Source organism: Salvelinus sp. IW2-2015, linkage group LG31 (genome assembly GCF_002910315.2).
Source record: "Salvelinus sp. IW2-2015 linkage group LG31, ASM291031v2, whole genome shotgun sequence".
NCBI classification, from domain to species: domain Eukaryota; kingdom Metazoa; phylum Chordata; class Actinopteri; order Salmoniformes; family Salmonidae; genus Salvelinus; species Salvelinus sp. IW2-2015.
In genome coordinates, this window is record NC_036870.1 from 10,330,184 (window position 1) to 10,402,110 (window position 71,927).

Here is a 71,927-nt window from a genome sequence, read left to right on the forward strand (position 1 = left end):
AGGAAGTAAAACACTGAAGAATAACAAGCATGCTGTTTGACACAATGAACCTAGGTGTACTTCACATACTTTCTCGGTGTACTTCACATACTTTCTAGGTGTACTTCACATACTTTCTAGGTGTACTTTACATACTTTCAGCTTTAGTATGAAGATCGACAAGGATAAGATCCTCCTTCAAGATCAAAACAACTTACTTGTTGTCATGTTCCTACACAAGCCACATACAGTAGAGGAGCATTATTGTGACAGAATACAATGACTTTGGAAAAAGTAAATTTTTTTGTTTAAGTTCAATTTTTGTTTTTGGTGCTGCTCTATGGACATCATTGAAGACCGAACGCCTACAATGATGACGCCATACCCATTGAACCCATTTTTTTAACAATCACATACTCCTCACTAACACACAGGCATTGATGGTTGTGCTATTGTACACATTTAAAGATATCCATACAAAGCTTAAGTGTCCCACTTTGCTAAGTGTCCCACTTAACCAAAACTCACCCTAATGGGGTATGGTTTATCTAATAATGGGTGTATATTGCTATATCCATTTTTTTTACCTCAACAGAGTGGGCTTCTTTCTAGTTATTTTACCACCTGAATTTAAGGGGATTTGTCGCTACATAAACACACTCAGAAAGAAAACAGTTGTAAGGCATTTCATGTTTGCCAAAGATCAGGGGTGAAAGTAAGGCGGTAAGGTCCAGTGCGTCGTCCCGGCAAAATAAATAGTGGGGGTACGCCGTACCAGTAAAACGTGAGCCTATCACAATTAATACAACATGCCCTCATAAATATAGGCTATTACACCATTATCTAACATTACTGCATGTCAGCCGCATGAAACATTTTCCAATTAACATGGTGGTCTATGCTCCAAATTGCATTGTGGTTTGAGGAGAACACTTACATTTTGTCAAGGTGGAGATGAGAGACCGAGGACCGCGTGGACAACAGTGGATGCATCAATTCAGGCTACAAGTGTAGGCCTAATGACAATGGCAGTACACGTACACAATACACGTAGGTGTTTTGTAARAGGTGTCTCTTTCCATTCATCAAATTGCGGCTGCACAGTGCACTGTRGGGGTTTGGWTGCTGAAATMATTTAGTGAGTGGACGAATGTGCGCGGATAGCCTACAGGAGCGCCTTTGTTAAYRGATTGTTTGGCAATCAGATGAAAACCTCCTGACTGGTTGTGGTTATTCCACATTAAAAGGCATASGCGGCATGTCCATAAGGCTAGGGGAAGCTACGCTTTCACTAAAGTAAATATAATTAAATTGCTAAAATTGTATAGCCTAATTAGCTTACTCCTGTCTATACAGAAATAAATAAAATAATTGAAAATCGGATACTARACCAGAAAGCATGATTTGGCCTACAGTTGGAAGGGCCCGCATGTTGGGCAGCACAATAGATTATTGTTGAGTTGCGACTGTCAGTGAAAAGCAGAGACKCAGCAATGCATATCATATTATTTATTTAAATGTAATGATTTCCTTATATGAACTGTAAGTTGTTAAAATCGTTGACATTTTTTCATCTTGTGTTTATATTTTTGTTCAGTATATAATAATGCTATGGGAAATTTAAGCATTTTATGATTATTCCGCGTGACTACTTGTTTTGTTCCACAGTTTGTCATGGTTGTTATGATATGGTATCAATATCAATGTGCACATAGTTTAGAGTTTCACGTTTTAATGTAATGTGCACAAGTACAGTGAAATGCCTTTCTTTCCAGCTCTAAACCCAACAATGCAGTAATCAAGAACAAGATGTAGATGATAGATGATATTGTGCAGTGAGTGCCAGGAAATGTGTGTGTGCAATATCAAGTAACCCAACCCCACCCKTAATATGACAATATGAGGTCTTTGTACTTTAATAAATGGTCTTTATTAACTAATGGAAACATAGGATGTCTTTTATTTACTCMTTGTCTAAAAGCATTTTTCAACAGATCAGATAGCTGAAGTAAATTCCTATCAGTCAAATCGGAGAAGTCATACCTTACTAGACTGCTTTTAACAGACCTGGTTTAGTTAGGATCATGCTACAATCRTCTTAGACATGCTCTGGATCTTTGGCAATTAGGAAGTATRTTTTAAACCTCATGCTTTGGYCTGMATGTTTCAATGTGTAGTTCATACATGCATAATCTATGAGCAGAATTACTGTTTTACCTCAATCGGCCACAAAATCCCTAGTTTGAAAGCGACTGTTTTCTGGAAGCCCACATGGGTCAGCCCCCTAGCAATTCGAGTTTCAGCCAATGAGCTTCAGCCCCTTTCCCATTTGAGTAACAGCTAGCAAGATGCACACACAGCAGAGCAAGAGAGGGAGCACATAAACTCAGCAAAAAAAGAAACGTCCCTTTTTCAGGACCCTGTCTTTCAAAGATAATTCGTAAAAATCCAAATAACTTCACAGATCTTCATTYTAACCGAGGCCTGTACTCTTTCCCATGCTTGTTCAATGAACCATAAACAATTAATGAACATTGTCGTGGCAATTTCCTATATTACCAAATGAGGAGAGTTACAAACCACACACCAGTCAGAGTTATACTTAATCTTTTAATAATATGAGCTTCACCATAGCCCTTTGACTCTCAGATCAATTCAGTGTCTATAATGAATTCTGAGAGTGCCTACAAAAGAATACCAAGATCTTTTATAGCCAAGATACACCCCTCTCAACTTACATGACGAACCACAGATCTTAGGAAAASTTCARAAAGYYKSWRTTWRWRMWGAYAGYYGWYTATCSKATAGCCAGATAGCATTAGCTATAAATTATCGTTCAGTTTGGTCTCTAAGACGAGGTTCTAATCTCGTCCCTGGTACTTCATAGTACCAAAACATTACCTCATCCAAGGCATAACTCAATTGTCAACTCTGTTTTCTCCCATCTCAAGTAAACCTCACTCCTGGACAAGCTCACTGAGGGGAGTGAGCCTCTAGGTCATATACTAGCTCAAGATAAGTGCAACATCAGAGGGGACATACAATGGTTCCAGACACTGCCATACTCCTCCCCCCAATGGGAAAAGGAGGGAGTGACTGGCGTACAGACATTGTGGAGACAACTAACTGGTTCCCCATTAATCACGCCATCCCTTCACATGGTTTAAAAATAGGTAAAGACACATTCACATAAGAAGACAATGTTCCATTCTGTCCTCCTCCCCTTCTGATATTCTGCATAGCACCAGATGGTTTAACAGATACATTCACATATGAAGACAAGCCTGACCTCTCCCCTCTCTGGGCCCCAAGTGATTTTTCCCTCGCAGAGAAGGGAAAAGTGCAACTGCCAACAGTATAGTCCAAAGGGAGACATTCTAATGACAAGTATCTCACATAAGCATATTATGTAAATAAAACATCTTATTTATCCATGTTACCCTAGTAATTCRGATTCATCCCCCACAACATGTACCTGTGGAACAGTCYTTAAGACACTAACAGCTTACAGACGGTAGGCAATTAAGGTCACAGTTATGAAAACTTAGGACACTAAAGAGGCCTTTCTCCTGACTCTGAAAAACCCCAAAAGAAAGACACCCAGGGTCCCTGCTCATCTGCGTGAACGTGCCTTAGGCATGCTGCAAGGAGGCATGAGGACTGCAGATGTGGCCAGGGCAATAAATTGCAATGTCCGTACTGTGAGACGCCTAAGACAGCGCTACAGGGAGACAGGACGGACAGCTGATCGTCCTCGCAGTGGCAGACCACGTGTAACAACACCTGCACAGGATCGATACATCCGAACATCACACCTGCAGGACAGGTACAGGATGGCAACAACAGCCCTAGTTACACCAGGAACGCACAATCCATCCATCAGTGCTCAGACTGACCGCAATAAGCTGAGAGAGGCTGGACTGAGGGCTTGCAGGCCTGTTGTAAGGCAGGGCCTCACCAGACATCACCGGCAACAACGTCGCCTATGGGCACAAACCCACCGTCGCTGGACCAGACAGGACTGGCAAAAAGTGTTCTTCACTGACGAGTCGCGGTTTTGTCTCACCAGGGGTGATGGTCAGATTCGCGTTTATCGTTGAAGGAATGAGCGTTACACCGAGGCCTGTACTCTGGAGCGGGATCGATTTCGATTTGTGCGTGATTTTCTGCAAGACAGGAATGTCATGGCCAGCGAAGAGCTCGGATCTCAATCCCATTGAGCACGTCTGGGACCTGTTGGATCGGAGGGTGAGGGCTAAGGCCATTCCCCCCAGAAATGTTCGGGAACTTGCAGGTGCCTTGGTGGAAGAGTGGGGTAACATCTCACAGCAAGAACTGGCAAATCTGGTGCAGTCCATGAGGAGGAGATGCACTGCAGTACTTAATGCAGCTGGTGGCCACACCAGATACTGACTGTTACTTTTGATTTTGACCCCCCCTTTGTTCAGGGACACATTATTCAATTTCTGTTAGTCACATGTCTGTGGAACCTGTTCAGTTTATGTCGCAGATGTTGAATCTTGTTACGTTCATACAAATATTTACACATGTTAAGTTTGCTGAAAATAAACGCAGTTGACAGTGAGAGGACATTTCTTTTTTTGCTGAGTTTGTGTGACAGAGCAAGCAATTTTCAGGAAACACTTTTGGCTCGTGAGCACTACTTTCAGAACTACTGGCTAAAYGTATACAAAAGTACAGGACAATCTCTTTAAAAGGAGAATTTACTAAGCACAGAGGACTGTCRTCTGTGAGAATAACCGCTCTGTTAAGTAATTAATTTAATCTATAGTTTGGGTGTGACCTCAATAAACCACTTATGATTGTGTCGTGGAAATTCTTACACAGTGTCGTGGAAATTACCACGAGGGACACTCAAAGTCAACCTTAAATGAATCATTGTTTATTGTCAGCGCGCTGGAGAGGTTCCAACAAACTTAATGCACCATAATGATTTTTACATGGCAAACAGAAAGCAAAAGAGAAGTTATCTTTCGTYTTGGAATTTCCGACATAGTTGGTGTTGTATGATCGTTATAGTAGTCTGGTATTATGACGTTTTTACATAAATAGTTCAATTGAGAAAAGTGACTGATCCAGAGTATTTATGAATTATGTCTGTAATGATTGGGATTATGTCAGGAACCTGTCACACCTGCTCCCGCTCTCCCTCTCTGGCGCCAGACTGCCTACATTACGCACACCTGTCACCATCATTACGCACAGCTGTGTAATTTTGGACTCACCTGTACTCCATTACTTAGTTGATTACCCCCTCTATATTGGTCTGCTCCTCACTTTATTCCCTTTGTCAGTATTCATGTCGTTATGTTTTCTTGTCCAGACGCTGTTCCGTTCCATGTCCGATAATTATTAAATGTTAACTCCCTGTACCTGCTTCTCATCTCTACCAACGTCGATCCTTACAAAACCGGACAATGGAATTCTTTCAGCTGTGTCTGTGTCCTCCCTGTGAGATGACCTTAATGACTGAGACCTTAATGAGGTTTCTTTAAATCCTAATGAATCACTTCACAATCAAGCACAATAATTGGACACTTTAGAGTCCATCAGTTAAGTGAGACTTGTTTCCAAGCCAGAAGAATGTAGATGTCAGAGTTACGTTACACTTGTGTGTCAAGGGCTCGATTAACCAATCACGATGCTGTCAGCTGATAAACTCTTAATTTATGGGGTATTTAAAAGGTCAGGGTGATGTCAAGGCAGAAACACAAACTCTACAAGGTAAGCCAATGGATATATCAATGCTAATGTGGTTGGTATTAGGTGTGGATGTTGATATTCTGTTTATTTCTGTGTACTAATATGTACAGCAGGTACATATGATTCAGTGCTTACATAGTAAATGGTTCTAACTAAATATCTGTAGAAATCTGTGCTGCTGTCCTATCTTATCTAACCCACTTAGTGCTATTTCAGGGTAAAATAATATTTTTGTGTGGGAAGAAGGAATGGTGTTATGATGTGAATCTTCTTTGTTGCCCCACACAGTTAATTTTGTATTATTCTTGAATAGGGCCCTAAGAATCAGGGCTTGCAAATATCTGGATGGTTTGCAATTCATGATGCATTGACTCTTTTTKCTTTTGTGATTTATTTCACAACTACTTTATCTTTCCAACAACCTATAGATGAGATTATCTTKGTTCCTTCTCTGTGCCTCTCAGCCGATGATCACTTTTTTCTCACTGGCTCTGCTGGTTCCCATCCCAGGGGCACACGGGCACCCCCACTTCCCCCTTGCCATCTTGCCCACATTGGAGAACCCTGAGTGGGAGGCTGACTTACTCCAGCTCCAGGCCTCCCTCGATGTCCCAGGGGCTGTAGCTGCGGCGGGCCTCCGCTCTTGGGGACCGCTGCTGGAGCTGGGACCAGAGGACCCACGTCTGGGCCTGCTCAGGGAGCTGGTGGCAGAGAATGGCTGGGGACAGAAGGGCATGATGAGGGYGGATCTGGAGAGGAGGTCGCTGGGTCCCTTCCCCGGCCACCCTATGGAAACTCTGCACTACCAAGAGGGGGAAGAGGAAGGCGAGGGGGGAAGAAAGAGGAATGAGGCTATCACGTCCATCATCGGCGGGCTGCAGGCTTTCAATAAAGAGAAAGGAGGCTTCGGGTTCCGGAAGGAAGTAACAAAGGAGGGAGGGGTCGGGAAAAAGAGGAGGCSCTCGAACTTCTGGAGTGTGGGGAACTTGGAAAAGGGTAAGGTAGAGGGCTGGAGGATGAAGATGATGAAGGGAGGGATGAGTTGACAGTAGAGATGTACTGATTGACACCTATGTCAGAGCAATCAATCATTACGTTATGATGAGATGTGTATCATCAGAGAAAAAGAGAAAGTTTACCAAGTGGTCAGAAAATGTCTGTTAATGTAAAATACAAAGTCTCATAATTGTTACATAATACAATGATTGAGGTTATGTGAATGTTTATTTTATGTTGTCCATGATTTAAGCTATCCATTCCAACCTACAATGAAAAATCACAGTATTTTGATAGCGTTTTTATATTTTATTTAAAATTAATTGCATTACAATAACAAATGAACATAGGATATCACTACAAGTATATTTTCTCATAAGAAACATACAATAACATTAAAGTAAAGCAAATAAATAAAAATCACTTCACATGAATTGTTAGTGACAACAGTTTCAAAAGTGTAAGCACCTCAAATAAAATAACGATAAGGGGTTTCATTTGTTTTTTGTTATTGACTCATAGAGATTTAATTAAATATTTGATTTCAAGTAAAAATATGTTAGAATATTTTCATAGCCGTGGCTATATTTTTCTTCAGTATGACGCCACAGGCTACAGCCACGGAAACGTCCCACGCTCTATTTTACCTGACAACAGCTAGGTTTATTTCAGCCCTCAAATTATTGGATAGAAATACTCTTCAAACTCCTAGGAAATACACCATATTCAAAGGACAGTCGTGAAGGAGCTTTCCATCGACATATTATTTTTAAAATAGGGATATATCTTTAAAAAACGTCTGTAGTGTAATTAGCTAGATGTATAGACCTAATTTGATGCTTTTTGTTGTATATTTTTCACTAGAACGTATTTGCCAGAGCCAAAGCGGTAAATGGTGTACTCGAATATCAAAGCGAAAGTGAAAATGTACAGCCAGGCGTGGTAAAGAATAATACAAATATATACTTTTAAAATCGCTTACCATATAAACTGCTGCGGTGTACTATCATAATAGTCTACTTGTTGTAATTGCATTATAGCATTTGTAGTCTACTTTTATGCGCGTTCCTTCATACATTGTGTCGACGACTGGAAAGCTATTGCGCACTTACATGCCAGGCACGGTGCAATAACACACATTTGTAAGGAAACCGATCAAATACATCAATTAGCGTTTGTACTTTGCTTAGAATAGCCAGACATAACATGATCTACTTTTTTTTTTAAATCACAAAGTTAAAGATGTGCAAAGAAGATTTATGTTTGTAATGTGTTTGCAATTTTACAGTAGCCTATATACTGATATTGACTATTGCAATTTTACACACATTTGTTTTGCAGCAGCTACTCTTCCTGTAGTCCACAATAAAACAAAACAATTTCAGATGTTATTGCGTGTGTAGCGAAATGCTAGAAGCAAAGCGGCAATGTCTGTCAGCACCATCTTGCCTCTTCATTCTCTTCAATTTATGTATTCTGTTGTACATTTCATTGTTTTACTGTTACAGTGGATGTTACTGTATGGAGAGGCATCTTTAAGGTAATTGTATCATTCTTCAGGGATTATAACTAGACTTGTACTAGATCAGGGTTATATAAACCTAGCCGTATATGTTGATATGTTTTTATATCCCTGGCCAATCAATGATATACTCATATTTTTTGTAATATTTCAAAAGATTTATAGACAAACATTGCAAATACCCAAATAAGCCAGTGAATGGTTTTGAAATGGGCCCTAGATTGAAATAAAAATCATAACAAATTATATTTTAAGTAATATTTTGATTAACTTAAAAGCATACTTTCTCTATAACACATTTGTGTGTTTCATGAGTGTTTTTACCGTATTGTATATCTTGTTTTAAGATCCTGCAAATATATGTACAAATTATGTTGTTTAATATTGTAGAGCATTGTTAATACTTGGGGTATTTGTAATATCATTTGTTATGATTTTTATTTCAACCTAGGGCCCATTTCATAACCGTTCACTGGGTTACCAGGCTAAGACAAAGCTACACTATTGAATTAATATGCAGTGGAGTTTCTTTTAATATCACATTTTAAACATTGATTTATGGAGAACACAAATAATTACAACATGCAGCCTTGAAGGTCAAGACAAATATTTTTTCTCTTATGCCAGAAACCTAGTCAGTGTTTTTTAATGAATATGGTCTCTATGTGTGAGGGTTCAAAATGTACTTTGTCATAGTTTTGCTCTTTGAGACACTTTCAACGGTGAACAGCGGTAAGCATGATTTCACTTCAAGAAGTATTCAGACCCCTTGACTTTTTTCATATTTTGTTACGTTACAGCCTTATTCTAAAATGGATAAAAAATATACAAAAATTCTCAGCAATCTAAACACAATATCCCATAATGACAAAGGGAAAACGTGTTTTTAGAAATTTCAGCAAATCTATTAAACATAAAAAACAAATAACTTATTTACGTAAGTATTCAGACCCTTTGCTATGAGACTAGAAATTGAGCTCGGGTGCATCCTGTTTCCATTGATCATCCTTGAGATGTTTCTACAACTTGATTGGAGTCCACCTGTGGTAAATTAAATTGATTGGACATGATTTAGAAAGGCACACACCTGTCTATATTAGGTCCCACAGTTGACAATGCATGTCAGAGCAAAAACCAGCCATGAGGTCGAAGGAATTGTCCGTAGAGCACCGAGACAGGATTGTGTTGAGGCACAGATCTGGGGAAGGGTACCAAAACATTTCTGCAGCATTGAAGGTCCCCAAGAACATAATGGCCTCCATCATTCTTAAATGGAAGAAGTTTTGAACCACCAAGACTCTTCCTAGAGCTGGCTGCCTGGCCAAACTGAACAATCGGGGGAGAAGGGCTTTGGTCAGGGAGATGACCAAGAACCCGATGGTCACTCTGACAGAGCTCTAGAGTTCCTCTGTGGAGATGGGAGAACCTTCCAGAAGGACTAACATCTTTGCATCACTCCACCAATCAGGTCTTTATGGTAGAGTGGCCAGACGGAAGCCACTCCTCAGTATAAGGCACATGATATCCCGCTTGGAGTTTGCCAAAAGGCACCTAAAGACTCTCAGACCATGAGAAACAAGATTTTCTGGTCGGATGAAACCAAGATTGAACTCTTTGGCCTAAATGCCAAGCGTCACGTCTGGAGGAAACCTGGCACCATCCCTACGGGGAAGCATGTTGGTGTCAGAATCATGCTGTGGGGATGTTTTTCAGCGGCAGGGAATGGGAGACTAGTCAGGATCAAGGGAAAGATTAACGGAGAAAAGTACAGAGAGATCCTTGATGAAAACCTGCTCAGGACAATGCCACAAGGGTGTGCAAAGCTGTCATCAAGGCAAAGCATTTCTACTTTGAAGAATCTCAAATATATAATATATTTTGATTTGTTTAAAACATTTTGGTTACAACATGATTCCATATGTGTTATTTCATAGTTTTGATGTCTTCACTATTCTACAATGTAGAAAATAGTAAAAATAAAGAAAAACCCTTGAATGAGTAGGTGTGTCCAAACTTTTGACTGGTACTGTATGTGTTTTAACTGTTAAGTGTTGCATTATCCATGTGTCTCTTTTTATTGTAGCCTATTGCTAGGTTTGGGCAACTTGTCCAGGCAGTTATTGTAAATAAAAACTGGGTCCAAGGAAAGAAATCATTAAGCTGTGTTGCCTGTGGAGAAGGGAACTTAAACTAACATATATGGACTCACACAAGAGAAAAAACATTTAGCTGTGGTGACTGCTGAAAAAGCTTCAATCACAAGGGTCCCCTGAATGATACTGACTCACGCAATGTTAGCCAGTGAACAATTCCTGGTCAGTTGTTTTGGAATGTCTCTCAGGGTGATGGAAAAAAATTGGTCAGACTGATGTTATTGATAACATGAAAGAATATTCTATACATTCCAGGAGAGGTCTGCTTGTATTTGTCTAAGAGTATTTCTCATCCATTTTCACGTAATGCTGTTCATTCATGATGTACAATAAAGTGCAAACTCTTTATGTGCAGTGCAGTTGTTCAGTTCCAATTAAATTACATTCACTTTAATTGCTTCTTTAACATTCATCCATTATTTCAGTTCAGGCAAAATGATGATCCTTTGTTCGATTAGATTTATTTGAACATTTAAAAACACACTACAACCTCCCCTGGATACAATGCATTTAAAAACACTACAACCACACCTGGATACAATGCATTTAAAAACACACTACAACCTCCCCTAGATACAATGCATTTAAAAACACTACAACCACACCTGGATACAATGCATTTAAAAACACACTACAACCTCCCCTGGATACAATGCATTTAAAAGCACACTACAACCTCCCCTGGATACAATGCATTTAAAAACACTACAACCTCCCCTGGATACAATGCATTTAAAAGCACACTACAACCACACCTGGATACAATGCATTTAAAAGCACACTACAACCTCCCCGTAGGATAACAAATGGCATTAAAACACCTACAGACCACCACCGGATACAATGCATTTAAAAACACTACAACCACACCTGGATACAATGCATTTAAAAACACTACAACCACACCTGGATACAATGCATTTAAAAACACTACAACCTCCCCTGGATACAATGCATTTAAAAACACTACAACCTCCCCTGGATACAATGCATTTAAAAACACTACAACCACACCTGGATACAATGTATTGAAATTCATAGAGGATGACATAAAAATAAAATCTATTCATAATAAAAAAATAAAAAAGCATTTCCATTGTGGCCCTTTTGAGGGAAGTTATAGAAATGTATTTATTGATGTCTGCATATGTTTTTGCCACATTTATTATATATTACAGACACCTTAATTCATACTTTTAAATTATGTATTATGTGAGCTAAAGATTAAATAAAAAATGTAAGAATATATAAAAACATTTTCCTTAAAGAATTATTTTATTTCTAATGTTACTGTCCCCACTACAACAAAAAAACAGCTTAAATACATATAATTGTGTCCTTTAATTGAAATACTGTAGAATTCCATTAATTCCTATGGGGGACTGTTCCTACTGGGGAGTACCAATATGTCCGACCGGGAGCTTCAAAGCCTCTCAATGGCCAATACATAGCATTAGCAATTCAAGGTTTATATTTACTGAACAAAAGTATAAACGCGTGATACATCGTGATACATCAGAGAGAGTGTATTTTGTTACAAAATACAGCACTGAAGCAGAGAACATTAAAAGAATCATTAAAAATTATTGGGGAATCATCCAAAGTGATATGCTACTACGCCAAGTCTTCCCCAAGCCACCAGTCATAAGCTTTAAAAGATGTCCCACCCTTAACGACAAATTAGTCCACAGCTATCTTCCTGGTGACTCTCAAAAAACTTGGCTTGACCACAAACCCAAGGAATCTTTTAAATGTAACCAGTGCAACCATTGCAGAAATATTGCACAGAAAAAGTATTTTGTTGACACAGCTTCTAAAATMGAGTATTACGTCAAGCATTTAATTAACTGCAAAACCACGCATGTCATCTATAGATTGGAATGTCCACAGTGCAAGGTGTTCTACATTGGACAGACAAAGAGACGCCTTCAAGACCGTTTAGCGGAACACAAGTACGCCATACGGGTAGGCAATGAAGACTACCCAATGGCAAGGCTCTACAAGTCCTTACACCATGGCAACCCTGCCTCCCTATAAGCTATGGGTATTGATCATGTTCCGGCCTCAATTAGAAAAGGGAGCCGTCGTAAACAGTTAAACCAAAGGGAAAGTTTTTGGATTTACAAGCAACAGGCCACTAAGTACCCTGGTTTAAATTAAGATATGGATTTCTCACCCTTCCTGTAGGGTCGTGATAGGTCCATTTGCTGTCATCTAGTGGACATTTTGCTCAATTTCCCTCAGCTATGTTAATACTGTTGTTCATGTTTGCTGTGTTCTAGTGTACTATGGAATATATTGCTTTCTTATTCTTGACAATTCTCCCAGTCATATTTAAGGTTAGAACTACCTTTCTAGGCGTTCTGATACTTCTAGCTTGGAGTTGAATTTTTTTGATAACATAGTTACAGTGTTTCACTTTTTAATGTGTATAGTATTGCTTACTAGGTGTGTCCAATCAATTTTGTAATCACTACCTCTTCAAATTAGGGCTAATTGGAAAAGATGTTCAAAAGAGGACATTGTATTATTTCCTTGTACTCCCTGATGAAGGCCATCCAGCCAAAACGTGTCGGATTTTTTAAACTTTTTTTCTATTGAACATGCCATACAAATAAAGGCATTTTAATTAATTATATGAAGAGTGCCTTGGTCCTCCTTTCTTTTTGATGACCAATTTACCCCTTTTACCAAAGAGCACCTTCTGTCTACCAAAATGTACTATTGTGTACCTTAGTAGCGCTTCCCTTCCTCCTCTTGCAACATGTAAAGTGTTGGTCCCATGTTTCCTGAGTTGAAATACAATATACAAGAAATGTTCCATATGCACAAAAAGCCTATTTCTCTGAAATGTTGTGCACAAATTTGTTTACAACCCTGTTTGTGAGCATTTCTCCTTTGCCAATATAACCCATCCACCTGACAAGTGTGGCATATCAAGAAGCTGATTAAACAGTGTYATCATTACACAGGTGCACCTTGTGCTGGGTACAATAAAAGGGCACTCTAAAATGTGCAGTTTTGTCATACAAGTTTTGAGGGAACATGCAATTTGCATGCTAACTGCAGGATTGTCCATCAGAGCTGTTGCCAGAGAATTGAATGTTATTTTCTGTACCATAAGCCGCCTCCAATGTCGTTTTTGAGAATTTGGCAGTACATCCAATCGGCCTCATAACAGCTGACCACATGTAACCCAGACACCCAGACACCTGATGAAACTGAGGAGTATTTATGTCTGTAATAAAGCCCTTTTGTGGGGTAAAACTCATTCTGATTGGCCTGGGAGGACATAGGCCCACCCACTGGGGAGCCAGGCCCACCAATGTCTGCGACCCTGCCCAGTCATGTGAAATCCATAGATTAGGGCCTAATGATTTTTTTTCAATTGACTGATTTCCGTATATGAACTGTAACTCAGTAAAATCGTTGAAATTGTTGTGTTTATATTTTTATTCAGTATAAATGATTGCTTTTTGCGCCGTATGTAATTCTCTGTATTAAAACTGCATCCACCTGGGGGCGCCAATTTGTGTTTCTGGGTTCGCCATACCCACTCATTAGAACGGAAGAAGAAGACAACACGGATGTAGAACTAGGAGAGGGAGTTTATTTTTTAATATTCCTTCCTCGTAGACGAATTGTAGACTAGATAGGTGAATACAACCTGAGAGGAACAGGCTCTTTTGACAATAATAATACCACAAGTCTTCTAAGCATGTCTAAATTACAGTCTTTGAATTCGTTTCTTTCTGAGTGTTTGACGGCGGCGACAGTGGAGATTTTGGGGGCAGTTGAGAAAGTCGTAGCTGAGTACCAGGAGGAGATCTCACGATCTAAAGAGGAGAATGATCGTCTACGGAAACTATTTGGGATTACACCGGGTATAAAACTATGTACAACAGGTTTGTGTGTAGATCCCATTTACTCACTTAATATACTGTTTAGGCTATCAGCGATTATTATTTCATTAACCTTTTAGGTTAGCTTTCACCATGCATGATTATTTTGTCGATTTTGCAAAAATCYTGTGTACTCAGGCATGTCTGCGCCTATCATTTCTTCCATCCAGACTCCCAGCAGCTCTCTCTCCCTGTATCTGAAGAGGAGTTTCCCCCCGAGCAAAAACACTGTGAGCAGGAGTGGTGCCCTAGTCTGGGACAAGAGGAACCAGGGCGCATACTGATTAAAGAGGAACTGAGGACCAGCCAGGAGGAAGAGCAGTTTCAAGGGCCGGAGGGTAATACCATAGAGTTTATATTTAGTTCTCCCTGTGTGAAAAGTGAATGGGATCAGGAAGCCATCAGCCACTGCTCAGCTGTAATTAGTGACCAAGTTAACAGTCCACCATTGGATCCCGAACCACCATTGGGGGCATACTGTTCTAAACTCAGCACCATGTCTAAAAAATCTCACTGCTGCTGTGACTGCGGCAAAGTATTTGCTCTAAAAGCTGACCTTCAGAGGCATGTGACTCTCGCCAGGGAAAGACCCATTGAATGCCCCCACAACTCCACCAGTAAACTGAAGGCCCATGTCCCACTCTGTCACGGTGGGAACCCCTGCCTTGTTTGTGGCAAGACCTTTAAAAACAGAGCACATCTATCCCAGCACATGAGGATTCATACACGGGACAGGCCATTTAGCTGTGGTGACTGTGGAAAATGCTTCTATAGCAAGGGGCTGCTGAATGTGCATATACAGACTCATAAAGGAGAGAAACCATTTAGCTGTGGATACTGCGGGAAAAGCTTCTATCAGAAGGGGAACCTAACCCAACATGTACGTACTCACACAGGAGAGAAACCATTTAGCTGTGGTAGCTGCGGAAAGAAATTCAGTCGAAAAACACATTTGAACAGGCATATACTGACTCACACAGGTAAAAAACAGCATGGTTGTTCTGTGTGTGGTAGAAGATTCACTGGGAATGCTTACCTGCTGAAACATGTGGATAAAGTCCACAAATAACAAAAACAGAACCAAAACAGAATGGCGAAAGACAGTGAGGACACGGACATCTTACGTCAGAAGATGGGACTAAAAATGCAGGATGTGGACAAAACTCGTAGGAATGCAACACCACACTGGATCATTCATGCTGTTGGTTTCAAATGAATAGATATAGACTGTTTTAACATTAGCCTATTAACAATTAGATTGTTTTGGAATGTCTGAGCCATGGTGAAGAGAAAATGATCAGACTGATGTTAATACAGAAAACTTTTCAGAAAATTCTATCCTTGAATTTGAGTGTTTCTCTATCCAATTTGATGGTCTATTCTGACCTAATGCTGCTCATCCATGATATTGCAGCAACCTTAAAGTTAAAATCCATTGTGGTGAAACTTCCACGTACGTTTGTGATATAACAACAAAGATGTTACTTCAAACAACAGTTTTATGTTTTTCTCTGACTTCATTGCACGTGTGATAGAACAGCAGAGTATGTACTACTTATATTTTATTTTTATTATTTTTTTCAAAACAAAAATGATAACAAATGTGCCTGGGGTGATCAATGGTGCTGTTTGTTGAGGATTTCAGCTTTAACCCAACACCTAGCAACCTGGTCTAGAGCTTGGGACCTCTTGGCCCTAACGGTTAAGGTGTTGGCTTGACAGTTGCTAGACCTGGGTTCGAATCCCGGATGGGGCAACCACCCAGATTTGCGACAATATCATTGCGTAGCAAAGGCTCTTATGCCCCTTTACACTCCTATGTAAACTATACACTCCTATGCGCGCACCTGTAACCAGTTCACTTGTTAAATACCTGGGGTGTATTTGTTACATCCAATGGAACGAAACAGTGAGGGACCTACTTAATTTGTCTAATAGAAACTCTTGTTTTCATTGCAAAACGGTTTCTTTGCAACAGACAAAACGTTTTGAAACAGAATCGGCCTAATGAATACACCCCTGGGTTCCTTTGTCATTTGTTTCAATTAGAACTGACAGCGTTTTAGCAACGTGACATTTTATAAAAATCTGTTCATATACACCCCCGGGAAAATGACACCTTTAAAATAAACATTTCTAATAATCTGACAAGCGAGCACTTAGATATMGTAATTCATATAATGCCTGGGATGTATAGTATGACGTTTGTGAAAATTCTATAGCAATATAGAGTGGGAAAGCAGCTGTGTGTTTGTACAATTAATAGACACTGCAATAAATAAAACCTAATAACAACAACTGTCCAGGACCAGAGTTTACGCAGACTGGTGCGCCATAGCCAATCAGAGCTATAGTAGGCCTATATGCAAATATGTCGTTTGCCAGGCCTGCCATCCTTCACTTTGAACTGGACTGTGTGTTTACATGTAGTAGCAACAGTGCGACTTTAGATCATTAGAACGTATTTGCCCAAAAGCCACAAAATACACCTGAATGGATTTCTCCAACTATGTAAATCCCACAGGAGTCCTCTTACATTTGGGAACTTCACAGTCCTATTGATCAAACAACCATGAAAAGGTAGGCTCTCTCGCCCTCAGTTGTTMATGTGCATAGGCAACAACAAAATCAACATCTAATGATATTGTTAGCGAGATAAGCTCAAATCTAACGAGGAAACCTTAGATAAACCCTCTCAAACTTGTTAAGCTAGTTGGCCATCAAAATTCCACTGAAATGTTGGGGAATAGTAGCCTGCTCATCCTTCTGCAGCTTGCCTGCCAATGCATGCTTGTTCCAACCCAGGTTTTGACATTTGAATGGGAACTTGCCTGTCTGCCTGCCCATTTGATCGACGCCAAATARGTAATTTGGCTGACAACTAGGAGATATGCTAACTGTGGATAAGTTCAGCTTAGCTAGCTAGCAAAGCAATTTGAAWTTTTTTGCAAACTAAATAACACCTGCATCTCTAGCTGTAGCCACTGAAAAACAATGAGGGGGGGAAAAGTCAGTCACTCACCCACTCCTCCAATGACAAGACATCCTCCCAGCAGCTAGCCGGGTTAACGTTAGGCTTTGTGTTTTTAGCTTGCTAAATAAATAGCTAGCTACATAAATACACTGAACAAAAATATAAATGCAACATGCAACAATTTCAAAGATTTTACTGAGTTAATACAGTTAATATAATGAAATCAGTCAATTGAAATAAATGTATTAGGTCCTAATCTATAGAMTTTATGACTGGGAATACAGATATGCATCCGTTGGTCACAGATACCTTAAAAAAAACAAGTAGGGGCGTGGATCAGAAAACCAGTCAGTATCTGGTGTGACCACCATTTGCCTCATGCAGCGCGACACCTTTTCGCATTGAGTTGATCATGCAGTTGATTGTGACTTTTTGAAATGTTGTCCCACTCCTCTTCAATTGCAGTGCGAAGTTTCTGGATATTGGCGGGAACTGGAACACACTGTTGTGCACGTCGATCCAGAGCATCCCAAACATGATCAATGGGTGACGTGTGCTGAGTTTGCAGGCCATGGAAGAACTGGGAGGTTTTCAGCTTCCAGGAATTGTGTACAGATCTTTGTGTCATGGGGCAGTGCATTATCATGGTAAAACATGAGGTGATGGCGGCCTTGGGCCTCAGGATCTTGTCACGGTATCTCTGTGCATTAAAATTGCCATCGATAAAATTGGATTCGTTGTCCGTAGCTAATGCCTATCCCTGCCCATACCATAACTTCACCGCCACCATGGGGCACTGTTCACAATGTTGACATCAGCAAACCGCTCACCAACACGACGCCATACACGCTGCTTGCCATCTGCCTGGTACAGTTGAAACCGGGATTCATCCGTGAAAAGCAAACTTCTCCAGCTTGCCAGTGGCTATCAAAGGTGAGCATTTGCCCACTGAAGTTGGTTACGACACCGCACTGCTGTCAGATCCAGACCCTAGTGAGGACTACCAGCACGCAGATGAGTTTCCCTGAGACAGTTTCTGAAATTATTTGGTTGTGCAAACCCACAGTTTCCCCAGCTGTCCAGGTGGCTGCTCTCAGATGATCCCGCAGGTGAAGAAGCCAGATGTGGAGGTCCTGGGCTGGTGTGGTTACATGTGATCTGCGGTTGTGAGGCCGTTGGACGTAATGCCAAATTCTCTAAAACGACGGAGGTGACTTATGGAGAGAAATTAACATTAAATTCTCTGGRAACAGCTCTGGTGGACATTCCTGAAGTCAGCATGCCAATTGCACGCTCCCTCAACTTGACACATCTGTGTTATTGTGTTGTGGACTTTTATTGTCCCTAGCACAAGGTGCACCTGTGTAATGATCATGCTGTTTAATCAGCTTCTTGATATGCAACACCTGTCAGGTGGATGGATCATTTTGGCAAAGGAGAAATGTTCGCTAACAGGGATGTAAACATTTGAGAAAAATAATATTTTTGTGCATATGGAACATTTCTGGTCTTTTATTTCAGCTAATGAAAAATGGGACCSACACGTTACATGTTGCGTTTATATTTTTGTTCAGTATAGATACGCTAGCCCTGGGGTGTCAAACTGAATSGGCAACAGGGCCAAATTGATTTTTCATTTTTATTTATTTATTACAAAACAAATGTGCAACCGAAACRCAAATTGGCAATTTTTTTATAAGAATAAATATGGCCCTTTATATTGCCCACTTATGTACATAGGAGGCTGCTGTATATAGCATTTGAACATATTTAATAAAATATTTAATATTTGTCCAGCCTTTGCTGTTATGCTTGTAGATGTGCATGATATGCTGTGACCCTATTTAAAAAAAGTATTTTTTATAGCTACAAAAACGTAGCTATAGGTTTGTTGTAACATTTAAACTTAAATGCAACGTTGCTGTAGGGTGCACTCAAAATGTAAGTTATTGTAGTTGAGTAGCCAGCCTAGGCCACTGCTTTAATGTTGCTGTAATAGGCCTACATCTTTCTCTTTTGTGTGGTGTTTTGTTGCAGGTTAAATTTATTCATTGTCAAGCTTTAAAAACCGAAGCCAGACTGAGACATTTTAGTAACCTTCCCTCAGSTGTGCGCTGTAAACGGGACACACGACAGCAGCATAATTGGATTTTAATTCACCGGATGGGATCAGTGATGCCAATTTAGCAATTTTGTTGCTAGATTTAGCAACTTTTCAGACTACCCTGGCAACTGTTTTTCAAACAGCACCTAGCAACAAATTTAGCTACTTTTAAACATGTATTTTGAACTTTTAGCAACTTTTGAAAAGTGTCTCAAATGCACGCATTTTTCCTCTAAATGACACAAAAACTTTTTAATTTTCTGTCACAACACACGTGCCTGGCTGCAAAAGTGCATTGTGAGTGACGTCATCAGCAGGCCAGCAGCAATTTCAGCAAATTGCAAATCATTGTTGGCTGACTGCAGCAGCAGTAGCTCGGGTTCGACGAGWCAAACCCAATGAATATAGTTGGTAACGAATGTTTGATCTTGAGCAGAAATTACAACATCAATCAACAAGTTTCAATCAAAATTGTACAGCCGGAAGTACAGAAAAGTGGGAGTCTGTACCTGAACAAATGTCAAATCATATTTTTTGCAGAGATGGCCAGTCAATTTGAGTAACGTTATTGCGTATTCTACATAATGACGCAGTTTTACATTATCACGCAATGACATCACAACGTAATTTAGCAACTTTTAGCAACAACTCAACCTGCCTCTAGCAATTTACCCTGAAAATTAGTTGGCAACACTGGATGGGAGCACATCAGGCTGTAATTTCATAAAGTAGATGACTGAACTGTTGACTAATTTATACTTGCCTGTGTGTCCTATTCGGCCCGCGGGCCTTGTGTAACACGTGCGCTAGCCTATTAGCCCCATTGTGACTGATTTGGGATTATTGCCTTTGCTAGTTTGATTGTGTTGTCATTCCCAGCCTTAGTTACAGTTGTCTGTTTTTGTTCAAAATATGGAGTGATTGAAACAGTCCATCCCAAACGGGTGGAGGCAGTAAACAATCTACCAGGCCAGCTGTGATTTACAACCTGCTAGCAATATTGTAATGAAACAGGCAGGGAGCAGGCCTCGAACCCTCGACCTTCTAGCCCGAAGTCCAGCGCACTATCGTCTATGCCACATAAGCATGCTCAACGGCAGAGTTGATTTCCGCGCTTATAAACCAAGGGTCGTTACAATATGTTTTTAGACTACCAAGAAATGTATTGGTGTATTATGTTAATCATGCATTGAACTGCATCCATCTATTCTGCCAAAAATGCCTTACTGTACGTCACGTCATGGAATTGTCAAATAGAAGCTAATTTTAAAACCTCTTTATAAAGGTGGATTTTGAAGCATAAACTGGGAATTCTATATTTTTTGACTGATATTATGATTGTCTGTTTGTTTCATATCTGCAACGTATTTAAAACCCTGTCACTTCCACTTTCAGTGGCAAAGGAATATTGCTGCGTGTGGATACTAACGTTTAGCTATGCAGTGAAATAATTTWATCATTAAACGATGGTGCATATATTTTGTAAATGCTTTGGAGATAATTATGGTTTAAGAGTGATGACTTGATAGAAATAATAGGTTTTATATTATGATGAATATTCTTATTCTGATTGAAATACTGACTGCAATTATACACTGCTCAAAAAAATAAAGGGAACACTTAAACAACACAATGTAACTCCAAGTCAATCACACTTCTGTGAAATCAAACTGTCCACTTAGGAAGCAACACTGATTGACAATAAATTTCACATGCTGTTGTGCAAATGGAATAGACAAAAGGTGGAAATTATAGGCAATTAGCAAGACACCCCCAATAAAGGAGTGGTTCTGCAGGTGGTGACCACAGACCACTTCTCAGTTCCTATGCTTCCTGGCTGATGTTTTTGGTCACTTTTGAATGCTGGTGGTGCTTTCACTCTAGTGGTAGCATGAGACGGAGTCTACAACTCACACAAGTGGCTCAGGTAGTGCAGCTCATCCAGGATGGCAACATCAATGCGAGCTGTGGCAAGAAGGTTTGCTGTGTCTGTCAGCGTAGTGTCCAGAGCATGAGGCGCTACCAGGAGACAGCCAGTACATCAGGAGATGTGGAGGAGGCCGTAGAGAGGCAACAAACCAGCAGCAGGACCGCTACCTCCGCCTTTGTGCAAGGAGGAGCAGGTGGAGAACTGCCAGAGCCCTGCAAAATGACCCAGCAGCACAAATGTACATGTGTCTGCTCAAACGGTCAGAAACAGACTCCATGAGGGTGGTATGAGGACCGACGCTCCACAAGTGGGGGTTGTGCTTACAGCCCAACACCGTACAGGACGTTTGGCATTTGCCAGAGAACACGAAGACGGCAAATTCGCCACTGGCTCCTGTGCTTCTTCACAGATGAAAGCAGTTCACACTAGCACATGTGACAGACGTGACAGAGTCTGGAGACGCCCTGGAGAACGTTCTGCTGCCTGCAACATCCTCCAGCATGACCGGTTTGGCGGTGGGTCAGTCATGGTGTGGGGTGGCATTTCTTTGGGGGGCCGCACAGCCCTCCATGTGCTCGCCAGAGGTAGCCTGACTGCCATTAGGTACCGAGATGAGATCCTCAGACCCCTTGTGAGACATATGCTGGTGCGGTTGGCCTGGGTTCTCCTATGCAAGACAATTTTTTTAAATTCTTTTATTTCACCTTTATTTAACCAGGTAGCTAGTTGAGAACAAGTTCTCATTTGCAACTGCGCACTGGCAATGCTAGACCTCATTGGCTAGAGTGTGTCAGCAGTTCCTGCAAGAGGAAGGCATTGATGCTATGGACTGGCCAGCCCGTTCCCCAGACCTGAATCCAATTGAGCACATCTGGGACATCATGTCTCGCTCCATCCACCAACGCCACGTTGCACCACAGACTGTCCAGGAGTTGGCGGATGCTTTAGTCAGGTCTGGAGGGAGATCCCTCAGGAGACCATCCGCCACCTCATCAGGAGCATGCCCAGGCGTTGTAGGGAGGTCATACAGGCACGTGGAGGCCACACACACTACTGAGCCTCATTTTGACTTGTTTTAAGGACATTACATCAAAGTTGGATCAGCATGTAGTGTGGTTTTCCACTTTAATTTTGAGTGTGACTCCAAATCCAGACCTCCATGGGTTGATAAATTTGATTTACATTGATCATTTTTGTGTGATTTTGTTGTCAGCACATTCAACTATGTAAAGAAAAAAGTATTTCATAAGAATATTTCATTCATTCAGATCTAGGATGTGTTATTTTAGTGTTCCCTTTATTTTTTTGAGCAGTGTATTATGGTTTGGATCCTGGCTCTGAAGTTATGTGTTGGGGATAGTTACGTTTATGACATATTATTATGTTTATAATATACAATATGAAATGAATATGATCATGTGAATTCCTTATTCAATTATTTTAAATATGRTAATACAAATGTTTGTTTGTTTTAGCAGATACTTTTGGTCATGTAGTGTATGTGMACACCTGCTCGTCGAACATCTCATTCCAAAATGATGGGCATTAATACGAAGTTGGTCCCCTCTTTACTGTTATAACAGCCTCCATTCTTCTGYGAAGGCTTACCACTAGATGTTGGAACATTGCTGCAGGAACTTGCTTCCATTCAGCCACGAYCATTGGTGAGGTCGGGCACTGATGTTGGGCGATTGGGCCTGGTTCGCAGTCGGCGTTCCAATTCATCCCAAAGGTGTTCGATGGGGTTGAGGTAAGGGCTCTGTGCAGCCCATTCATTTCTYTATGGACCACACTTTTTGCACGGCGGCATTGTCATGCTGGAACAGGAAAGGGCCTCCCCCAAACTGTTGCCACAAAGTTGGAAGCACAGACTCATCTAGAATATCATTGAATGCTGTAGATGGTGAAGCGTGATTCATCACTCCGGAGAACTTGTTTCCACTGCTCTAGAGTCCATTGGCGGCGAGCTTAAAACCACTCCAGCCGACGCTTGGCATTMCACATGATGATCGTAGGCTTGTGTGCAGCTGCTCGGCCATGGAAACCCATTTCATGAAGCTCCCTATGATCGGTATTGGCCTGACGTTGTTTCCTGAGGCCYTTTGGAACTCTGTACTGAGTGTTGCAACCAAGGACAGACAATTTTTACATGCTTCAGTGCTCGGCGGTCTCGTTCTGTGAGCTTGTGTGGCCTACCACTTCACGGCTGACCCGTTGTTGCTCCTAGACAATCCTACTTCACAATAACAGCAATTAGAGTTGACCGGGACAGCTCTAGCAGGGCAGGAATTTGACTAACTGACTTGTTGGAAAAGTGGCATCTTATGACAATGCCACGTTGAAAGTCACTGAGCGTTTCAGTACGGCCATTCTACTGCCAATGTTTTGTCTATGGAGATTGCATGGCTGTGTGCTKGATTTTATACACCTGTCAGCAATGGTTGTGGCTGAAATAGCCGAATCCACTAATTTGAAGGGGTATCCAGATACTTTAGCATATATAGTTTATATCAATAAGGAAACAAGGCAACAGTAAATATGTCGTCCCCTACCAATGATGCAGCCCCCCCACCCCCAATTGAGATTYCGTGTGACTAATACATTTCAGTTAATTATCTACCCCCATTGTAGCCTTGTGRGAACCATCCTGATCTCACAAGCTTAAATTCTGTATCGCTACACAGAACAGAWTGTAAGCTCGCTAGATCAGGATTGTARCAAGATAGACCACAGCCTGTCGTTTAAAATAGGAACAAATGAGCCATAGTGGGCAGAACAAGRAAAGAGGTGGGCAGAGCCAAGCACGTGCTAGCAAGATTCTATTGGCGCATTCTAGCAGGCGCTTGCATATTTTCGTTGGGGAATGCCTACTCTGTGAAGTGCGCTTGTGCAATAACTCAATTCGCCTTTGTACACCTTTATAAACAATGACATTTTTTGAAACATTTGCAAAGGGTAAAGTCTACAGAACTTAGTCCACTCTGTAACAGATTGTAGTTTTGGGAACAGACGCCTCACAAGTCCTCAACTGTCAGCTTCATTAAATAGTACCCACAAAACACCACTCTCAATGTCAACAGTGAAGAGGCGACTCTGGGATGCTGGACTTCGGGCAGAGAGCAAAGAAAAAGCCATATCTCAGACTGGCCAATAAAAAGAAAAGAATAAGATGGGCAAAAGAACACAGCCACTGGACAGAGGAACTCTGCCTAGAAGGCCAGCATCCTGGAGTCMCCTCTTCACTGTTGACGTTGAGACTGGTGTTTTGCGGGTACTATTTAATGAAGCTGACAGTTGAGGACTTGTGAGGTGTCTGTTTCTCAAACTAGACACTCTAATGTACTTGTCCTCTTGCTCAGTTGTGCACRGGGGCCTCCCACCTCTCTTACTATTCTGGTAAGAGCCAGTTTGTGCTGTTCTGTGAAGGGAGTAGTACACAGCGTTGTACGAGATCTTCAGTTTCTTGGCAATTTCTCGCATGGAATAGCCATTTCTCAGAACAAGAATAGACTGACGAGTTTCAGAAGAAAGGTCTTTGTTTCTGCCCATTTTGAGCCTGTAATCGAATTCAAAAAGGCACTCGCACATCTGAGCAATCTTATTTGCAGGTGCATGGCAACAATTGAACAAGATGAAGGAAAAAGGAAACCGCACACTGCTCTTGATAGTATCACCGATATTTAATAAGCTTTASGTATCGMCCTCYKGGCCTTCYTCAGAGCTTTTGGGATTTTTTGAAAGTTGCACCCTTATGTAGACCTGGCCCCACCCACATCCGTTCTACATATCGAAGGGGGTTGGAGGCAAAGGAAAAAACAAATAAGTGCTACCAAATATAACATTATGCATTTCATAAATATTACAAAAGTGTATAAATAAGGCGTATTGAACACTTCTGTATAATCTCAATGAGGACATAGCAAGTTTTCATTAGTCATTGGGTACATCATATGAAAAACGTCAGAATAATCTACAAGAGACACATATTTAATGTTCCAATTCACAGCATAACATACATAGGCATTTCATCATTAAGTCCTTTTGGAAATAATGTCTGGAGGGTGAAAATCCAAAAACATTCTCTTTTACTCAGAGTATTATTAATATCACCTCCCCTGTCTGATATCTTAACTTTCTCTATGCCACAAAATCTAAAGGTGGAAATGTCATGCTTCAGGTCATATGACATGTACAGCGCTGGAATAATCCCGGTCGTTTCTCCTGATTGAACTTTTATGTTCACTAATTCTCTGTTTGAGAGAGCGGGTGGTTTTACCGACATAACAGAGCCCACATGGACATTTATAATGTAAATAACATGGGTGGTGGAACACGTAATAATGTCATTTATTTTGAACCTTTTTCCTGTGTGTGGGTGACAGAAATATTCACACTTCATCATATTGTTGCACTGTGCGCATCCTCTGCATTTATAGCTACCATTTGGTATAGGGCGTAAAAGAGCTTGGCTAATTTTCCTTAAGTGCGCTGGCAGTTGGCCAATGAACCTTTATCGCGTAAATTGCGACCTTCTCCTAATACAAATATGTGGTGGATATTTAAAATTCAGCGGCAAAACTGGTCCGATTGATAAAATATGCCAGTTGTTTCCTTGACCACATCTCCCACTTTTCGCCGAATTCAACGTATACTGTAGTTGTGAACATTGCGGAGTGTTCTGTAGCTTTAGCGGGTTTTTTTGTAAGAGTTCATCTCGTGTTTTTTCCAATGTCAAATGATTGACTATCCATCACACATTGTGACGAATAGCCTCTTTTTAGAAACCTCAATGCGCATCTCCGCTGCTTTTTCTAGATAATCATAATGTGGAGTGGCATATACGGCGCCCAGAGTCTAAAATATTGGCTTACTTGGAAGTCCTCTTTTTTAATGGCTCAGGGTGGAAGCTGTCACCCTGTAATATAGTATTTCTGATCCGTTTCTTTTCTATAGAGTTGTTAAACCCAAGGTTCCCATTTGATTTCTCAATCCACATTCGAGATATGAACACGTTGAGTGTCAACGTTCAATAGTGAATTTGAGATTAGGGGTCCAATGTCATTGAGTAGTGCCATAAAATTGACAGTTTCTCTCAGAGTTACCATACCCATATACCAAAAACATTGTCGTCATATATCAGATCCCACTTAAGGACTTCACTTCCTAAAAAAGGAATTTCGTTATTCATTATTAACCAAAACGTTTTACAAAAAGACCCATAATCAAGAGGTTTCAAGACATCAGTCTCGGAGCCAATGTAAAGCAGCCCATCCGAATGCATTACCCATTCCTTTTGGACCGAAATAGTATATTCCATCATCAAACCTTGAAATCAAGTTGTACGTCAAAACGTATTTCAGACCCAGCTCTAGAATCGAAGTTCTGTTTGAGATGGATAGTTCAAATTAGTATCTCTGTCTCCCAAATAGTGTCGCTAGTGCGCCAGCCCCCACCACATGGCGGAATGCTGGTATATAGACTCCCTCGACATCTAATGTGACCCAAACTACAGTCTTCTTTTAAACCCGTTATTGGTGAGATCTTGTTTATGAAGTCTATAGAGTCCTTTACATATGATACCAATGATTGCACATGAGATTTAATAAAAGAGTCTACAAAGTTTGACAATGGCTCTAGCATTGAGCCTATACCTGCAACCACTGGTCTGCCTGGATAGTTGCCTTGTTGTGTTTTAGGTTTGTGTAATTTCGGTAAAATGTATAAGCATGGACGTATGGCACATTTYCAGCAAAMATAWTCATATTCAGGTTTTGAGATAAAGTTGTTTAATAGGGCTTGCTCCAATTTAGAGCAAATATCCCTTTGGAACACCTGTGTGGGATCAACACTCAGTTTTCTATAGAAACGTTCATTGCTGAGTTGTCTCTGAATTTCTTCTTTGTATTTTTCACAGTCTAAAACAACCACAGCACCCCCCTTGTCTGCAGGTTTTATAACCAAAGATGAATCTTTCATTAATTCATTGAGTGCCAGTTCTTCTGTTCTAGTGAGATTCTTCTGAATATGGTTTGTTTGTCTCGTATATACTGACATGGCTTCTTGTTCGACTAACCTACAATAGGTATTAATCGAGGAGTTGTTAACAATGGGACAGAATTTGCTTTTGGGCTTAAAATGGGTGCCAGTTCTTTGATGTGTTACTAGGCCCGAATCAGTGTTTTGCGAAAACACATGCTTAAATTTAATCTTGMGAAAGAATTTAAACAGATCTACTTTCGTGTCGAATGGTTTGAGTCTGTAATCGAACCCACAAATGTTGATGCTACAGATACTCAACTAGTCTAAAGAAGGCCAGTTGTATTGCTTCTTTAATAAGGACAACCGTTTTCAGCTGTGCTAACATAATTGGGTTTTCTAATGATCAATTAGCCTTTTAAAATTATAAACTTGGATTAGCTAACAACGTGCCATTGGAACACAGGAGTGATGGTTGCTGATAATGGGCCTCTGTACACTTATGTAGATATTCCATACAAAAATCAGCCTTTTCCAGCTGCAATAATCATTTACAGTGTAGACATTAATGTTAATGTGCTTTTCTTTAAAAAACAAGGACATTTCTAAGTGACCCCAAACTTTTGAACGGTAGTGTATGTATGTAGGCAATGTCCTTGTCTATAGCTGTTCCGTACTTTCTCATGTTTTTGTACGTTTTATGTGGACCCCAGGAAAAGTAGCTGCTGCGTGTGCCATAGCTAATAGGGATTCATGATAAACTAATCTTGCCGCCCCGGGAGATGTAAAACGAACGATGCCAGCATACGATCTGTGACGTAGGTTGCGCCAGAATGCTGTCTTTTGAATTTATACAGAAGTAGTTTTGACAGCTCAGGTTTGCTAGGACCTCGTTCACAATTCGCAATTATATGGAGATAGATCGATGCATACCATTGTTAACATTGCACTTGTGAATAATTGACCGTAGTATTAGCTATTATACTCTATAAACGCGCACTTAATTTAACACAATGGTGATAATACGTAGAATTTCGGACGCAGACCAATCAACAAACCAAAAGTCTTCACAACCAGACGCCGATTTTCAATCCCCGCAGAATTTACCGAGGAAGTCCGCACGCTTGACTAAGGTGAGTTGAACAGTTGACAGTGAGTGGTGGGAAAAAATGWTTTTTTTCTTCTTCTAGTGTCCTCATTTGAAAACTGTCAGTCATCTCGTCTCTTTGCAAAATCTGCAAATAATGTCACCGATAAAAAAAAAAAAAAGATTAATTGTAGTTAGCTATGCAGATAATTGTTGTACATTTCTAAACTTTGTCGCAACAAACCACTTATATTCAACAGATGTAAGACAATTGATTGTCAGTGGCTTCAAGGTTGACCAATATTTATTTTATTTTAATTTGAGGTCTGCTGTTCTCTTTCTCAGGGATATGTTGGTGAGAACGATCGGCATATTATCTCCTTGGAAGAGCTAAATGGACAAACACCAGATAATGGGAGACCTGTCAGAAAGATAACAAGGCAAGTCAGAGCACTCATGAGTTAAAAATTAGGGATGTATACTGAACAAAAATATAAACACATCATGTAAAGTGTTGGTCCCATGTTTCAAGAGCTGAAATAAAAGATCTCAGACATTTTCCATAAGCACAAAAAGCTTATTTCTCTCAAATTTGGTGCTCAATTTTGTTTACATCCCTGTTAGTGAGCATTTATCTTTTGCCAAGATAATCCATCCATCTGACAGGTGTGGCATATCAAGAAGCTGATTAAACAGCATGATCATTACACAGGCGCACCTTGTGCTGGGGACAATAAAAGGCCACTCTAAAATGTGCAGTTTTGTCACATAACACAATGCCACAGATGTCTCAAGTTTTGAGGAGTGTTCAATTGCCAGGCTAACTGCAGGAATGCCCAACAGATTTGTTGCCAGAGAATTTAATGTTAATTTCTCTACCATACGCTGCCTCCAACGTCGTTTTAGAGAATTTGGCAGTACATCCAACCGGCCTCACAAACGCAGACCATGTATAACCACGCCAGCCCAGGACCTCCATATCCGGGATCTTCACCTGCGGGATGGTCTGTGACCAGCCACGCGAACAGCTGATGAAACTGGGTTTGCACAACCAAAGAATTGCTCTGCGAACTGTCAGAAACCATCCCAGGGAAGCTCATCTGTATGCTCGTTGTCCTCACCAGGGTCTTGACCTGGCTGCAGTTCGGCACCGTAACCGACTTCAGTGGGAAAATGCTCACCTTCGATGGCCACTGGCACACTGGAGAAGTGTGCTCTTCACGGATGAACCCCGGTTTTTGGCGTTGTGTGGGCGAGCAGTTTGCTGATGTCAACGTTGTGAACAGCCCCATGGTGGCGGTGAGATTATGGTATGGGCAGGCATAAGTAACGGACAACGAACACAATTGCATTTTATCGATGGAAATTTGAATGTACAGAAATACCTTGACGAGATCCTGAGACCCATTGTCGTGCCTTTCATCCGCCGCTATCACCTCATGTTTCAACACGAAAATACACTGTCCCATGTTGCAAGGATGTGTACACAATTACTGGAAGCTGAAAATGTCCCAGTTCTTCCATGCCCTGCATACTCTCCAGACATGTCACCAGTTGAGCATGTTTGGGATACTCTGGATCGACGTGTACGACAGCGTSTTCCAGTTCCCACCAATATCCAGCAACTTCGACAGCCATTGAAGAGGAGTGAGACAGCATTCCACAGGCAAATGGTGGTCACACCTTTTTTTTAAGGTATCTGTCCCAGTCGTGAAATACATAGATTAGGGCCTAATTTATTTATTTCAAATGACTGATATCCATATGAACTGTAACTCAGTAAAATCGTGGAAATTGTTGCATGTTGCGTTTTTTATATTTTTGTTCTTTGTACACAGTGCATTCGGAAAGTATTCAGACCCCTTCATTTTTTCCACATTTAGTTATGTTACAGCCTTATTCTAAAATGGATTAAATAAAACATTTTCCTCAGCACTCTACACACAATACCCCATAATGAGAAAGCAATAACAGGTTTGTAGAATTTTTTTCAAATGTATTAAAAATAAACTGAAATACCTTATTTACATATTTGAGCACCGGTGCATCCTGTTTCCATTGATCATCCTTGAGATGTTTCTACAACTTGATTGGTGTCCACCTGTGGTAAAGTCAATTGATTGGACATGATTTGGAAAGGTACACACCTGTCTATATAAGGCCCCACAGTTGACAGTGCATGTCAGAGCAAAAACCAAGCCATTAGGTCAAAGGAATTGTCCGTTGAGCGCCGAGACAGGATTGTGTGGCGGCACAGATCTGGGGAAGGGTACAAAAAAATGTCTGCAGCATTGAAGGTTCCCAAGAACACAGTGGTCTCATCATTCTTAAATGGAGAAGTTTGGAACCACCAAGACTGTTTCCAGAGCTGACCATCTGACCAAACTGAGCAATCGTGGAAGAAGGGCCTTGGTCAGGGAGGTGACCAAGAACCCGATGGTCACTCTGACAGAGTTCTATCTCCTCTTCAGAAGGACAACCATCTCTGCAACACTCCACCAATCAGGCTTTTATGGTAGAGTGGCCCGACGGAAGCCAATCCTCATTAAAAGGCATATGACAGCCCGCTAGGATTTTGCCAAAAMGTATCTAAAGGACTCTCAGACCATGAGAAACCAGATTCTCTGGTCTGATGAAACCAAGATTGAACTKTTTGGCATGAATGCCAAGCATGACTGGAGGAAACCTGTCACCATCCCTACAGTGAAACATGGTGGTGGCAGCATCATGCTGTGGGGATGTTTTTCAGCGGCAGCGACAGAGACTAGTCAGGATCGAGGGAAAGATGAACGGCGTAAAGTACAGATCCTTGATGAAAACCTGCTCAAGAGCGCTCAGGACCYCAGACTGTGGAGAAGGTTCACCTTCCAATAGGACAACGAACCTAAGCACACAGCCAAGACAACGCAGGAGTAGCATTGGGGCAAGTCTTTGTATGTCCTTTAGTGGCCCAGCCAGAGCCCAGACTTGAACCCGATCGAACATCTCTGGAGAGACCTGAAAATAGCCGTGCAGCGACGCTTCCCATCCAACCTGACAGAGCTTGAGGATCTGCAGAGAAGAATGTGAGAAATTCCGCAAATACAGGTGTGCCAAGCATGTCATACACAAGAAGACTCAAGGCTGTAATTGCTGCCAAAGGTGCTTTAATAAAGGGTCTGAATAGTTATGTAAATATTATATTCAATTAGCCTGTTTTTGCTTTTTCATTATGGGGTATTGTGTGTAGATTGATGAGGAAAATTTCTTATTTAATCCATTTTAGAATAAGGCTGTAACGTAAGAAAATGTGGAAAAAGTCAAGGGGTCTGAAAWACTTGCCGAATGCACTGCATAAACATTTCGGCATGGTAGGCTAATGTTTCTATCCCTAAGCCAGATATAAAGTCAAGATGCGTCTTTGTCTGCAGTCTTACAGTAGCCTGGGTACCAGTCTGTTTAGGTAACTTTCCACTCCCTGTAGGCATACTCCATGTCATTGCTGGGGTGGAATGTTAGCTAAACAGACTGGTACCCAGGCTAGTCCTACAGAGCACTTTGATTCCGATACCATCAAGAATTCTTCTGACATTTTAAGGTCATTMTTTTTCAATGTTATTTTTGATTCCTTCCCAGGAAATCGCCCAGGTTTCAGGTCAATGGGGCCAGTGAAGATGACCAAACTGGTGAGCTTAAAGCATGTTTCATATTATGATGCAAACACAATCTAGGTCGTTCCTAGAATACAACAATTCACCTATTTAGACATGTCATAAAAAACACAACTATTTTTCTTTTTTTAAGAGGATGTCCCACAATTGACTCCTTTAAAAACAATCATTCTCATTCACACTCATTCACCTACATGGAATTGTGAATAAGGTATGAATTGTGTTTTGAATAGCTGTTCCAGAGGGGTCTCCTAGACCAGGAGGATCCCAGGGGGTTGTGCGACGCAGCACCAGAACCACCAGGGACCAACAGTCCATGATCTACGACTGCCTCATCACTAAGTAAGGAGCATCACCACAAAATCCTGATTCCCCCCGTGTGTACTTGCTCCCTAGTCTCTTGTTTACTTCCCCAGTAGAGTGTGTAACATGGGGGATAGTCCTAATACAGGGACTATTTGGGTTATTACAGATGTCAGACGTGGGTTATTATAGGCATATTACAAATTCCAAATTCCAAATTCCAAATTATTACAAAGTACACAATTAATGCTTATTGCATTGGGACCCAAAACCTCCATGAAGTCATGCTAAAGAAGGATACCATCAGAAGTTTTTATATCGTCACTTGTTTTTCTCCATAGTACTGCTGAGGCGGTCCTCCACAAGATTGATGACATGAAGATGTGCCACCACTTGAAAAACTCAAAACAATCAGTGAGGCTTTTTCCATCCCGTGAAATATAATTTTGTCATTCAGCCATCCAAAAAGGCAGGGATGACATACAGTACAGCGTATAATTAGCAAACAATAAGAAACCATTCATTGACATTGAAGACCCACACTAACTCTACCCAAACACAAGGGCTTGTTGCACTGTAGAAATGTTTACATAATAACTGGCCACTGTTTCCAGGTTCTATATCTTCTGCTACTGCACACAATCTCTTATCAGGCCATTGTAAGGGTGTTGCACCCATCTGTGGTCCACCACCCTCTCTCTCTCTCTCTCTGCCCTCAGCAGTCCCCTCTCTGTGCTGTGGTTTTGGGGAAAGTAATCACACTATTGTCATGTTGTTGCCTCATTCACCAGCAGATGACTTATAAAGGGTTTATCAGTGGCCACCGTATTTCAAGAAGCCGGAGTAGTAATAGATTAATTAGAATTTCACACAGTTATCCCTTGTTTAGAGCCTTGAGAAATGAGATTTGAAGTCTCACTGAAATATGTACCATTGTGTCATACCGGTCATTGAAAGAAGGACATAACTATACCATACCTGTTGTATCTATGAAGTTTTTATTTAAAAATGTTTAATTGCAGAGGATGTATTCTAAAGCCCAGCGAAAGAAGACTACCGACTCTCCAACAGTAAAAACTGTTTCCAAACAAGAAGCTGAAGGTATGTTTCTATTGTAGTTTAGGGGAAAGTTACAGTATTTTTGACCATAACTCTCTAAACATGAATTCATTAACTTTTGGTCCGATACCTATTTCCAGAGTACTCTGATGACGGTGACGACGATGATGACGACGATGATGAGGATGATGAAAACGACGATAACAGCAAGCGCTATGAACCTCGACAGAAAAACGCGGTGGTTCGCTACCATGCGCCACTGGATGGTTGGTCCTTTTTACATTTGAATCCCGTAAAAAGCACATCCCAACTTATTACTCTTCACTGAACTAGAGCCTTCTGAGAAATGTTCTCTGTAAATTAGCGTAGTTTCACCAATTCGGTGCCTTTTGAGAAGTGTAATTTAGTAATAATTTAAAATGTGATGAAATCCTTTTTTTAACGTTGTTTAACGTCGACCTTCATCAGAGCAAATCTCCACAAACAATATTCTGATKTAGAAAGCAAAACTGAGCCTAGATCAACACTCCTACTCTGAAGTGCTTGACTATGGGCAGGGAGATCAGTGRTTATCATGATGTTACTCCTCTCACTGTTTCATCTGTAGAATCCAGGAAACAGCCGCCCATGTTTTTCGACCGTCAGGCATCTTCCACTAGAGGGAGCTACCGCATCAGTGCCTCAGTGCCCAGGAGTGCCCACACCACCAGCCGAAGGAGTGGCAGGTCTCCACTGTTGCTCACCCTCCCACAGTATTCTACTTCACTGGCACTTTACCAATAGTCTTAGTCCATATGTATATTACATTGGTTTTATTGTGTTCTTTTTTTAAGATCAAAATCTGTTTRAACCAAAATATATTGTACACTACCGGTCAAAAGTTTTAGAACACCTACTCATTCAATGGTTTTTCTTTATTTTTACTATTTTCTACATTGTAGAATAATAGTGAAGACATCAAAACTATGAAAAAACACATATGGAATCATMTAGTAACGAAAAACATGTTAAACAAAAACAGATTCTTCAAATAGCCACGCCTTGCCTTGATGACAGCTTTGCACACTCTTGACATCCCCTTAACCAGCTTCATGAGGTAGTCACCTGGAATGCATTTCAATTAACAGGTGTGCCTTCTTAAAAGTTAATTTGTGGAATTTCTTTCCTTCTTAATGCGTTTGAGCCAATCAGTTGTGTTGTGACAAGGTAGGGGTGTACAGAATACACCCCTATTTGGTAAAAGACAAAAGTCATTATTATGGCAAGAACAGCTCAAATAAGCAAAGAGAGACGACAGTCCATCATTATTTTAAAGCAAAAACCATCAAGTGCTATGACGAAACTGGCTCTCATGAGGACCGTCACAGGAATGGAAGACCCAGAATTGCCTCTGCTGCAGAGTATAAGTTCATTAGAGTTACCACTCTCAGAAATTGCATAATATATAATATTATTGCATAATATATATATATATATATAATATATTTTGATATGTTTAATAATTGTTTTGGTTACTACATGATTCCATATGTGTTATTTCATAGATTTGATGTCTTCACTATTATTCTACAATGTACAAAATAGTAAAAATAAAGAAAAACCCTTGAATGAGTAGTTCTAAATCTTTTGACCGGTAGTGTAGGGTCCAATAAGGCTGTGTTTCATGTGTTGGGTCCTTGATGGTTCTGGTTGTTGTCTAAGGGCTGCTCTTGTAGGACGTTGTGAATATAGATTACTTTTAATGTTTTTCATCTCTTTTTTTGTTTCACTGTTTCAAACAACAGGAATGGGTCCATAGGCAGGTGAGTCTTTGGCACAATTTAAACAACTTAGGTCTCACATTTGCTATTGGGGACTGACGGCTTGGGAAGAGAGGAGCACCGTGAAGAAGTTTGTCCTTTCTTTGTCTCCTTACGGTTTGGTTTGACCCACAGGAGAAGGCATGCTTGGCACACCCAGGAAGCCAGCTCCTCTGATGAGGACGACTCCTCTGACGAGGAAGACGCAGAGCAAGAAGCCAAGAACAGGTCAGTTAACATGTCATCAGTTTGATACACTTTAACAGTTTTACTTGTCCCTATAATGGTAAAATGTTTAATTTAGTTCACAGATGACATCTCCGCTAGAAATTGGTACTACAGAAAGGATGAAACAATGTTTTGTTACATATTACATAATTTTTATACTGATCATCTGTTATTTGACATCACATATTATATTCGACACGATTCAATCCTATTTAAAGGATAATGAACATGCTAGAAAAAAGGGCCTGAGCAGACCAATGATTCCCCACTCTTGAATGTTTTTTGAACTGTGTCTATGACAACATGAGTGGTGGTCGTCGATGATGTAATAATAGACGAAGGTTCCAGCATGGTTTTCTAGTAATATCTCCTTGGTGAGGTTCATTGGGAGCCAGACCTTTTGGAGTGAACACATGATCTAGCTCATGAGTTTCTCCTATATGAGACTAACACAAGGAACAACATTAATATCTGGATTTTTAAATAAAATCTCAGTCTAATATTTTACACCAGCGGAATCCGGTGCGGTTTTGAGCTTTTGRTCAGAATAAGCTTGCCAAAACCGCATATTTTGGGATCCCTCTCAGGTGTCTGCCTCTGAATTTGCGCAAAGAGGACATTTTGGGAATCCATAAGGACAGAATGAAGATGGGTGCGAGCCTGGCGGATGTCGACCCCATGGCGATTGACCAGTCGGTACGTTCTAACATCACAGTCAGCTGAATTTAAATGTGAAATGATTTTAAGCTATTTTTTTTTTGTATATATATCTCAAAGTTGGTTTGCCTACATGCTATGGTCTTTAAAAGAACTGCCTGCTTCTTCTGTGTAATGTACCAACCCTCTCTCTTCCCTCAAGGTGCGCTTTGACAGCGTTGGCGGTCTGACAAGCCACATCTCCGCCCTGAAAGAGATGGTAGTCTTCCCTCTGCTCTACCCAGAGGTGTTTGAGAAATTCAAGATCCAGCCCCCAAGGTGAGCACTTGTTTTAGGGTTGAAAAGCTAACATACTTTATTGGGTAACTAGCAGTTGATTTACATTATCTTGGATAGCTGACAATAATGACATAGGAAATAGCTTATGACTCGATGAGGAACTTACTTGGGTGAGCAACTAGAATGGATCCTGTCAATGGATTTAAGCCCCACCCCCAACCCTAATCACAGCCTTATCCACTCATTTAATTGGCTCTTGGATCAGTTGTGTCCTTTGCAAGGATCCATTCTAAGACAATCCCTGTTGTCTATTGCAGGGGCTGCCTGTTCTATGGTCCCCCGGGTACGGGGAAGACCCTGGTGGCCAGAGCGCTGGCCAACGAGTGCAGCCAGGGGGACAGGAAGGTGGCCTTCTTCATGAGGAAGGGGGCCGACTGCTTGAGCAAGTGGGTGGGCGAGTCGGAACGCCAGCTCAGGCTGCTCTTTGACCAAGTAAAGTACATTTCCTCATACAACACACTGGAGATCATTCATGTAATTATCACTGGTGCATTCAGTTTTTGTGAGGCAAAGATAGACCATTGAGTCTAGTATATCAGAATTTCCTGCTCAAGTCACTATTGGTCTCTTGTTGTAACTCTGCAAAGTGAAATGCAAGGGTGGCTGGCTATACAGTGTTTTAGGGTAATGCCTATTAWATAGGGATGTACTTGCACTGACCGCAAGACTCARTATTTGTACCCACAGGCCTACCAGATGCGGCCAGCCATTATCTTCTTTGATGAAATTGATGGGCTGGCTCCGGTGCGCTCCAGTCGCCAAGACCAGATACACAGGTGAGACATTTCAGCCARTCTCATTTCACACCAGTGAAGTCACTACTTACAGAGACTTACCCTRGATTGCACCMGCATGCAACATTGTGTACTCCCCCCTTGTGGTTCCTTCCTGCAGTTCCATCGTGTCCACCCTGCTGGCCCTGATGGATGGCCTGGATAGCCGAGGAGAGGTGGTGGTGATCGGAGCCACCAACCGACTGGACTCCATCGACCCCGCCCTCAGACGCCCCGGACGCTTCGACAGGGAGTTCCTCTTTGGCCTCCCTGATCGCGAGGTAAGACTGATCCCCGGTGGGTGGGTTGGGGGGGGGGGGGGGGAGAATCATCACTTGAGTTGATATGTGTGCATGTGTAACTCCAATGTTTATCCGACTCTTCCACTGAAATCAGAGACCTACGTGCATTTARGTTTCATTTGTGTGCTTTACCTTTTCATTTCTTTCTCCAACTTCAGTCCCGGAAAGATATACTAAAGATTCACACCAGACAGTGGAATCCTACACCCTCCGATCCTTTCCTGGAAGAGTTGGCTGATAAATGTGTCGGTAGGTGATTAATGTATACCAAATCAACTCTAGCGTTGGGGAAGTCAAWATTTCACACTAATTGTAAGAACAAAAAGGACTATGTAGTTTTGTTGTCTCATAATATTCAGACAGATTCACCACAATTCATCTATCGATTTAACACAGTTCCACAGTCAATCCTACACATGCCACGTATTATCCGCAACGTCTTCCCCCTCTGTACCCCAGGCTACTGCGGCGCCGACATCAAGGCGGTGTGCGCCGAGGCGGCCCTCTGCGCGCTGCGCCGCCGTTACCCCCAGATCTACAGCACGTCCCAGAAGCTCCTGCTGGATGTGGGCTCCATCAACATCAACAGTCAGGACTTTGTGGCCGCCGTGAGGAAGATGGTGCCAGCCTCCCAGAGGGCCGTGTCGTCCCCTGCCAAGGCCCTGACCCCCGTGGTCACGCCCCTGCTGGGCAACGAACTCACCAACGTGCTGGARGCACTGCAGAAGGTCTTCCCCCACGCCGAGCAGGGCCTCAAGAGGAAGAGGGACACYGGTGGGTCCGGGTCGCGGTTCAGTTTGGTCTGAGAACAGTCACGGTCGTTATTTTGTGCTGTCTTGCCGACTCCTATGGTCATTGTCATGCCAATGTTGGCTATACAGCACAAACAGATGTGGGACCAGGCTAGGTCACTGTTAGAGTGGATTGTTGGTTAAGTTCAGTTGATGCAACTTCTCAATCAACTTTTTCCTTTGGTCAGATCTGACAGCCAGCATTCTGGAGGATGACCTCATGTACAGTGGGGATGAGGGCCCCTCATRCAATAATTCCATCACCAAACAGACCACCACCAAAGGGAGCTTCCTCCATTTTGCCAGGTAAGGTATAGCCTACCTATAAGACGTAGATACATTTTAACCTTAAATAAACCCCCTATTCTCGTTGTTTCCGTTCATAATCACATCCCGGAGTCTCCATTCGCTTCACCTCTCGCCTCCTGTTCCAGGAGTGCGACCTGCCACCCCACCACRTACCGGCCCAGGCTGCTGCTGGCTGGGCGTCCCGGGGCGGGTCAGAGCTCCCACCTGGCCCCCGCCGTGCTCCACGCCCTGGAGAAGTTCACCGTCTACACCCTGGACATGGCCGTGCTGTTTGGAGTCAGCTGCACCTCCCCCGAGGAGGCCTGTGCTCAGGTACTGGCTGAACCGAATGTAGTCTTTTAGAAGTGAAATGTTAACATGCTCCTCTCATTTGTGGTGCAGAGAACTATAGCCCCAGAGTTGACTTCAATGTAGAAAGGCTAACTCCATCAAGCACATAATTACTAAGTCAAGTGCAGCAAGATTGGTTGGTGAGTGATAGTGTCGGTGACCTCTCGCCCTGCCTGCCCCAGGTGTTCTGCGAGGCCAAGCGGACCTCCCCCAGCATCCTGTACATCCCCCACATCCAGCAGTGGTGGGACACGGTMGGCCTGGCCCTCAAGGCCACCTTCCTCAGCCTGTTGCAGGACATCCCCTCCTTCMCCCCCATRATGCTGCTGGCCACCAGCAACGTAGCTCACCACGACTTGGCCGACGAGGTAGGTCTTACCTGGGCCTTCCCCACCATACATCACAAGTACTGTAGAGGAGTGGTATGTGTACCTTACTGGGCTACTCAACCCATTAAAAAAATATATATTTATTTTTTTACATTCAGTTAATACTCTTTGTAGAGGTGAAGGCCCTAAATGGTCACTGAGGTAACTATTCAACAATTTGTCTCTCGCAGATCCAGACTCTGTTCCGGTTGGAGTATGGAGAAGTGCACTCTATCCAAATTCCCACCCAGCAGGAGAGAAGGAAGTTCTTTGAGAATCTCATCCTTAGCCAGGCTGCCAGGGCACCTGCTTCCAAGAAGAAAGCCTGTAAGTACAAMACACGTATACCTTTTGATAATCACTTGGTATAATTGCTGTTTGTGTCCCATCTCCATTTGAGCCCTCCTCCTCCTTTACCCGCTCTGCCTCCCCCACCTCAGTGATGCATGCCATGGAGGTGCTCCCCCTTGCCCCTCCTCCTCCCCCCAGGCAGATGAGTGAGAGGGAGCGTCTGCGTCTGGAGGAGCAGGAAGAGGACACACTCAGGGAGCTGAGGCTGTTCCTGCGCAACGTCACCGAGCGCCTCTCCCAGGACAAGCGCTTCAAGGCCTTCACTAAGCCTGTGGACATCGAAGAGGTAGGGAGAGAACACCGAAAAAGAGAGCGGAACAAGGAAGGAAGATYGGGTGTTGTAGTCCAGGGGACATTGCCCTGTGTAGGGTGCCATCTTTCGGATGGGGCGTTAAATTGGTGGCCTGACTCTCTGTGGTCACTAAAGATCCCATGGTACTTATTGTAAGAATAGGGGTGTTAACCCCGGTGTCCTGGAAAACATCTCAATCTGGCCCTCATTCCATCATGGCCATCATCATCCCCAGCTTCCAATTGGCTCATTCACCCCCCCCCCCTGTAACTATTCCCCAGGTCGTTGCTTTAAATGAGAATATGTTCTCAGTGAACTTACCTGGTAAAATAAATAAATGCAAATAGTCAAGATTACTTTTACTCTAATGTAAGTTGAATGGCCCAAACTTAGTCAATACTAAACTAGCGAGTCTGAATACAAGTACATACAGTCTAAGTGAGCTGTGGTTCCTTGGGCTGCACTGTTATCACCTCAGATCTGTAGCCTCTCTCCTTTACCGACACGCTCATCCAAAACAACCTATCAGAGTGGTATTGTGTCCCCCATCTTATCAATGGTTTGTGTTCTTCTCTCACCAGGTTCCTGACTATATTAAGGTGATCAGGKATCCCATGGACCTCTCCACTGTACTGTCCAAGGTCGACCTCCACAAGTACGTGACCGTCAGGGAGTTTGTCAACGACGTGGACCTGATCTGGAAGAACGCCCTGGAGTACAACCCTGACAGCGACCCATCTGGTATACCTACAATCATCTCCAGCTCATTCAACTGAATGCTGCTATTATTATTAAATGATAACTGAAATGTAATTCTAGCCTGGTTCCAGATCTGWTTTCCGCTGTCTTGCCAATGACCGGAGGAGTTGGCYAGACATTACAAACAGATCTGGGACCAAGCTTATCTTACTCCATTGAGTAAACTAACAAAAACTAATGTAGCAATCTCCCTTCTCGTTGTTCCGCTGCAGTTAGTCGGCCCCGTGGATGACAAGGCCCCCTACCGATGTACCTTTGTCATCAATGTCTCTCTCTCTCTCTTTGTGTTTCCAGATCGTCAGATTCGTCARCGGGCTTGTGCCCTGAAGGACACGACCCACGCCATCATCCGTGACGAACTGGACGAGGACTTTAACAGGATCTGTGAGCAGATCAGAGAGTCACGCAACAAGAGAGGTAATAACGTTGCCGTATTGCTGGGATTTAAAAGCTACAGTAGTAACATCTAGGTAACACTTTATTTAGATAGTCCATCTGTAGAGCATCTACAGATGGACTATCAGTAACATTTCAACTAACTATCTCCTAACCCTTATTCTAAACCTAAACCCAACCGTAGCCTTAGCAAGCAGTTGCTTATCAACAGATRGTTTGTTGATAGTATTCAAATAKAGTGTGACCAACCACTCTCCAGARGAGTTCAGCTAGTTATTGTTTCAGTGTCTAGTGTCAGCTTCTTGAACTATTTGTCCAATGATGAGATGAACCCTCTCTTATTTTCCCAGAAACATCTTAGTTTTCATTGACAAAGCGAATAACATGTTAATGTCTGCTAACAGGGTGCACGTCATCAAAGTTCYCCCCCTCTTACTACCAGACCTTGCCCAGAGAGGAAGGGTTCGCAGAGTCCAAGAGGCCAGGTGGTAACACTGGCAAAGACGCCAGCACCCCGTTCACTGCCAACACCCCACGGCCCGCACGTAAGTCTCACCAWTCTACTTCTTAACTGTTTATTGGTAGGTTATTTGTTACAGAGCAGAGGAACATCCAGTGGAAATGACATGCCTTCAGAATGTATTCATCCTTGACTTATTCCACATTTTGTTGTATTYKAGCCTGAATTCAAAATGGATTAAATAAACMTCTCACCAATCTACACACAATACCCCATAATGACAAAGTGAAAACATGTTTTTAGAAATGTATTGAAAATTAAATGCAGAAATATATCATTTTCAATAAGTATTCACACCRCTGAGTCAATACTTTGTAGAAGCACCTTTGGCAGCGATTATAGCTGTTAATTTTTCTGGGTTAGTCTTTTTAAGAGCTTTCCACATCTGGATTGTGAAACATTTGCCCATTTTTATTATTTTCAAATTTCATCAAGCTCTGTCAAATTGCTTGTTGATCGTTGCTAAACAACCATTTTTCAGATTTTAAGTCAAAACTGTAACTCGACCACMCCGGAACATTCACTGTCTTCTTGGTAAGCAGCTCCAGTGTAGATTTGGCCTTGTGTTTTAAGTTATTGTCCTGCTGAAAGGTGAATTAATCTCCCAGTGTCTGGTGGAAAGCAGATTGAACCAGGTTTTCTACTAGGATTTTGCCTGTGCTTAGCTCCAGTTAGTTTATTTTTTATCCTGTAATACTCTGCAGTCCTTAACGATTACAAGCTTACACATAACATGATGCAGCCAAAACTATGCTTGAAAATATGGAGGGGGGAACTCAGTAATGTATTGTATTGGATTGGATTTGCCCCAAACATAACACTTTGTATTCAGGACAAAAAGTTAATTGCTTTGCCAAACTTTTAGCTGTATTACTTTAGTGACTTGTTGCAAACAGGATGCATGTTTTGGAATATTTTTATCCTGTTCATGCTTCCTTATTTTCACTCTGTCAAATAGGTTGGTATTGTGGAGTAACTACTATGTTGTTGATCCATTTCTCAGTTTTCTCCTATCACAGCTATTAAACTGTAACTGTTTTAAAATCACAATTGGCGGTTTCCTTCCTCTACGGCAACTGAGTAAGGAAGGCCGCCTGTGTCTTTTTATTGACTGGGTGTATTGATAAACCATCTAAAGTGTAATTAATAACTTCACCATGGTCATAGAGATATTCAATGTATATATATATATATTTTTTTTTTTTACCCATCTACCAATAGGTGCCCTTCTTTGCAAGGCATTGGAAAAACTCCCTGGTCTTTGTGGCTGAATCTGTGTCTGAAATTCACTGCTCGACCTTAGGGACCTTACAGATAATTATATGTGTGGGGTACAGAGATGAGGTAGTCATTCAAAAATCATGTTAACCACTATTGTTGCACACAGAATGAGTCTGTGCAACTTATTATGTGACTTGTTAAGCAAATCTTTACTCCTGAACCTATTTAGACTTGCCATAACAAATGGGTTGAACACTTATTGATTCAAGACATTTCAGGTTTTAATTTTTTATTAATTTATTATCATTTCTAAAAACATAATTCCACATTGACATTATGGGGTATTGTGAGTAGGCCAGTGACAAAAAATCTAAATTTAATCAATTTTAAATGCGGGCTGTAACACAACAAAATGTGGGGAAAGTAAAGGGGTGTGAATACTTTTTGAAGGCACTGAATGGTAGACACTGGGAAACCACCAAAGGTTTTTTACTGCTTGATTTACAGTACATAAGCAGTTATTATCAGTAGTAGTGTTTCAAAATGTAAGGGCAGAAAACTAATACCAGCCAGATATGTTGCGAGTGATAGAAAGTGGACGTACCAACGATCAGGACAGGAACAGAAGTAGGTGTAGCCAGAGGAAGAGGAGGAGTCTTTCCAGTTGAGTGGACCAGTCAGAAGACCAGACCAGACCAAACAGTTAAAAAACCACGATGACAGGGAAGAGCAGACATTGAGAGCCAGGGAGGAGAGGAATAGGATATTCATGGTTACAGAGAAGTCTGTCTTTCTGCCTGTCCATTTCTCTATCGTGTTAAATGACCTTCTTTATTTAACCACTTTACTAGCCCGTGAGAAGAAACGGCCCAAAACACGACCCAAAAGCAAATGGAGCTCCGGCATCATAAAGAAGAATTAAAAAGAAACCCACGTCTTCCCTTTCTTCCAACAAGGAGATCACAAACTCTGGGGAGGTAGAGGAGGATGAGAGGGATCGCATAGAGGAGGGTGAAGAGAAACAAGCTAAGCCTTTGGAGACTATTCTAGAGAACGGCTGTGGAGACTCCCCTATGGAGTGTACCTCAGAGAAGACCACTAAGCCTGCCGAGGATGTGGAAGAGACCTGTGTTAGAGCAGCCCACCACCCCCATCCCCAATGGAGACTGGCAACAGCAAGCTCCAGACCCCACAGAAGACTCACACAGGTCCAATCTGGGGTCTAAGCCGGTCCAGTGGTGGCAGTCATTGGAGACCACCATCAGCCCTCCAGTGGAACATGACTCAAGTCCAGTTAACAACACCCCTACAAAGGAGGTAGATCAGGGGGAGAAACACCACGCAAAGACCAAAGAGCCTGAAATGTTGGAGGAGGACTGGGACATAGGTCTGTATTAGGGTCCAGGACACGGGCAGCGAGGCAAGCTACTGCTTCTGGCCGACGGGAACAGTTCAGTCAGTCTCGCTGACCTTTGMTCTATGGGGCTCCTGCTGTTGGAGCTCGAACTCAGCACAACGCATCAGTTAAAGGGATACACCCACCTCTTGACTTATTTAAATACTCTGTAAAAGTGAGTGCCTTTGGTTGTACTGTAAATGTGTTTGCCACAGCATGAGGGCGAGTGAACGCATGCAGAAAGGTTGACTTGGTTGTAGATATCAAACGACATTAATAGTGCAAATGCTTATAATGGTCTTCRGTGCCTTAGTTTGAACGCTTTTCAAAGTGACACCTCTAAGGTCTAGAATAGGAAACCATGCCTCCACTTAATGCTTCAGATCCACTGTTCGAGTAGAAACCTCATTTGCATGTTAGGAGATGTGCATGTCAACACCAATTGCACATTGTGTTAGCATTAGCAATAGCCTGTTCAGCCAGCAGGGGACTTCAGCTTATCAGCCCCCCCCCCACACACCTTCCTGATTGCTTCCTGCATTTCCCTCCAACAGAGAGGCGTGTGACCCGTGCCAGTAGGACTCTGGTGCAGCAGCAACAGCAGTTGATTGACGTGGACAAGGCCCTGGAGATCCTGACCCAGAAGACCCCTCAGCTGGTTGTGGACCACGACAAACTCAAGGTACTGTACCCTCCTGACCAGTCTTTTAGGTCAGGCCATGCTTCTTACAATGTACCAGAACTACAACCAGAATGTTGTAGACCAGAAATATGGGTCCAGAAAACAATCATGGTCACAGCCACAACACTTAACCATTCATCCTATATTCATACAGTGATTTGTGTAATATTTCTTGTCCAGGAATTGCTCAAAAGAGCTGTGTCCAAGACTGAGGGTTATGAGGTGCATCAGCTGGAGAAGCTCTATGCGTTGTTGTGTCAGAGCATCTACAGATACCGCAAGAACTTTGATAAGACGGAGCTCGTACAGGTATGTGGCTTACAACTTATGACTCTTTCACGTCACTTGTTGTAGGAAATACAGTACGTTGAGTATGGAGACCAAAAACATTCCCTACATTGAAATGTGTGCTTAGTTAATTGATGTGCGTGTGAGTCACGTGAATGACTTGAAGTCTTTGTTAATTTTCCTTTCGTTCATTTTAGGAAATGAAGAGAGACATTGACAACTTTTCCTAACTTCCCTTGATGTTTTACTTATTTCCATATTGTAATAAAATATGATGCATTTAAAGATTCTCTTTTCTTTTACCTATTACAATGGTCCTAATCATGCATTACATTGGTCTGAAATGTGGTTTTCCATCATTTACAGTATTTGAGGCATGGACTTGAGTCAGAATTGACTTGAGACGTGCAAGTCAGTGTGTGGGACCCACAGGACCAAAACAGCTGAGAAGTTTGGCCTCGCACTTCAATGCTCCTAGTTGTCCACTATGCTGTTTACTTTCTGTCTGTCTTTAATCTACCAGCTGGTGCACGGAATCTAATATTAATGGTGTCCAAACACTCCAAGACAGTTGTGAAGAGGGCATGACAATGCCTATTCCCCACAGGAGACTGAAAAGATTTGCCATGGGTCCTCAGATCCTCAAAAAGTTCTACAGCTGCACCACCGACCGCGTCCTGACTGGTTGCATCACCGCCTGGTATGGCAACTGCTCGGCCTTCCGACCGCAAGGCACTACAGAGGGTAGTGCTTATGGCCCAGTACATCACTGGGGCCAAGCTTCCTGTCATCCAGGACCTCTATACCAGGCGGTGTCAGAGGATGCCCCTAAAAATTGCCAAAGACTTCCGCCACCCTAGTCATAAACTGTTCTCTCTGCTACCGCACGGCAAGTGGTACCAGAGCGCCAAGTTTAGGTCCAAAAGGCTTCTTCACAGCTTTTACCCCCAATCAATAAGATTCCTGAACAGCTACCCAGACTATTTTCCTTGACCCCACCCACCCCCCCAATTTACCCCTACCTACATGTACATATTACCTCGACTAACCTGTTCCACCGCACGTTGACTGCATGACTCCCCTGTATATAGCCACATTGTCCCCCTGTATATACAGTTGAAGTCGGAAGTTTACATACACTTATGTTGGGGTCATTAAAACTCATTTTTCAAACACTCCACAAATTTCTTGTTAACAAACTATAGTTTTGGCAAGTCTGTTAGGACATTACTTTGTGCATGACACAAGTAATTTTTCCAACAATTGTTTACAGACAGATTATTTCACTTATAATTCACTGTATCACAATTCCAGTGGGTCAGAAGTTTACATACACTAAGTTGACTGTGCCTTTAAACAGCTTGGAAAATTCCAGAAAATTATGTTATGGCTTTCGAAGCTTCTGATAGGCTAATTGACATAATTTGAGTCAATTGGAGGTGTTCCTGTGGATGTATTTCTCAAGGCCTACCCTCAAATTCAGTGCCTCTTTGCTTGACATTATGGGAAAATCAAAAGAAATCAGCCAAAACCTCAGGGGGAAAAAAGGTAGACCTCCACAAGTCTGGTTCATCCTTGGGAGCAATTTCCAAACACCTGAAGGTACCACATTCATCTGTACAAACAATAGTACGCAAGTATAAACACCATGGGACCACGCAGCCGTCATACCGTTCAGGAAGGAGAAACGTTCTGTCTCCTAGAGATGAACGTACTTTGGTGCGAGAAGTGCAAATCAATCCCAGAACAAAAGCAAAGAACCTTGTGACGATGCTGGAGGAAACATGTACAAAAGTATCTACAGTTGAAGTCGGAAGTTTACATACACCTTAGCCAAATACATTTAAACTCCGTTTTTCACAATTCCTGACATTTAATCCTAGTAAAAATTCCCTGTCTTATGTCAGTTAGGATCACCACTTTATTTTAAGAATGTGAAATGTCAGACTAATAGTAGAGTGATTTATTTCAGCTTMTATTTCTTTCATCACATTCCCAGTGGGTCAGAAGTTTACATGCACTCAATTAGTATTTGGTAGCATTGCCTTTAAATTGTTTAACTTGGGTCAAACGTTTCAGGTAGCCTTCCACAAGCTTCCCACAATAAGTTGGGTGAATTTTGGCCCATTCCTCCTGACAGAGCTGGTGTAACTGAGTTAGGTTTGTAGGCCTCCTTGCTCGCACATGCTTTTCAGTTCTGCCCAAATGTTTTCTATAGGTTTGAGGTCAGGGCTTTGTGATGGCCACTCTAATACCTTGACTTTGTTGTTCTTAAGTAATTTTGTGACAATTTTGGAAGTATGTTTGGGGTCATTGTCCATTTGGAAACCCATTTTTGACCAAGCTTTAACTTCCTGACTGATGTCTTGAAATGTTGCTTCAATATATCCACATAGTTTTCCTGCCTCATGATGCCATCTATTTTGMGAAGTGCACCAGTCCCTCCTGCAGCAAAGCACCCCCACAACATGATGCTGCCACCCCCGTGCTTCATGGTTGGGATGGTGTTCTTTGGCTTGCAAACCTCCCCCTTTTTCCTCCAAACATAAGGATGGTCATTATGGCCAAACAGTTCTATTTTTGTTTCATCAGATCAGAGGACATTTAACCAAAAGACCCATCTTTGTCCCCATGTGCAGTTGCTAACCGTAGTCTGGCTTTTTTTATGGTGGTTTTGGAGCAGTGGCTTCTTCCTTGCTGAGCAGCCTTTCAGGTTATGTCGATATAGGACTCAATTTACTCGATTTCCAAAGTTGTGGCAAAATGGCTTAAGGACAACAAAGTCAAGGTATTGGAGTGGCCATCACAAAGCCCTGACCTCAATCCTATAGACATTTTTGGGGCAGAACTGAAAAAGAGTGTGCGAGAAAGGAGGTCAACAAACCTGACTCAGTTACCCCAGCTCTGTCAGGAGGAATGGGACAAAATTTCCCCAACTTATTGTGGGAAGCTTGTGGAAGGCTACCTGAAACGATTGACCCAAGTTAAACAATTTAAAGGCAATGCTACCAAATGCTAAATGAGTGCATGTAAACTTCTGACCCACTGGGAATGTGATGAAAGAAATAAAAGCTGAAATKATTCTCTACTATTATTCTGACATTTCACATTCTTAAAATAAACTGGTGATCCTAACTGACCTAGAACAGGGACTTTTTAAAAGGATTAAATGTCAGGATTTGTGAAACTGAGTTTAAATGTATTTGGCTAAGGTGTTTGTAAACRTCCGACTTCAACTGTAGCCTTGTTACTGTAATTTTATTGTTGCTTTTTTAAGAAAGTGTTTAAGGGCTAGTAAGCATTTCACTGTAAAGTCTACACCTGTTGTAATCGGCGCATCTGACAAATACAATTTGATTTAATTGCATATTATATACATCCTTTTTTATGACTTTCTTTTATTGGGCAATTTTATAATTTTCCAACATTTCACGTCAAAATTATGGGCTTTTGGGATAATTGAGAAGAGGTCAGTTCTTTCAAAGATTATTTATATAATGAGCCTCTTCCTCTCTGGTGGTTTTTATTTTTTTTCCATGGAGGAAGTCGCTTTAAGATGACGTTATGACGTAAAATATTTGTCATGACGCTSTGGAAGAAAAAATGACTCGTTAGATTCGATGAACTATCGATGCCTACATCTAGTTCGGTTTTAATGCATGAACAAACCAAACAAGGCGACGTTTTGTAGGCAAAAGGAAAGGGAGTGAAAAACCAAACGAATCTCGGCGCATTCACTATTCTGCACTGCGTCTATGGTAACAACAGATGGACTCGCTGCGCCTGTGTGCCACTGCCGGAGTCGACAGTGCATTTGTTGGTGAGGGAACGACCGCAAAGGCGGAAGAAGGCGCATCAGCAGTCAGATTGGAAGCTAACTGGTTGTTGCAAGATGCTTGTAAACGACTTATCTGCACGGGTATGTAATAAAATGAACACCATGCGAAGTTAATCATACATTCACATAATAGCTGCCATTAATAAGATTTGACTACCATTTCCCACTTTTTGCAAAATACTCCCATCCCCCCAAAAACAGCAAAATACCGTACACTCGTGACAGAGGCACAAGGGGACAACTAACAGATGAATATTCTTTGCAGTGTAACTGACTGACAAGTTGTTAAACACACAGGTAGTTAGCAGACTAATGATACAGAAGTATTATCAATATTCCATCGATTTAGGAATCAAATGTTTTGTACTGCAGTTCTCACATCCCTTTGCTTTGGGCTAGAATGCATACAGAATAAGCAGCCACATATTAAGCMTGTTTTGTACAGCGCTCGCGCTATTTAAAGACTGGCATCAGTGTTGCGCGTGGAGTTCAGTCATGGCAGTGGAAACAATGTAACGATTTAATGTTTGCGTATTAGTGAAATTAAACTTGATATACATGTCCCACCACACCTACAACAATCTGTTAAAGTACACAGAACAAAAATATAAACGCAACATGTAAAGTGCTTGTCCCCTGTTTCATGAGCTTAAATAAAAGATCCCAGAAATGTCAAATCAAACTTTATTTGTCACATGCGTTGAATACAACAAGTGTAGACCTTACTGTGAAATGCTTGCTTACAAGCCCGTAACCAACAGTGCAGTTCAAGAAGAGTTAAGAAAATATTTACCAAACAAACAAAAGTAACACAATAACGAGGCTATATACAGGGGGTACCGAGTCAGTGTGCGGGGTACAGGTTAGTTTAGGGAATTAGGTAATTTGTAGGTAGGTAGTGGTGAAGTGACTATGCATAGATAATAATGGGGGGGAGTGTCAATGTAAATAGTCTGGTGGCTATTTGATTAATTGTTCAGCATTCTTATGGCTTGGGGGTAGAAGCTGTTAAGGAGACTTTTGMTCCTAGACTTGGTGCGSTATCAGAGAAAACAGTCTATGACTTGGGTGACTGGAGTCTCTGACAATATTTATGGGCTTTCCTCTGACACCGCCTATTATATAGGTCCACCGCCTATTATATAGGTCCTGGATGGCAGGAAGCTTGTCCCCAGTGATGTACTGGGCCGTACGCACTACCCTCTGTAGCGCCTTACGGTCAGATGCCGAGCAGTTGCCATACCAGGTGGTGATGTAACCGGTCAGGATGCTCTTGATGGTGCAGCTGTAGAACCTTTTGAGGATCTGGGGACCCATGCCAAATCTTTTCAGTCTCCTGATGGGGGAAAAGGCTTGGTCGTGCCCTCTTCACGGCTGTCTTGGTGTGTTTGGACCATGATAGTTTGTTGGTGATGTGGACACACTCGACCCGCTCCACTACAGCCCCGTCGATGTTAATGGGGGCCTGTTCGGCCCGCCTTTTCTTGTAAACCATGATCAGCTCCTTTGTCTTGCTCACATTGAGGGAGAGGTTGTTGTCCTGGCACCACACTGCCAGTTCTCTGACCTCCTCCCTATAGGCTGTCTCATCGTTGTCGGTGATCAGGCCTACCACTGTTGTCGGCAGCAAACTTAATGATGGTGTTGGAGTCGTGTTTGGCCACACAGTCGCCAGTTGGTCCGCGCATGCTTTGAGTACACGTCCTGGTAATCCATCTGGCCCCGCAGCTTTGTGAATGTTGACCTGTTTAAAGGTCTTGCTCACATCYGCTACCAAGAGCGTTATCACACAGTCATCCAGAACAGCTGGTGCTCTCGTTCACGCTTCAGTGTTGCTTGCCTCGAAGCTAGCATAAAAGCCATTTAGCTCGTCTGGTAGGCTCGTGTCACTGGGCAGCTCGCGTCGGGGTTTCCCTTTTGTAGTCCGTAATAGTTTAAGTCCTGCCACATCCGACGYGCGTCAGAGCCGGTGTAGTAAGATTCAATCTTAATCCTGTATTGGTGCTTTGCTTGTTTGATGTTTTGTCTGAGGGCATAGCTCGATGCGGATTTTGCCTGTAATCCATGGCTTCTGGTTGGGATATGTACGTACGGTCACTGTGGGGACCATGTCGGCGATGCACTTATTGATGAAGCTGATGACTGAGGTGGRATACTCCTCAATGCCATTGGATGAATACCGGAACATATTCCAGTCTGTGCTAGCAAAACAGTCCTGTAGTMTAGCATCCGCGTCATCTGACCACTTCCGTATTGAGCGAGTCACTGGTACRTCCTGCTTTAGTTTTTGCTTGTAAGCCGGAATCAGGACGATACAATTATGGTCAGATTTGCCAAATGGCGAGCGGGGGAGAGCTTTGTATGCATCTCTGTGTGTGGAGTAAAGGTGGTCTAGAGTTTTTTTTTTTTTTTTCTCCTTCTGGTTGTACATGTGACATTTGGTAAAACTGATTTAAGTTTGCCTGCATTAAAGTCACTGGCAGCTAGGAGCACCGCTTCTGGATGAGCATTTTCTTCTTTTCTTATGACCTTATAGAGTTGGTTGACTGCAGTCTTAGTGKCAGTATCGGTCTGTGGTGGTAAATAGATGGCTAKGAATAATACAGATGAGAACTRTCTTGGTAGATAGTGTGGTCTACTGCTTATCATAAGGTACTCTACCTCAGGCGAGCAATACCTCGAGACTTCTTTAATATTAGACATCGCGCAACAGCTGTTATTGACAAAAAGACACACACCCCCACCCCTCGTCTTACCAGACGTAGCTTCTTCTCTGTTCTGCCGGTGCATGGAAAGTCCTGCCAGCTCTATATTATCCGTGTCGTRGTTCAGCCACGACTCAGTGAAACATAAGATTTTACAGTTTTTAATGTCCCTTTTGTAGGATAATTGTAATCGTAGGTCATCAATTTTATTTTCCAATGATTGCATGTTAGCAAGTAGAACGGATGGCAGTGGAAGTTTACTCGCTCGCCTACGGACTCTCAGAAGGCAGCCCGACCTGCMCCATCTTTTTCGCTGTCTTTTCTTCACGCAAATGACAMGGATTTGAGCCTCTCAGACTCGTTAAAGGAAAAAGCTTCTTCCAGTTCTTGGTGAGTAATCGCTGTTCTGATGTCCAAAAGTGATTTTCGGTCATAAGAGACYGTAGCAGCAACATTATGTACAAAATAAATAAAAAAAAGTTACAAACAACGCAAAAAAACCCGAACAAAATAGCACAGTTGATTCGGCGCATGTAAAATGTCAGCCATCCTCTTCGGRGCCATCTTATCACTCATCTCATCACTTTCCATACACACAAACTTATTTCTCTCAAATTGTTGCCAAATCTGTTTACATCCCTGTTAGTGAGCATTTTATCCTTTGTCAAGATAATCCATCAACCTGACAGGCGTGTCATATCAAGAATCTGATTAAAGAGCATTATCAATACACAGGTGCACCTTGTGCTGGGGGACTAAAAGGCCACTCTAAAATGTGCAGTTTTGTCACTCAACACAATGCCACAGTTGTCTCAAGTTTTGAGGGAGCATGCAATTTGCATGCTGACTGTAGTAATGTCTACCAGAGCTGTTTCCAGATAATTTAATGTTAATTTCTCTACCGTAAGTCGCCTCCAACGTCATTTTAGAGAATTTGTCAGTACGTCCAACCGGCATCACAACCACAGACCACTTGTAAGCACGCCATCCCATGACCTCTTCACCTGTGGGATCATCAGAGGGGGAAGGGCGGGGTGCTGAGGAGTATTTCTGTTTGTTAGAAAGCCATTTTGTGGGGAAAAACTCATTCTCTGGCTGGGCCTGGCTCCCAAGTGGGTGGGCCTATGCCCTCCCAGGCCCACCCATGGCTGCGKCCCTGCCCAGTCATGTGAAATCCATAGGTTAGGCCCTAATTTATTTCAATTGACTGATTTCCTTATATGAACTGTAACTCAGCAAAACCTTTGAAATATTTGCATTTATATTTTTGCTCAGTAAAGCCCCCCCCCCTCTCTAAATTTTCTAGTAGATAGGCATTCATGTAAATTGTTTAGACCTTGAATTTCTCTCAATTATGTGCACATAATATGGCTCTATRTCTTGCAGGATTTAACAATTAGCCAACTTTCAAGTTTGAGCACCTGAATGGAGCAACAAGTCCTGAACCAAGATTTAGATTAAAAAAAGATATATATTCAACACAAGCTCAGATAAGACGGATAATGGCGAGCAGAAGAAAATCAACAACGCCTTGCATGGTCCCTCCTGTTCAAATGGTGGATTCAGACCCTGACATGGAGGTCGTTACAGAGGGAGAGGCTGAGGGGGCCGCTAACTGTCCTGTGGAAAACTCAACTGAAAGCATCCCGAATGAGGAGGACTCACAGGCCATCGACCACTTCATTAAAACTATGGACTCGAGTACGGCAGAAGGAGGTTATGAGTGCAAGTACTGCAGCTTTCAGACCTCACAGCTCAATATGTTTACCTTGCATGTGGACACTGAGCACCCAAATATAGTTCTAAACTCATCTTATGTGTGTGTTGAGTGTGACTTTCACACCAAGAGGTATGATGCATTGTTGGAGCATAATGCACGCCACCACCCTGGAGAAGACAATTTCACCAGGACTATGGTGAAACGCAACAATCAAACCATCTTTGAGCAGAGAGTCAATGACTTGACCTTTGATGGCAGTTTTGTTAAGGTTGAGGAGGATGAGGACACATCCTGTAAGGGTATTGCCCTAAGCAAAACGCCAATCATGAAGATRAAGAGTAGGGCGGAGGCCAAGAAGTTTACAGGGTCACACAAAATGGCAGATTACAGTGTCATTAAAGTGGAGAGTGATGGGGAGGAAGAGACGGAGGTGGTCCCCCCTCCTGTCACCCCCAATGTAGTGGCTGTGTCGACCCCTCTGACCATTCAACCTATTCAGCAAAGCATAATGATCAACAGCCCAAACGTGCTCCAAATAAAGACTAGTAACTCAGCCACAATGCTCCCCCCAGGGACATTGGCTCAAGTTCTGTCTGCCTTACAGAATCAGCAGACCTCCCAGACCCAGCTCCTCATCCCGGTCAGTAGTATCCCCACATATAATGGGGCCATGGACAATAATGTCCTGCTGGTCAGCGCCTACAACAGGTTCCCTTACCCATCTGTGTCAGAAATCATGGGTCTAGCAGCCCAAACCAAGTTCACAGAGGAGCAAATAAAGGTGTGGTTCTCTGCTCAGCGGCTGAAGCACGGTGTGAGCTGGACCCCAGAGGAGGTGGAGGAGGCCAGGAGGAAGAAGTTTAATGGCTCAGTGCAGGCGGTGCCACAGACCATCACTGTCATCCCAGCCAATTTTGCAACAGCAGCCAATGGCCTGCAGTCCATCTTTCAGACTTGTCAGATTGTAGGGCAACCAGGGATGGTTTTGACTCAGGTAGGGGGTGGCAACGCTGTCCCTGTAGCCTCACCCATCACATTAGCTGTAGCTGGGGTCCCCAACCCCAGAACCAGTGTCAGTAAGGTGCCAGAACCCTCCACCTCTGAGACTGCTTCTCCACTCAGTCCCGATTCCCTGGGAGCGCGACCTAAAAAATCCAAGGAGCAGCTAGCAGAGCTGAAGGCCAGTTACCTAAGGAGACAGTTTGCCACTGAGGCAGAAATCTCTCGGTTGATGAAGGTCACTAACCTCACCAAAAGAGCAATAAAGAAGTGGTTCAGCGACACACGCTATAACCAACGCAACTCAAAGGACCACCACGGCGTTGCCTTAAATGACATTTCAGTCAGCGCCAACAGTAATGACGGCAGCAGCAGCACAGCCATTGTGATCGACTCCAGCGACGAAGCCAGTGAATCCTCTCCGACAACCCAAGGGCCCATTTATGATCCACGAATCAAGTTCCGCCACGCCTTTCCTGACTTCACACCTCAGAAGTTCAAGGAAAAGACTCCGGAGCAGCTTCTGCTTTTGGAGGCCAGCTACCAGACGTCTGACACACCTAGCGATGAGGAGCTAAGTCGGCTTAGGATGGAGACTAAACTGACTAGGCGAGAGGTGGACGCCTGGTTCTCCGAGAGGAGAAAAATGCCAGTGGACTCTGATGGCACAGAGGAGCCGGAGAGTGAACGGATCAAAGCGCCTTCCTCTGGGCAAGAGGCTCAGACTCCACCCAGCGGTCGAAAGATAATGAAGAAAACCCCAGAGCAGCTCCACGTCCTGAAAAGCACCTTTGTTCGTACCCAGTGGCCCTCTGCTGAAGAGTACGACAAGATGGCAGAGGAGAGCGGGTTACCCAGAACCTACATTGTTAACTGGTTTGGAGACACCCGGTATGCCTGCAAGAACAGCAACCTGAAGTGGTACTACTTGTACCAGAGTGGAAAAGTTAACGAGGCAATGAACGGAGGTGAACTTAAGAAGAAGCCACGGAAACGCTTTCGAGGTTGGTCCAGGAGGACGAGGCGGCCATACCCCTGCAAACAAACACCCCCTGCCATCAAAGTCAAGACGGGTAAAGAGATTTTAAAGGAGCACTACCTCAAGCATAAGGTCTTAAATGAGAAAGATTTGGATGAACTGGTGGCCAAGTCCAGTATGAGCTATGAGCAGGTGCGGGACTGGTTTGCGGAGATCAGCAGGAGGGAAGAGAAAGGCCTTGACCCTTTCAGTGACGGTGAAGAGGAGACGCATGGCGACAGTGAGGCAGAGATGGAAGTGAAAGAGCAAGGGGATGTCGTCACTGATGAAAAAAACAATGACAACGATAACAAAGATGATGAAAATAACAATGATGAAGTTGATAATAATGACAATGAAACCACGGAAGAGCCTCAATGTATCGAGCAATCACAGCCGGAGTCAGAGGATCAGTGATTAAAGGTGAGTGACGATGAAAAGGATGGGTAGAATGAGCTCGTGTGAAATAATTGTAAAGGCATTCATTCCTTGTGTGTCCTGGATGTTTTTTTGTTTTTTTAACACGGCAAGTTTTTTTCCCCCTCTGAATTTAATTAAATTAGCCTAATACAAATGTAATTACCTTTTTACCTTGATTTCCTCTTTATACAGTCAACGAGGAAATGTGAACACTAAGTAGAAGAAAACATGAGATTTTCTCATTTGTGACGTGTTTTGCTCCCACAGAATTCACAATGTTTGCCTACAGAAGAGGAGATGAAAAACACAGGTGAAATGTACTAAGTGTTTGTGTTATACTGCATGGACCAACCAGACACAAAGAAACAAGAGAAGGTGTATGATGCCAAATAATTTTAGCAAGGAATAATAGATACATACAGTATGTTTTACCTTTGTTTAAAATACTATTTGGTCTTTTGGGACATTTTAGTCATATTTGACCTTGCTATCTTTACTAAATCCAAGACATGTCGATGAGGTTAAACCTCACCTTTTTCTTGTAGGTTATGTGATAACATTGAACCGTTTTTTTTWAATTGTGAAATTGTGTCAAGGTTCAAGGGAATTTCCCATGTATTTTCTTTGATGTACTGACAAAACGGTTTTTAAAACCTCACAGATTTGTGAATATTACTTAAATCAGTGCCATCTGTTTTTGGGTTATGTTTTAAATGGAACCAGTGCTTTAGTTCTACAAAACTGTTTTTATATGTATTCAAGTTCTTTGTTAGTCTTAAATTACAAAATATGGAGTAAGCTTGGTTAATATTATGCTCAGTTTTTTGGGGTGTCTTTTTTTGTATGTTGGCTTTCCAAATGAAAAAGGCAAGTGTGCTGTAATTCAGGACTTAGTAAACATTACCTCAGTCTTTTAAGCTATGAGTTGAAGAAAGTGACTGTTCATTTTAGATGRGTTATAAAAAATACACATGAAACATCTTCATTCACAATTTGCTTCAGATGGCAGTTTTTTTCTAAAGTAAGTAACTTGTGCTTTCCCCCCCCAAATTACGGGTTAAAATCTTTCAGGTGTACAATGACAATATATATAGAGTGAAGATACCACAAGCACTTGGTATGGTTCCTTTATAATCGAGAGCCAATTTTACTTCAGTTAACTTTTTWAACTTTTTTTCCTCTGCTTATCTTCCTCTTATCTTCAAGGACTATGCTAAAATCTGGATGTACAGGTTATATGCAACTGTACATCAAATAACAATCGAGGGGGATGGTGAATTGTAAATTATTGTTTTGTTTCTCTGTTTTCAGTAGACAGAGAACCTTATAAATTCTGTACTATGATAAGCCTTTTGCCATCCTTAATTGCTGTAATAATTGACAAGTATGATTAGTCTATTTATTATATCTTTCATGAATACTTTTTATCCGAAGCTAAAATAAACTTTGTCAAGAAAATGTATTTAGTTTCAGACCAGTGGTTTTGCAGGGAAGAAACAGATTTTCAGTAGTCAATGTCAAGCTATAGGAAAACTGCAACTAACTGTAAGCCATTGAGATCAACTAAAATACTAAATGTATAATTTGTTTTACAGTCAGACAATACATTTGTTTGTGACATGCTTCTTATTAGAAGTGTGGACAACACTGCCCCCTGATTTTTGACTTTTGTGCAATTATTGTTCGATCTACTACAAACTCAACTTGAGTATTGATGCAATTGCGTTCCACAATTTGTCTTAACTGACATGCCATTTCAGAAGTATTTTAATATAGACATCCACGCAGCAAAACATACTTGAGGGAAATATGATTTTAATAAGATATTGGATGTCATTATTTGAACCTTACATCATTAAATGGCAATATTTGTCAATCCAGTTGTATTTATACCACCTGATAGGTTTATTAAGAATGAGCCATGCCGAGGTACGGTTTATTTAAGAATGAGCCATGCCGAGGTAGGTTTATTAAGAATGAGCCATGCCGAGGTAGGTTTATTAAGAATGAGCCATGCCGAGGTAGGTTTATTAAGAATGAGCCATGCCGAGGTAGGTTTATTAGAATGAGCCATGCCGAGTAGTATAAGATAGCCATGCCGAGGTAGGTTTATTAAGATGAGCCATGCCGAGGTAGGTTTAATTAAGAATGAGCCATGCCGAGGTAGGTTTATTAAAATGAGCCATGCCAGTAGGTTTATTAAGAATGAGCCATGCCGAGTAGTATTAAGAATGAGCCATGCCGAGGTAGGTTTATTAAGAATGAGCCATGCCGAGGTAGGTTTATTAAGAATGAGCCATGCCGAGGTAGGTTTATTAAGAATGAGCCATGCCGAGGTAGGTTTATTAAGAATGAGCCATGCCGAGGTAGGTTTATTAAGAATGAGCCATGCAGGGTAGGTTTATTTAGAAGAGCCATGCCGGGGTAGGGTTATTAAGAATGAGCCATGCCGAGGTATGGTTATTAAGAATGAGCCATGCCGAGGTAGGTTTATTAAGAATGAGCCATGCCGGGTAGGTTTATTAAGAATGAGCCATGCCGAGTAGGTTTATTAAGAATGACCATGCTGGGGTAGGTTTATTAAGAATGAGCCATGCTGGGTAGTTTATTAAGAATGAGGTAGGTTTATTAAGAATTGAGCCATGCTGAGGTAGTTTATTAAGAATGAGCCATGCTGGGGTAGTTTATTAAGAATGAGCCATGCTGGGAGTAGGTTTATTAAGAATGAGCCATGCTGAGGTAGGTTTATTAAGGAATGAGCCATTTGCTGGAGGTAGGTTTATTAAGAATGAGCCATGCTGAGGTATACTCTATGGTTCAGATTCTTCTGGTATGGCTGTCTTTTTATTCCAGGAGGTGGAGCTATTTGCAATGTTATTGTTTTTCTAAACCAACTTTGAATAAGGTAAGCCAGAGTGGGGTGATATAACATTTGAAGTACAGTTTTGACCATACATTTATCACCCGTCCTACCAGTGTTACAATGATGGACATAGTGTAGGGGACTGGCTTGGTAAAACTAAAGTTACTTTTGCGGTCAATCTATATTATCTTCATATAATTTGTTATATTATGACTTCACACAGTAACAAGTCCAGTGTCATTTCACTGGAGATGCATTTACCCAAAGAGAAATGTCCCGTTGTGCTGAAATTCCCCACAAAAATGTGTTGGCAGGCTGAAAATCTCCACTAAGATGTATTGCCTTGCTCAATGGGAGACTGCTTGATATTTGGCCATCGAAGAGTTAATGTTAAAGAGAACCGGCCAAATCAAGGGTGTGACCAGCTGTGGGCTTCCATCCTAATCAGAGGGGGGGAAGAGAGAGCGAGGGAAAATAATTAGATATGCAAGAAAGTTAAATAAATGGTGTCAGCGACCAGCAATGAGAGGTAGAATACATACCCATTCTCTGCTGACCCAGATATGCATACCCAGGCAGTGCTATGTAAACACACATGGCGGTACAGATGAGCATGTGTTAATGCTGTACGCTCTCATCTTGGCAGCAGCGGCATCTGTGCCAGCCGCAGCCACTGCTTTCCCCCAGCGATTACGCAGCAGAGGGCGAGCGAGGAGAGAGCAACCCAGTCTCTGGTGCTCACTGGGTCATGTTAAGGACGACTCTCCCCGTCTCCCCGCCCTCCCCCACGTATCTGCTGCTGCAGCCTGAGGTCCCTGAGCACTGCGTCGGCCTACATTTCAAATGCCTGGCTGCCTGCTCCCATGTTGCGACACGCTGCAAATAAAGCATTCCCAACGTCTGTCGCACAACGGTCTACAGTGCAAACCATTTTTTAATCCAGTTAATCCCCAATAACCCCACCTGCGATAATGCCCCCACATGACTATGTAGCCTATATGGGACGAATAGAGAACACAGAGTTCTTTACTGGGCTGAACCAACCCACAACGTGAGCGACTGCTTTGACGKAGCTATGGCAGTGTCCAGAGATGCGCCTCCCATGAACTTGTCCTTACATTACCCTGACTCGCAAGGCAAAAGGGATTCATGCTGTATAGCTGTTGACAGATATACCATTAGGCCACCATCTCTAGACTCCCGAACGGTTCAGTCCATGCACGCCACCCATCACACKGAATCCAGTCTGTCGTCTCATATTTGCCTTTGTGTTCCGAGTTTGAAACTGGGATATGATCCAGGGTAGAGTGAACAGAGGTCTGTTCTCAATGTACTGCACAGCACTGTTGAACCCAGCCTAAAAAGCCTGGGCTGAAGACACCATAGCTGGATCTCTGTGTCTGAAAAGGGGYCTGTTACACAATTGTATGAGGGCATTGAAATCTGAAGTATACAAAGAATGTATTCAAACAGTGTGCTATTTTTCGGGCAGCATGTACTGTTTAAAATCACATTTGCCATCTGGTGGCTGAGGGACATTGTTCTCAGCTGTATCAGTTCATTACCTGAATAATGTTACATAGCGATACCATTCAAATTGGTAGGAGACCAAATTAACCTGAATTAATTTTAAACAGAACAGAGCATCCCATCAATGTATCGCAGTGGAACGGTATTGAAAATGACTTGGATGAAGGAGTAATGTGTTGCTACTACAGCGACTGTAGTATAATGATGTAATGTTATTGTGACTCTTGCACAAGCTTTACAGTTGGTCACAGGAAGCAGATGATCTTTTCACTTCACCATCTTCCGTTTGGGACATCGCTTATGGTTCCACTGGTTTCAAGTATTCCAATATCAAGAATAAATAGACAAATCAAATAAAGAATCKTGACCAGAGTAGTGACCCAATTTCAAGCTCATGTCTAGCATTAACTTTCTTCTCTCTGCTCACAACCTACGCCATTATACCGAGGGACTGACATCTATGCATGTATTCATTGCCCCAGTGATACAATCCAATAATWTAGATGTTCATATGCTGAACATGATATGTCCTGAATAGATTGTGTTGCCTCTGATGTGTTCCTTCAATGCAGTCAGTGCATACAATCCAATAATATACAATTATGACAAAGTTCCTCTTGGGGTTGGAGAAGTGTCACCCCCTAACCCTGGTTCCAGTAGTCCACTCTGCATTGTTACCAGTTCACCTGCCTGGAGTTTTGTATTATGTCAGCGAGGTACTTTTCCGATCGTACCAAGTCACCACACAGTGTGCCGGTTTTTCTAGGTCACAGCTGACATGAAAGCGTGTCGTGGGTACAGACATTTTAATCACGCCCGCTCTAACCGATCCTTCAATGCCACAGTTTTAATAAACCATTCCCAGACGTTTTGAACAATGTTGTGTCCCCCCCCTTAGTTTTCATGTCAATGCATTTGCTGCACTGCCACAGATAGTAAAGCCTGATTTCAAACTGGTTACATCAACTCTCAATTCAGGCTCCGCAAATGTCATTGGTCGTCAAAGAGAATGCAGTGTCCTCAAAGTGCCGCTGACATTCTCCTGTGCAGTTTCCTCCTGTGGTGCATCCGTGTCTATGGAGGTCAAGACAGTATTTAAAAGAAAATCTCATCAGTCACCAATCCCCAAGGTTTTCTTTGACGTAGATTGTATCTGACCTTGTTCCTGACTTCATAGACCTGACAAATACAAATCTCAGATCAATGAAAATATCTAAATTTATGCTTTCAGCAAATCACACAACTGTGTCTGACTTCTGAAAAATTGACCAGGAAATATGTTCCATATCAAATGACTATGTGCCACTGGTATGATCCTTCATCTGTCTTCTCTATTAAATAAAATATCCCCTAATGTTGATGATGGACTGAGTTGGTTATTAGCATCACTAGCCTTCTTCTACCAGGTGATGCATGCTCCCTCACTCACTCACTCACTCACTCACACAAGCTATCACACACACACCTCATACTCACTCAAAATGGTGGCCGGCAAGTTCGGCATGGCGGCAGCTGCAATCTAGATGAAAGAACTGTAAACTCTCAGCAACTTCTGTCATGCCGACACTTTTGATGGTGTCCAACACTTCGGGTTTGGAAGGAATGTTTTATACCAAACTTTCATAACACCTTGGCACAAACCAAAACGATAATCGAAAGCCAGTCTGAAAACTCAAATGAATGGTGGAGATCTTATAATAACTCTATGCCTTCTCTTATCGGGTGATATCCATCAATGCCCTGGACCTCAGTTTATCACCAACACCATCAAATGGCCTATGCACCCATGTTCCTCATGCGAACGTTGGATTAAGAGTAAAAGCAAAGGTCTGGCATGTTTGGAAAGCGCGCAGTGGATTCATCTTAAATGCAGTGATCCTAGCTTTGGGCATGGGGTCAATGAAACTTACGTTTGCGTCTGTGCTGTACCGCGCGGGGTGTGTGAGCATTGAAGGTGGAGTGGGACCAGAGGACTTACCTAGGTGGAGAGTAAACTGGGGGGGGTTGCTCCATGACTGCAGAGGCCACCAGAGGCAGTGCAGCGGGAGGATGGAGTGCAGTAGGAGGATTGGTTGTGCAGTGGAGGATGGTTGCAGCGGGAGGATGGTAGTGTGCAGCGGGAGATGGTAGTGCGCGGCGAGGATGGTAGTGCAGCGGGAGGATGGAGTGCAATGGTAGGCAGCGGGTAGGATGGTAGTGCAGCAGGAGGAGTTGGCTAGTGCAGTTAGGAGGATGGTAGTGCAGTAGGAGGATGGTAGTGCAGTAGAGGATGGTAGTGCATAGGAGGATGGTAGTGTAGTGGAGAGGATGGTAGTGCAGCGGGAGAGGATGGTAGCTGCAGTAGGAGGATGTAGTGCAGCGGAGGATGGTAGTGCAGTAGAGGATGGTAGTGCAGTGTGGAGAGTTACAAGTGAATCAGGAATTTCAGTCAGGCCTTTGGGAAGAAAGGTGCACTTCAACGTCCGAAGCCTACAATCGTTGCCAAACGTTTTGAGAATGACACAAATATTAATTTCCACAAAGTTTGCTGCTTCAGTGTCTTTAGATATTTTTGTCAGATGTTACTATGGAATACTGAAGTATAATTACAAGCATTTCATAAGTGTCAAAGGCTTTTATTGACAATTACATGAAGTCGATGCAAAGAGTCAATATTTCAGTGTTGACCCTTCTTTTTCAAGACCTCTGCAATCCGCCCTGGCATGCTGTCAATTAACTTCTGGGCCACATCCTGACTGATGGCAGCCCATTCTTGCATAATCAATGCTTGGAGTGTGTCAGAATTGTGGGTTTTTGTTTTCACCCGCCTCTTGAGGATTGACCACAAGTTCTCAATGGGATTAAGGTCTGGGGAGTTTTCCTGGCCATGGACCCAAAATATCAATGTTTTGTTCCCCGAGCCACTCAGTTATCACTTTTGCCTTATGGCAAGTGCTCCATCATGCTGGAAAAGGCATTGTTCGTCACCAAACTGTTCCTGGATGGTTGGGAGAAGTTGTTCTCGGAGGATGTGTTGGTACCATTCTTTATTCATGCTGTGTTCTTAGGCAAAATTGTGAGTGAGCGCCACTCCCTTGGCTGAGAAGCAACCCCACACATAATGGTCTCAGGATGCTTACTGGTGGCATGACACAGGACTGATGGTAGTGCTCACCTTGTCTTCTCCAGACAAGCTTTTTTTTCCGGATGCCCCAAACAATCGGAAAGGGGATTCATCAGAGAAAAGACTTTACCCCAGTCCTCAGCAGTCCAATCCCTGTACCTTTTGCAGAATATCAGTCAGTCCCTGATTTTTTCCTGGAGAGAAGTGGCTTCTTTGCTGCCCTTCTTGACACCAGGCCATCTTTCAAAAGTCTTTGCCTCACTGTGCGTGCAGATGCACTCACACCTGCCTGCTGCAATTCCTGAGCAAGCTCTGTACTGGTGGTGCCCCGATCCCGCAGCTGAATCAACTTTAGGAGACGGTCCTGCGCTTGCTAGACTTTCTTGGGCGCCCTGAAGCCTTCTTCACAACAATTGAACCGCTCTCTTTGAAGTTCTTGATGATCCGATAAATGGTTGATTTAGGTGCAGTCTTACTGGCAGCAATATCCTTGCCTGTGAAGCCCTTTTGTGCAAAGCAATGATGATGGCACAGTGTTTCCTTGCAGGTAACCATGGTTGACAGAGGAAGAACAATGATTCCAAGCACCACCCTCCCTTTGAAGCTTCCAGTCTGTTATTCGAACTCAATCAGCATGACAGATGATCTCCATCTTCCTCTGTCAACACCTGTGTTAATGAGAGAATCACTGACATGATGTCAGCTGGTCCTTTTGTGGCAGGGCTGAAATGCAGTGGAAATGTTTTGGGGGGATTCAGTTCATATGCATGGCAAGAGGGACTTTGCAATTAATTGCAATTCATCCTGATCACTCTTCATAACATTCTGGAGTATATGCAAATTGCCATCATACAAACTGAGGCAGCAGACCTTGTGAAAATGTATATTTGTGTCATTCTCAAAACTTTTGGCCACGACTGTGCTATCGAAGATCGATGAGATACGCCTGTTGGCTCGCAAATCAGAGGTGGGTGTCTTATGTTTTACAAAGACATGGTTGGATTCATCTGTTTGGGACTCAAAAATTGAGATAGTAAGGACCGGAATCGGAAAGGTGGAGGGGATATGTGCGTTTGTAAGATCGGACATTGCTTATCACGTCAGATCGGATTTAAGCGTTGATCTGGAGATTGTCTGGCCGCCCAATCAGAATGCATTCTATGAAGGTCTCAAACTTGTGTTGTCAAACTGTAATGATTCTCTGCTGAAGGAAATCATTTTGTTAGAGGATTTCAATACTGATGTCTGCATAAAGGACTGAACATCAGGGGGAGATGGAATATGAAAAAGCAGAGGATGCCAATGGATTCAGCTCTTTTTTTAAACTTATTTTGCCAGCAAGCTGCCTGCCACCTGTTCTGGTTTGTATGGAAACGACCAAGTCAAAAATATTATGCCGAGTGAGGGGTTCAGCCAAACTCTTTTTCTTTTGCAAAGGTAGCAGCAGCCAAAATAGCCAGTATGCTAGCAGAGCTTAAATGCTCCAAAGCCACAGGCCTGGATAATATTCCTGCAAGGTTTCTTATAGATTCTGCTGAGCAAATTGCCCCTTATATTACYCATATTGTTAATCTCTCTCTTGAACAAGGCATCTTTCCCAGGGACATGAAACACATTAAAGTTATACCTCTGTATAAGAAGGCGATACAGTCTGACCCTGGTAATTATAGGCCTGTATCTATCCTCAGTATAACATCAAAGATACTGAAGAGAGTTGTACATGAGCAAATGTATAAATATGTCAACAAACAAAGTCTAATGTATGATTTTCAGTCAGGTTTTAGAAAAATTAATGTATACTTTACTTCACTGACTTCACCAGGAAATAGATTGATGAAGGAAATCTCTGTGGAATGGTACTGCTTGACCTACAGAAGGCCTTTGATACAGTTAACCACTGTATCCTAATCTCCAAACTGGAGGCACTGGGGTTAAGCCGTATTCCTCTAGGCTGGGTAAAGTCCTATTTATCAGGTAGGGAGTAAGTAGTAGAGGTTAATGGTTCACTGTCTCAGGCAAATTCAATGAGTTGGGGCGTTCCGCAGGGGAGCGTGCTTGGGCCTCTACTGTTTTTACTTTATATTAACGATATGAAAGATGCTTGTTCTTGCCGTCTTCCTTTATGCGGATGACTCTACACTTCTGGTGTCTCACAAAAGTTAAACTATGTTGGAGAGCATATTTAGCACAGAGCTTACTAACATTAGCAAATGGCTTGGAGATAAGCCATCTCTGCACTTAGGGAAAACTGAGGCAATTATTTTGGGATCCAGACCTAAATCGAGTGGGTCCTCTAAAATCAGAATGGCGTTAGGGGGTGAGGTGCTGACTACTAAAACCTATGTTAGCTACCTGGGATGCATCCTTGATGGAAGCTTGGGAGGTGTGAGCATGGCCACTAAAGTGCTAGGGAAGGTTAATGCTAGGACTATGTTTTTGGCCAGAAAGCCCAAGCTGCTTGATAACGACTTGAAAGTGCTAGCTCATTCAATGCCATTTTGACTACGCTAGTACTTCCTAGTTTGGGGGCTTATCCAAGCTTATGAAGGGGAAGCTRCAGATAGCCCAGAATAAGCTGATCAGGGTAGTATTGAAGGTGAGTCCACATACTCACATATGCAGGAGCTGCTTTCAGGAACTCAGCTGGCTGCCTGTTGAGGCTAGGGTGTCCCAGATTAGACCGGGTTTGGTTTACAGTAGTATTTATGGTTCTGTGCCCAGATATCTAACTGATTAATTTCCCTGTGTTAGGGATACATAATCACAGTACCAGATCAGGTGTTGCTAATGTGTGCTTATACAGGTTCAGGAGTAATGATGGGAAAGGTACTTTCTTGTATACTGGAGCCCAGAGTGGAATGAGTTGCCTCTGCCCATAAAAACAACATCCTCTCTGGGAAGCTTTAAAAATAAAGTATTCTGGTCCCATATGAGTGGCCTCTATGATGTAACTGCAATGATGAGATCGATAATAAAACAAAAAAGATCTAACTGTCATACTGTGTTCAACCGTGTTCGATCTTGCCTAGCCATCTTGCCTCAAGAGAACCACAATGGAAATAAGTCCGACTTTTTTGTGTTATCCTCGATGATTTACCTCATGTGCATGTATGGCTTTTTCAAGTTTTCTGTGTGCTTGTTTATAAAAATGGTCAAATTAATAAACTAAACTAGTCCATCATACACATTCATACCCTTATCTTTCACTTTCAGATGTTGGACCAAAACATTACGATACGGGTTTAAGAATCAATCCATCCAGTTGTTTGGGACACGATGAGGGAGCACCTGCTCAGCTTCCTAATGGTTTGAGTGGACATGGGCGGCAGCGCCTTTCTCTTGACACCGGAGTTTCTGTGAGCTTATAATCACTTCCTCCTATTAAGCACTCTGCATTGTTGGCCGACCTTGGCTCAGAGGCCCAACAGCGAGGGGCCTGGAGGGGTATCTGATTTCTGTTCCACCTGGCCCATTATTCCTGTGCCTGAGTCCCTTAAAATTCAACCATCTCTTTATCAAAAGCTGAAACACAGGCCTGCAGGAATTGCAGCAGGTTGTGCAGGGCAGTCCATKTTCTTGTTGATATTGTGGCAAAATAACAAGTGAAGCATGAGCAACGCCATTTAAATCTCCGGTTCTTCTCAACAATGTTGGCTGCTTCTGTTAAGACCCAAACTTCATCTCCAGTGTGCATCTTACCTGTGTTCCTTTGACCACTAATATCCCAGCAGACAGAGCCTCAGGACCTCTAACCAATATTAGATGTATCCCAGCGGAACTAAGTGGGAAGTAACAGAACTCCAGCTCTGTTGTCTGATGGTCTCGAGTCAACAGTGGTGGAAATGAACAAGGTGAACAAATCCTTCCAGTGATGCTTGTCATTTCTTTTGCAGGATGGTAAGCTGAAYGGTCAGCTTTTTCTCCTGCTTTTGCTGATGACATGCAGAAACAACCCCAATGGCTGAGGCTGTATTTGTGCTTTAACACTTTAAACTAAGGCTTTGCCAACTTCATGGTAATTAATGACGCTTGAATTCGGCTTAAGAATACTATAAAACAGGAGGCTTGCGCTTTGCCTAAATGAATTTACTGGCGTATCGGGTTCTGTTGGTGGGCCCATGGCCAGTCAGCCCGGAGTGATTAGCTCTGTCCTTTACCATTCAAATCGAGGTAAACCATTTGAGACACATTACATCTGCCAAGAGCAGAGGAGAGAATGCCAGGCCAGTGCCCTCTGTGTCCTATTACAGCTGTTACTCTACTCTCTAAGCCCCTACTAGACTTTAAAATAAGGTTGGTACAGTAGATAGTGAACTGACATCCCAAAATGGATTCTTAAAATTGGCCTTAGCCATCAGGAAGTGGAGGATTTCCAGGAGGTGAGACACCATTATATTGGATGCCCAAAAAATGTTTTCCTTAGAAGTGGATGGCAAAGGCCAGAAATCACATTACTGCCTGATAGTGGCACAGGATTGAAAGCTGTGCTGAGTTATATGCATCATTGTAGAGTAAAGGCTGAATAGTCCCCTCTCGTGCTATGACATTGGTGAAGTGGTCCGTTTAGAGAAGCAATCTGGGTTTCGTAAATCAAATAAGCAGGCTGCAGATTAGTGCATTAGCACTGAAATAGTGCAAGTTTCCTGCAATCACAGAATGCATTAGTACTGAAATAGTGCAAGTTTCCTGCAATAATAGAAAAGTCCCATATGGTCTGAAGTGGTAAAATATGGGTTGAGTAAAGGCCTAAAAAAAAAAATCCTAATTGATATACCCTATACAAGCTTGTTCTATCCAAAAAGAAAGAGTGCACACTTCCAATATGCATGAATTACTTAAATCCACACAGTATGTTTAGGTAACATTACACAGTTCAATGATTGTTTGGAAATGACCACATTAAATCTGAATGAAAAATCCAAACAAATSCAATAAAACAATTACACATGGTAATTGCATACAAATTAGACTGTTGGCTGTCTCACAAACTGTTGTATGCTATATTGAAAGATGGTCACGTTCAAATGGTTCTCCCAATTATAACCACAAATAAGATGGTTACATAATGCTTTCACACAGGACTAATACTGAAAGGCTAGGGTAATTTGATAGTCCAGCAGAAAGTATTCACAGGATTTGGCTCAAGATTGAGTTTAACTGAGCTCAGAAAYGTTTCTTCACAATACGTTGCATCCAAGTTACCTCATGACATGCTGCATACATGGGACAAAGAGTAAACACAGTGAGTTACCTTTAAAAAGGCTCTGTTTTATTGGATTACAGCAGACAACTGGTTTTTGAAAAGAGTAAGCAGGATCTTGGTATAAGTGGAGTATTTCTTGTTATACAGTGCCTTCGGAAAGTACAGACCCCTTGACATTCCACATTTTGTTAAATTACAGCCTTATTCTAAAATTYATGAGGGGGGGAAACMAATCAAACTACACACAATACCCCACAATGAGAATGCAAAAGCAGGTTAATTTTTGCTAATTAAAAAACATGAAATATCATATTTACTTAAGTATTCAGACCCTTTACTCAGTACTTTGTTGAAGCACCTTTGGCAGGGATTACAGCCTCGAATATTCTTGGGTATGACACTACAGGCTAGGCACACCTGTATTTGGGGAGTTTCTCCCATTCTTCTCTGCAGATCCTCTCAAGCTCTGCCAGGTTGGATGGGGAGTGTTGCTGCACAGCTATTTTCAGGTCTCTGCAGAGATGTTCGATCAGGTTCAAGTCCGGGCTCTGGCGGGACCACTCAAGGACATTCAGAGACATGTGCCGAAGAGACTCGTGTTGTCTTGGCTGTGTGCTTAGGGGCGTTGTCCTGTTGGAAGGTGAACCTACACTCTAGTCAGAGGTCCTGAGAATGTTTTCATCAAGGATCTCTCGATACTTTGCTCCGTTCATCTTTGCCTCGATCCCGACTAGTCTCCCAGTCCCTGCCGCTGAAAAACATCCAAAGCATTATGCTGCCAACATCATGCATCACCGTAGGGATGGGGCCAAGTTTCCGACAGACGTGACACTTGGCATTCAGGCCAAAGAGTTCAATCTTGGTTTCATCAGTCCTGAGAATCTTGATTCTCATGGTCTGAGTGTCTTTAGGTGCCTTTTGGCAAACTCCAAGCGGGGTGTCATGTGCCTTTTACTGAGGAGTGACTTCCGTCTGGCCCCTCTACCATATAGGCCTGATTGGTGGAGTGTTGCAGAGATGGGAGAACCTTCCAGAAGGACAACCATCTCCACAGAGAAACTCTGGAGCTCTGTCAGAGTGACCATCGGGTTCTTGGTCACCTCCCTGACCAAYGCCCTTCTCCCCCGATTGCTCAGTTTGGCTAGGCGGCAAGCACTAGGAAGAGTCTTGGTGGTTCCAAACTTCTTCCATGATGGAGGCCACTGTGTTCTTGGGGACCTTCAATGCTGCAGAAATGTTTTGGTACCATTCCCCAGATCTGTGCCTCGACACAATCCTGTCTTGGCGCTCTACGGGCAATTCCTTCGACCTCATGGCTTGGTTTTTGCTCTGACATGCACTGTCAACTGTGGGACCTTATATAGACCGGAATGTCTCTTTCCAAATCATGTCCAATCAATTGAATTTACCACAGGTGGACTCCAATCAAGTTGTAGAAACATCTCAAGGATGACCAAAGGAAAGGGGATGCACCAGCACCCAATTTCGAATGTCATAGCAAAGGGTCTGAGTACTTATTTACATAAGGTATTTCTATTTTTAATACATTTGCTAACATTTCTAAAAACCTGTTTTCGCTTTGTCATTATGGTGTATTGTGTGTAGATTACTGATGTTTTATATATTTAATCAATTTTAGAATAAGGCTGTAACGTAAGAAAATGTGGAAAAAGTCAAGGGGTCTGAATACTTTCTCGAAGGCACTGTATGTCTTGACCATGACACTAAAGCGGTACATAAAGAGCTTGTATTGGTTTGTTTCTAATGTCGGAATGGAACTAGCACTACTTCTTAAGTCAACATGTACATAGGTATAAAGGCTATTACAGATGTGTATGTTCATTTGCAGGACAACAAATAAATCAAATAGAGAAAGAGATTAGAATATGATGCAGGCAGCATGATTCTGGATTTGTTCAATGTGATTATTTCTTTCTGGTTTTGCCACTGACCGTTTCTTTTCTCTAACAATGATCCACAACATCACTTGGTCAAACAAGCATGCATGTTCCTTACCAGAGTGCAGGTTGGCTTAGAGTCCAGGGAGTACAATAGCACTTCAGAACAGTAAATAGTTTGATTTGATATAAGTCCACCTGACAGGAGGGAACTGCAACGGAAGTTCAGCATTGGAAAACTGACTGAAATATTGCCAACGGTTGTAGTGGTTCATGGTGTTTCATTACAAAATGTAGGACAGACCACTAAGATCAGCTGGAGCGAAAAAAAGGGGCAAGTTGCTCCCATTATAAAATGTAACAAAATTCCCCCAAAATTGTACAAATCTGTAGCAACACAGAAAAAATATATTTACAAGAAACCTTTTTTTAAAAGTGTAATAATGCAGCAAATCCAGCTTTGGCACTCAACGATCACCACCTGGTCAGTGCTTCAGGCACACATTCAGTGCACTGTGCCTTCTACCTCATCCTAAATCACACACAACATTACCACCATGTTTTTGAAAACGTTCTACAAAGTTAACTCAACCTTGAGGAAATGTTGGGCACAAACTGGGATGGAACAAGCAAGAAATTATTTGTTCAGAAAATACAATATTCAATAATTAAACTCTTTCCTTTTCAGCTCCTGTGTGCAACTGACAGTGGCAACTGTTCTCACCTGCAAGGAAGAAAAATGGTCCCGTTATTACATTTTACACAATTGGAATAACACTTTCACAAGAGCACTGATAATTCCCAAAAGGGATTAAAATMCTATTCTACTGCCAACAGTCAGGGCTCTCAGTGCCTTGGTCCCATTAGTAACTAGGACACGTTGTGAAATGCAGCTACTACGGTAAGAAAAACATGCCCTATTCTAGTGGCAGCAGGTAGCCTAGCGGTTAASAGGTTGGGCCAGTAACCAAAGGGTTGCTGGTTCAAATCCCCAAGCTGACTAGGTGATAAGTCTGTCAATGTGCCCTTGAGCAAGACACTTAACCTTAATTGCTCCTGTAWGTCGCTCTGGATYAAAGCTTCTGCTAAATGACTAAAATATAAATGTCTACAAAACTAACACACTTTCTTACCCTTTATCCAGTCACCCTTCCAGAAGCATCCTCCATCATCCTGTCTTTGTCCGAGACCAGCTCCTTAGCACCCATGCGTGCATCCATCCCCTTGGTTTCCTCCATCCAGCTCCCGAACCCCTCTCGAGAGCCTCCATTTTGGCCACAATTCTGGCTGATATCAGATGTGTTTTGTCTCAATTTGCTGGCAAACCATTCCTTGATCTCCTGGCTGCTAAGACTGGCATGCTCCGTTAGCCTCCCAATATCCTCCACCTTGGGTGCCTTTACTTCCTGGTAGCGCTGGATTATGCTGAAAGCATTCTCTGTGCTCAGTAGCGCCCCCTCGCCATTTTGC

At 42.4% G+C, this 71,927-nt stretch overlaps 5 protein-coding genes across 8 annotated transcripts in view; 4 read left to right on the forward strand and 1 right to left on the reverse strand.

Moving 5' to 3' along the window:
* Positions 1-6,026: 6,026 nt before the first annotated feature.
* Positions 6,027-7,272, forward strand: LOC111955644 (uncharacterized). Its single transcript, XM_023975883.2, has one exon. The coding sequence runs from the start codon at positions 6,132-6,134 to the stop codon at positions 6,747-6,749; it is 618 nt and encodes a 205-aa protein (XP_023831651.1). The 5' UTR covers positions 6,027-6,131; the 3' UTR covers positions 6,750-7,272.
* Positions 7,273-13,955: 6,683 nt separating this feature from the next.
* LOC111956188 (oocyte zinc finger protein XlCOF6.1) lies at positions 13,956-20,998 on the forward strand. Its single transcript, XM_023976644.2, has 2 exons — positions 13,956-14,279; positions 14,447-20,998. The coding sequence occupies exons 1-2, from the start codon at positions 14,093-14,095 to the stop codon at positions 15,343-15,345; spliced, it is 1,086 nt and encodes a 361-aa protein (XP_023832412.1). The 5' UTR covers positions 13,956-14,092; the 3' UTR covers positions 15,346-20,998.
* Positions 20,999-27,404: 6,406 nt separating this feature from the next.
* LOC111955484 (ATPase family AAA domain-containing protein 2-like) lies at positions 27,405-45,445 on the forward strand. Its single transcript, XM_070436255.1, has 29 exons — positions 27,405-28,393; positions 28,693-28,787; positions 29,472-29,646; positions 31,952-32,012; positions 32,231-32,339; positions 32,642-32,714; positions 33,323-33,401; positions 33,500-33,625; positions 33,967-34,084; positions 35,144-35,161; positions 35,294-35,386; positions 35,974-36,082; positions 36,246-36,361; positions 36,640-36,814; positions 37,070-37,158; positions 37,277-37,436; positions 37,616-37,706; positions 37,917-38,231; positions 38,437-38,554; positions 38,683-38,869; positions 39,070-39,255; positions 39,447-39,582; positions 39,696-39,892; positions 40,480-40,639; positions 40,952-41,074; positions 41,458-41,598; positions 44,745-44,872; positions 45,053-45,181; positions 45,358-45,445. The coding sequence occupies exons 1-29, from the start codon at positions 28,274-28,276 to the stop codon at positions 45,388-45,390; spliced, it is 3,660 nt and encodes a 1,219-aa protein (XP_070292356.1). The 5' UTR covers positions 27,405-28,273; the 3' UTR covers positions 45,391-45,445.
* Positions 45,446-48,710: 3,265 nt separating this feature from the next.
* On the forward strand, positions 48,711-57,518 carry LOC111955866 (zinc fingers and homeoboxes protein 1). 2 transcript variants are annotated; one of them, XM_023976215.2, is made up of 3 exons: positions 48,711-49,079; positions 53,090-55,863; positions 56,128-57,518. In XM_023976215.2, exon 2 carries the CDS (start codon positions 53,206-53,208, stop codon positions 55,855-55,857), a length of 2,652 nt encoding a protein of 883 aa, XP_023831983.1. In that variant the 5' UTR covers positions 48,711-49,079; positions 53,090-53,205; the 3' UTR covers positions 55,858-55,863; positions 56,128-57,518. The 2 variants fall into 2 exon arrangements, with proteins under 2 accessions (XP_023831983.1, XP_070292391.1); XM_070436290.1 differs by lacking the exon at positions 48,711-49,079 and adding an exon at positions 51,904-52,093.
* Positions 57,519-68,603: 11,085 nt separating this feature from the next.
* The window catches only part of LOC111956109 (zinc fingers and homeoboxes protein 2), a 22,532-nt gene continuing 19,208 nt past the window's right edge, over positions 68,604-71,927 (reverse strand). For all 3 annotated transcript variants that reach the window (XM_023976551.2, XM_023976549.2, XM_023976550.2), the window contains 2 exons: positions 71,591-71,927; positions 68,604-71,181 (listed from right to left, as the gene is read on the reverse strand). The exon at positions 71,591-71,927 is cut by the window's right edge and continues 2,711 nt beyond it. In XM_023976551.2, coding sequence (XP_023832319.1) covers positions 71,594-71,927 — 334 coding nt within the window. In that variant the 3' untranslated portion in view covers positions 68,604-71,181; positions 71,591-71,593. The remainder of the gene's footprint in view (positions 71,182-71,590) is intronic.

Bases quoted from the DNA above. Each gene is read 5' to 3' on its own strand.
- LOC111956188 (XM_023976644.2), top strand. From the start codon at position 14,093: ATGTCTAAATTACAGTCTTTGAATTCGTTTCTTTCTGAGTGTTTGACG. The intron at 14,280-14,446 runs GTTTGTGTGTAG...TCTTCCATCCAG, and splicing joins TATAAAACTATGTACAACAG to ACTCCCAGCAGCTCTCTCTC.